At 47.5% G+C, this 72089-nt stretch overlaps 1 protein-coding gene and 1 pseudogene across 1 annotated transcript; one reads left to right on the top strand and one right to left on the bottom strand.

The window, feature by feature from the left end:
- Window positions 1–23450: 23450 nt before the first annotated feature.
- LOC149326626 (uncharacterized) lies at window positions 23451–51535 on the top strand. Its single transcript, XM_089564636.1, has 3 exons — window positions 23451–23847; window positions 44128–44405; window positions 50330–51535. Exons 1-3 carry the CDS (start codon window positions 23451–23453, stop codon window positions 51533–51535), a joined length of 1881 nt encoding a protein of 626 aa, XP_089420762.1.
- A 15459-nt stretch (window positions 51536–66994) lies between these two features.
- On the bottom strand, window positions 66995–68888 carry LOC149326625 (uncharacterized; annotated as a pseudogene).
- Window positions 68889–72089: the final 3201 nt, after the last annotated feature.

Genomic DNA, 72089 nt, shown 5'->3' with positions numbered 1-72089 from the left:
CCTAAAATCACGTCTCGCGAGCATTTCTGTAGGGCCAGGAAGGTTGTAGCATAGGTTCGCCCATTTACTGTTACTCTCGCGGTGCAGCGTCCTGACGGCGTAATAAGGTTACCACCTGCGGTGCGGATCAGCGGGCCATCCCAAGTTGTTGTCACTTTCCTGAGTCGGACAGCGAGTGGCCCGCTCATGACTGAGTAGTCAGCTACCGTGTCGACCAAGGCAGTAACCACGTGACCGTCGACCGTAACTTCAAGATCACTTGTTCGCGTTCTCGTATTGTCATCTAACGGACAGCGGAGTCGGACAGCGAGTGGCCCGCTCATAACTGAGTAGTCAGCTCCCGTGTCGACCAAGGCAGTAACCACGTGACCGTCGACCGTAACTTCAAGATCACTTGTTCGCGTTCTCGTATTGTACGTTGTCTTCGGTGTCCGATCTCGGCTTCGTCGAGTAGTGGGGCTGCGGTGGGCGTACTCCGACGTTACTTCACTGGGCAGCGGTAAAAGCTTTGTAAAGAGGAAGATGAGCAGCGGCGGCCGCCGCTCCGCTAGCGCGCGGCGCGGGATCGCTGGCTGGATGACCAAAGCTCGGACCGGCATTTTGGCTAGCTGTCGCTAAGTTACTTTCCCCGGAAACCCTGCTACAATTTGGTGGAGGTGCTGGGTAAAGTAAGAGAATTAGTAGCAAGAGAACATGATTCGGCGCATCGTTCGGGATCGAGCAAAGAGTCGACGGGCTGAATGTGGCCAAGGCATTCGCCACGGAGAAATATGCAGGGGCTCAAAAAAGGGTTCGAGATCGGGATGAGGCTGCAGCCGTCTTGAACAGTGAGCACAGCGAATGGCAGAGGCAGGCCGTGTCGAGAGATGAAGATGTCGGATGGTGTAAAGACGACGGCGCCGTCAGATGCGGTGAGGCAGGAGACAGGGACAGATTGAAATATACCTGCGCTTAAAAGACACGGACTGAAAGATAGAGACACACACACATAGCGCTGGACTTACAACTGAATTTTTATTCGGGAAACACTGCTCTTTATGCACACCAGCAGCTGATAAAAATGGAAGATGGTAACACCCGGATGATAAAAAATCGACAAACTGTCTCGTCACATGTCCAGTCCTACCTTCCCTTTTGCAAAAATGCCCTTTCCTTTGATAGTAGTGAAAGGGACGTGCTACTCACGCATGCATCCCCACTGTCCGCTATGCTCATGGCTTCAATTATTTCACGCGCCGTTTGGTCCCGGTTCCTGCTTACTATCTTCGTCTCGTTATAGGAAGGTACACATTTACACTCTTGACAATGAACCACCAAATTCCCATCGCCTTTCCGTTCCATGTTCTTCCGATGTTCACGGAGCCGCTCGTTCAAACATCGCCCCGTTTGGCCTACATATGCTTTGCCACATGTAAGCGGCAACCTGTATACCACTCCTTCTGCGCATGCGACCATGGGGACTTGGTGTTTCTTTTTACACCCCTTAGTTTTTTCTTTCTGGGTACGTTACTATTTTGCATAAGTTTTCCAATTTGTCCGGGGCTGAAAAAACGGCGCTGGTTTTTACCTTCGAACCAATTCTTTTAAGATTATGGGACACCCCATGAATGTACGGAATCACCACCGTTTTCTCCTTTTGTTTTTCTCCCTCCTTGCTAGGCACCGTACCCTTTTTGCCAAATTTCTTGAGCATGCTTTTTGCCACCGACACTAAAACCTGATCCGGATAACCTGCTTCCCTTAGCCTCACCACCTGCTGCTCAAAACTTTCTTTGACTAACTCCGGGCAAGATTTCTTCAACGCATTTTGAAAACATAACCCCACGATTGCCCTCTTCACTAATTTTGAATGTGCAGAGCTGAACGGAAGCAAACCTTTGTTACCTCTAGGCTGGTACATCCAAAATGTCCCATCAGGCGCCAGTGACAGCTTGATATCGAGGAAGCGTATCGTGCCTTCGTTCATTTCTTCATATGTGATTATTAGTGGGTTAAGGGTTTTACTAAAAACAGCAAGTAGCTCTTGCACAGCAGAGTCGTAAATACCGTCAAGGTGATTAAAGACCACTAAAAAGTCATCCACAAACCGGAACACTTTAACGCCATCAACTTTGATTTGATCTCGCAACAGGATAGCCAACTTTCTGTCACATTGGGCAAGGAAAATGTTACTTAGAACTGGCGCGATACACGACCCGATGCAAACACCTTTCTTCTGCCGATAAACCACATCATTCCAAGTGACGCACGTGGCAGCCAAATAGAAGGACAACATTTCCAGAAAATTGCTCTCGCACATTCCCGTTTCATTTTGGAATGCTACACGAGTGTAGCATTCCAATGCTACACTTTGCTACATTTTGGAATGCTACACGAGTGTAGCATTCCAAAATGAAACGGGAATGTGCGTGAGCAATTTTCTGGAAATGTTGTCCTTCTATTTGGCTGCCACGTGCGTCACTTGGAATGATGTGGTTTATCGGCAGAAGAAAGGTGTTTGCATCGGGTCGTGTATCGCGCCAGTTCTAAGTAACATTTTCCTTGCCCAATGTGACAGAAAGTTGGCTATCCTGTTGCGAGATCAAATCAAAGTTGATGGCGTTAAAGTGTTCCGGTTTGTGGATGACTTTTTAGTGGTCTTTAATCACCTTGACGGTATTTACGACTCTGCTGTGCAAGAGCTACTTGCTGTTTTTAGTAAAACCCTTAACCCACTAATAATCACATATGAAGAAATGAACGAAGGCACGATACGCTTCCTCGATATCAAGCTGTCACTGGCGCCTGATGGGACATTTTGGATGTACCAGCCTAGAGGTAACAAAGGTTTGCTTCCGTTCAGCTCTGCACATTCAAAATTAGTGAAGAGGGCAATCGTGGGGTTATGTTTTCAAAATGCGTTGAAGAAATCTTGCCCGGAGTTAGTCAAAGAAAGTTTTGAGCAGCAGGTGGTGAGGCTAAGGGAAGCAGGTTATCTGGATCAGGTTTTAGTGTCGGTGGCAAAAAGCATGCTCAAGAAATTTGGCAAAAAGGGTACGGTGCCTAGCAAGGAGGGAGAAAAACAAAAGGAGAAAACGGTGGTGATTCCGTACATTCATGGGGTGTCCCATAATCTTAAAAGAATTGGTTCGAAGGTAAAAACTAGGGTCGTTTTTTCAGCCCCGGACAAATTGGAAAACTTATGCAAAATAGTAACGTACCCAGAAAGAAAAACTAAGGGGTGTAAAAAGAAACACCAAGTCCCCATGGTCGCATGCGCAGAAGGAGTGGTATACAGGTTGCCGCTTACATGTGGCAAAGCATATGTAGGCCAAACGGGGCGATGTTTGAACGAGCGGCTCCGTGAACATCGGAAGAACATGGAACGGAAAGGCGATGGGAATTTGGTTGTCCATTGTCAAGAGTGTAAATGTGTACCTTCCTATAACGAGACGAAGATAGTAAGCAGGAACCGGGACCAAACGGCGCGTGAAATAATTGAAGCCATGAGCATAGCGGACAGTGGGGATGCATGCGTGAGTAGCACGTCCCTTTCACTACTATCAAAGGAAAGGGCATTTTTGCAAAAGGGAAGGTAGGACTGGACATGTGACGAGACAGTTTGTCGATTTTTTATCATCCGGGTGTTACCATCTTCCATTTTTATCAGCTGCTGGTGTGCATAAAGAGCAGTGTTTCCCGAATAAAAATTCAGTTGTAAGTCCAGCGCTATGTGTGTGTGTCTCTATCTTTCAGTCCGTGTCTTTTAAGCGCAGGTATATTTCAATATGGCAAACCAACTCGCCCAACAAACCACTCTGCTAGACAGGGACAGGAACAGATGAGCACGGAGGAATCTCGATGTCGTCAGCCACAGACAGTTTGCCCCACGAATATGACGTATCAGGCGAGGGAGCACTGCACGGAAGAAGTTCGAGCTCGGCACGAGCGCAGTCGATGAGGGCCTCATGTTGGGAAAGTTTGAAGTTTGAAGTTTGTTTATTTTACATCATAGATGTGGGTAGGTCCGGGTAAAAAGTGATCGCAGATCAATTGAGGGACCCCCGGACCCCCCTTTACATGGCATACAGCAACAAACATCGGAAGATGGTCAAACGCTAGAGACAAAAACTTTTTACACAGACACAGTTATACATACAACACATTTTATACATCATAAAAAAAGAATATACTTAACAACGTTTTGTAGCTTATTTAAAGGCAGTTTTAATTTCGCGCAAGCTGCTTTTCGAAATATCGATATTCATGGACTGTAATTTGTTTAATAAGTGTGGCATATTGTAACGTAGCATCTGATTGCCGTAGTTGGTGCGACAAAAAGGAATAAACCATTTTTCTGTATTGCGCAGGGTATAAGCCGGTACAGTTTGAGTGAGGCAGGTCAAGTCTAGAAAGGCTCGATTATTATATTGTAGGGATTTCTTGTATCTGGTTGCTAAGTAATATCGGTACAAGCTATGGACTGGTATAATCTGGTAGTGTGAAAATAAGTGATCAGTAGGGGCATGGTAGTCAACATTGGCAATGTAACGGACAGCTTTCTTTTGCAGCATGTAAATTTTATGCATATTTGTTTCTGTTGTAGTTCCCCACACCAAAAAACAGTAGTTTAAGTGTGACAAAAAAATGGCGTTATATATCTTTAGCTTGATTGCAACAGGAAGGAAGTTTCGGAATTTAGCGAGAATACCAACACACCGTGACAGATGAGCGATGACAGAATCTACTTGAGCGTTCCAGCTCATGTGGTTGTGGAAAAGTATTCCTAGTGTTTTAATCGTGTCTTTGAATTCTATGTTGGTGCTCCCAAGCTTTATGTCGAAGTTCTGAATAATTGCTGATTGCCTAGCATGAAAAAGTACGGCTTTAGTTTTTTCAGTATTTAAAAGTAGTACATTATTTTCACTCCAGGTTTTTAATCTATTCATTGCGTCATTTATAATTGGAATTAGGAGCTGTATTGAGGTGCCTTGAAAAAATAAACTTGTGTCATCTGCGTAAATGACATATTTTGGCTTATCATGTATTGTAACTATATCATTTATATATAATATGAACAGGAGAGGCCCTAAAATGCTGCCTTGCGGTACACCGGTACAAACTGCTTGCGATGATGACAGATGAGACCCTATTTGGACTTTCTGATGACGATGTTGAAGGTAGGACTTTATAAGGCTTAAGGGTGTTCCGCGTACGCCATATAATTCCAGTTTCTGCAGTAAAACAACAAACAAAGAAAATCCAAACTTAAAATAATGTCATGCGAGCACGATGAGAGAACGACGAATTCAACAGTATATAAGGAACCGTGAATGATGACCCTGGCTGTGCAGGCGGCTAAAGGCGAGATTCGCTGCGCATTAGCTGTATGAAGCGAAAATCCGGATAACGGCGTCGTCACTTTGCGAAGTTTGCGGCACAGTTTCTCATTCATCACAGAAACAGCAGCGCCAGTATCAACAAGCGCCAAGGCGGTGTGGCCCTCCACAGAAACGTCGAGCGCATTCGCTGGGGACAAACGAGGCCTTGAACTTGTCGCCGAATACGCAGTTCTTGCCTCGGGAACTGCGGCAACTAGTTTTCCTGGCGCATAGGGGAATGAGGACGCAGTGGCGAAACAGAACGGCGCCGCGGGGATGGCGAACGGCGGCGAGAATACGGGCGGCGATCGGAGGCATCAAGCTGTTCGGCAGCCGACGGACGTGGCGGGGGCTGTGGTGCCGCGTAGACGTAGGTCCTGGGGTCATCCACGGGTGGTGGCACACGGCGTCGGCACGGGCGCGCAACGTGGCCAGGGACACCACATGCATAGCAAATAGGACGGTTGTGACGGGTGCGCCAAGGGTTGACACGAGCAGGAGGTGGTCGGGTTGGAAAGGCAGGCGGCGGCGTCGGAGGATAATACGAGACAAACGGCTCGGCTCTTGGTTTTCGGACGGCGTCAGCGTATGTGAGCGGCGCTGCAGCGGGAACCGGTGGACGAACAGGTGGTAGCGCTTCGGTCACTTGCTCGCGAATCACCGTTTGTAGGGTCGGATCCAGGTTGGAGGGAGGCCCCTGCACGCCGTGAAGAAGTGACAGCTGTCGAGCCACCTCCTCACGTACAAAGTCTTTTATCTGGTCAAGTAGCGGGCTGTGAGAGGTTGTCACAGCGAGGCTGGAAAGCGAGTCAAGCTGCACGGAAGGTGATGGCACCAGAATGCGCTGCTTGCGGAGCTCATCGTAGCTCTGACACAGGTTGAATACTTCGGCAACGGTGGTAGGGTTCCGGGCGATGAGCATCTGAAATGCTTCCGTTTCGATGCCTTTCAGGACATGCTTAATCCGGTCCGCCTCGGTCATAGACGAGTCCACCCTTGAACAGAGGTTGATGACATCCTCGATATAACTCGTGAACGATTCTCCCTGCAGCTGGGCTCTCACTCGCAGGCGCTTTTCAGCGCGCAGCTTGCGTACTGCAGGGCGCCCAAAGATGTCAGAAAAGGCTCTTTTGAAGGCAGACCAGGTGGTAAAGTCTGCTGCATGGTTCCTGTGCCATAGGCTGGCCACGTCCGAGAGGTAAAACACCACGTTGTTCAATTTCATGGCGTCGTCCCACCGGTTGTGGCCGCTTATCCGTTCGTAGGAGGCAAGCCAATCCTCCACGTCGTGATCATCGGACCCGGTAAAAATGGCTGGGTCCCGCTGTCGGAGAGCGCCAGGGCAAACGACGGGCGTAGGCGAAAGGGAAGATGACTGGCTTGCGTCGGTGGACATGGCTGGCGCGATCGTTCTGCTGCGAAGCACCAGGACGTTGGCCAAAGGCTGTACCCAGCACAGCTCCACCAAATTGTAGCAGGGTTTCCGGGGAAAGTAACTTAGCGACAGCTAGCCAAAATAACAGCTAGAAAAAAGATGGCACAATACAATTTTGCGTCGATTATCGGCGGCTTAACAAGATCACCCGCAAAGACGTTTACCCGCTACCGCGAATCGATGACGCCCTTGACTGCCTCCAAGGCGCGGTGTTCTTTTCTTCTTTAGACCTGCGTTCGGGGTATTGGCAGGTCCCTGTGGCGGAGGCTGACCGTGCCAAGACGGCTTTTGTTACACCAGATGGCCTGTACGAATTTACCGTCATGCCTTTCGGCCTTTGGAATGCCCCAGCGACTTTCGAGCGAATGATGGACTCCATTTTACGCGGCCTGAAGTGGACCACGTGCCTGTGCTACTTAGACGACATTGTCGTCTTCGCGCCTGATTTTGAGACGCACCTTCACCGCTTGGAGCACGTGTTGACATGTTTAACAGCCGCGGGGCTCCAACTTAATCCCAAAAAGTGTCGCTTTGGCGCCCGCCAACTGACAATATTAGGTCACGTCGTCTCTAAGGATGGCGTGCTTCCTGACCCAGCCAAACTTCGTGCCGTCGCTGAGTTCCCCAAGCCGTCGACTCAGAAGGAACTTCGCAGCTTTCTCGGCCTCTGTTCTTATTTCCGACGGTTTGTCCGAAATTTCGCCTCTATCATCGCACCACTTACGAACCTTCTTCGGGGCGCCAACAGCCTGTCCGGTTGGTCACCTGACTGCGACGACGCCTTCATCACCTTACGTCGGCTGCTCACAGCGCCTCCCATTTTACGCCACTTCGACCCCACTGCTCCCACTGAAATTCACACCGATGCCAGTGGCGTTGGCCTCGGCGCTGTCCTTACGCAACGTAAACCCGGATTTCCCGAGTATGTCGTTGCCTACGCGAGCCGTGCACTGACAAAACCGGAATCCAACTACTCAGTAACCGAGAAGGAATGCTTGGCGATTGTTTGGGCGATCGGAAAGTTTCGCCCTTACGTTTATGGCCGCCCTTTCGATATCGTCACGGACCATCATTCCCTGTGCTGGCTGGCCTCCTTGAAAGACCCTACAGGCCGCCTCGCTCGCTGGGCCCTACGCCTACAGGAGTATGATATCCGTGTCATCTATCGCTCCGGCCGAAAACATAACGACGCCGACGCATTGTCCCGCTCTCCACTGCCGCCAGACGTTGTCTACCACTCGCCAACCGGTTGCGCTTCGCTGTCGTTTTCAACAGATACCATGGGCAGCGAGCAAAATAAGGACCCCTGGATATCTTCGCTTGTAAGTTTTCTCTCAAATTCTTCGGCGGCACCCGTGCCTCGTGCCCTACGCCGCCAGGCTGCTCACTTCGCCATTCGTGATGGTCTATTGTACCGCCGCAACTACGTCCCTACCGGCAGGAAGTGGTTGCTTGTTGTCCCTGCCCATCTGCGGTCGACATTCTGCGCCCTGTTTCACAACGACCCGCAGTCTGCTCATGCCGGCGCCTTTAAAACATACACGCGACTCCGTCTCCGCTATTATTGGCGCGGTATGTCCACCTACGTCCGCAAATACGTCCGCTCGTGCCCTGACTGTCAACGTCGCAAGCCGGCTCCTCACCACTCAGTCGGCCAGATGCAGCCTCTCCCTTGCCCTTCCCGTCCTTTTGACAGAGTTGGGATTGACCTCTACGGCCCCCTTCCTTACACTGCTGCTGGCAACCGCTGGGTTACTGTAGCCGTCGACCACCTCATGCATTACGCCGAAACCGCGGCTCTTCCTGCTGCTACGGCACCACACGTTGCCTCTTTCATCTTGCATCACTTCATTCTTCGCCATGGAGCGCCCCGGGAACTGCTGAGCGACCGTGGGCGCGTCTTTCTGTCCGAGGTCGTGGAATCTCGCCTCAAACAGTGTAAGATCACTCACCATACCGCCATGGCCTACCATCCTCAGACTAACGGTTTGACGGAACGGTTTAACCGCACCTTGGGCGATATGCTGTCGATGTACGTGTCTTCCGACCACTCCGACTGGGACCGGATCCTGCCGTTCATCACCTGCGCCTACAACACCGCCACGCAGACCACCACCGGCTTCTCGCCGTTTTTTCTCCTCTACGGGCGAGAACCTTCCTCACCACTCGACACAGTACTTCCTTACCGGCCCGACGTGTCTGAGTGCACCACTATTTCGGAGGCGTCCAAGCATGCCGAGGAGTGCCGTCAGCTCGCTCGGTCGGGGCGTCAAAAATTCCGTTTCGACACAAGCCACACTGATGACAGTTTTCTACCCGGCTCTCTCGTCTGGCTTCACGTGCCGTCTACCTCCCCTGGCCTTTCCTCCAAACTTATACCCAAGTACCACGGACCTTACCGCATCGTAGAGCGCACTTCCCCGGTCAACTACATTGTCGACCCGGTGACACCCTCCACAGATCAACGCCGACGCAGCCGCGAGACTGTTAATGTGTCACGCCTGAAGCCGTACTATGACCCGTGTGTGTTGTCGTCTCCCTGACTCGCCAGGATGGCTTCGCCTTCAGCCCGGGGGTAATTGTAAAGAGGAAGATGAGCAGCGGCGGCCGCCGCTCCGCTAGCGCGCGGCGCGAGATCGCTGGCTGGATGACCGAAGCTCGGACCGGCATTTTGCCTAGCTGTCGCTAAGTTACATTCCCCGGAAATCCTGCTACAGCATCAAGTCTGGCTGCGTCGTCGTCGTCGTCGGTGTTGTCGTCGCTGTTGTCGTCGGTGTTGTCGTCGTCAGTGTTGTCGTCGTAGTTGAGGTATGGTCTTGAGTACACGTCGATGGAGGATCTTTGTACTTGCGCTCGGAAGCAACCTCACCTCCAGAGGCTGCTTTATTCAGTTTAACCTTCGGGGGCTGGGGGAGCGTCCGCGCACTGCGTAGCCTCGGCTAGGAGATACAAAGCGCGGAGACGAAGGCGACGGGGAACGTGATAGGCGGCTGGGCGGTGAGCATTCTTCCCGACGCAAAAACTCCTCGATTTCGGCTGGTCGCTGGCCGGGTCGGGGTCGTGGAGCGTCGTAAGAGAACCCTCGGATGCCCAGTCTTCTGTATGGGCAGTGCCTGAGGACGTGACCGGCTTCGCCGCAGTAGAAGCATAGTGGGCGGCGCTGGTCGGGAGTTCTCCACTCGTCGCATTTCCTCGGCTGTGTGCGACGCTCGTAGGACGGGCGGGTTGGGGCGAGAGGGCGGCGGTCCAACGCAGCTGGCTGAGGGCGATAGGCGCTTGAGTCCCGTCGTCGAGGTGCAGGACGGCGCACAGCTGCGGCGTAAGTCATGGCTGGGGGCTCCATAGGCTGCGTGGTGGTCGGCGCCACACCCAAGGCCTGTTGAACTTCATCCCGGATGGCGTCTGTGAGCGATGAAAGCTGCGGCTGCGTTCCCGTTGGCAGCAATCGTCGGAGCTCTTCACGCACAACTTGTCGTATAACCTCCCGCAGGTCATTGTTGTTAGCAGTGTCCAGGCAGCTTGCTGAGAAAACGTGCTGCTGGCGGTCATACTGGCGGGCTCGGGCATCAAGAGTTTTTTCCATCGTGGATGCCTCTTCTACAAATTCCGCGACGGTTTTCGGTGGGTTCCGGACGATGCCGGCAAAGAGTTGCTCTTTGACTCCTCGCATAAGCAACTTCACCTTCTCTTCTTCCTTCATGTTCATGTCGGCACGGCGGAAGAGACGCTTCATCTCCACAGTATACACTGCAACGGTCTCGTTTGGGTGTTGTACGCAAGACTGTAGCAGCTGCTGGGCTCTCTCTTTTCGCACGACGTTCGTGAAGGTCTTTAGAAGCTGCTCCTTGAAGGTTTCCCAGTTCGTGAGGTTAGCTTCCTCATTCTTAAACCAGACTTTTGCTGGTCCCTCCAAGGCGAAGAACACGTACCTAAGTTTCGTGGCATCGTCCCAGTTGTTGAAGATAGCCACACGGTCAAACTGCTCCAGCCATTCTTCGGGGTCGGTGCCAGGCGAAGCGTCGAAGGTTGGTGGCACCCGGGGCTGGTGAAGAATGATTGGAGTTGTCGTCTGGGGCAAGCTCATGGTAGACGTTTCGGCTGGCTTCCGCTTCCGGGTAGGGTCCGGCAGATTCCCGAACTCTGGTGCGTCCCCTTGCAGGCGTCGGCTAGCGCGGTGGACTGGACTCAGGTCCTGCGGTTGATGACTCAGAGGGCTGGCGTCACGGCTTGTAGGGGGTGTCCGGTACATGGCAGGCTACCCAGCACCTCCACCAGATGTCACGTTGTAGTGACGGCAGTCCAGTGGTCAGGAAGACACCAGCCAGTCTTGGAAACGAAGCTCTTGATTTGGGCTGACTTGCGCCCGCAAAATAACTGAATCACTCCGCAGCGGCGTAGAAAGAGAAGTTTATTTTTTCTAATGTCAACAAAAGTACAAAAAAAACGGCTGAACTCAATACTCTGATCAGTCAAACACATGCGCAGTGACGCAGCACTGAGCACGTCAATAAGGCAGTAAGAAAGCCGACACTCGACCGCCGCGCAGGACGATGAAATATGTCGACCATTTGCGCAAGAACTCTGCCTCACTCATTGACAGTGCGTCCACGCATGCTTGCTCAAAGAGCCGCGTGCGGAGGCGCTGCAACATTGGAAACATTGCTCTTTGCGGACGCCCATTTAAGGAAGCCGCTCCACGCTGCCGCCACAAAACGAACATGCCGACACACAAGAGCATATTTGTGCACAGTTCGCGTGAACTAGTGCGCGCTTCGAGGTGGGTTAAAAACATGCGTGACACCAGTATCCAAAAGGTGCGCGCAACTACACACTCAAACATAGCGTGCCGCAATGTTTCTAAGAGACCGCATTGTGGGCATCGGGCGGAGGGCGCCACGCCCCAAGCCGCAAGGCGGTCTCTAGTGGGCAAGACCCGCCAGCCTCGCAACGAGCCGAAGTCCCTCATATCTGCAGGAAGTGCAGGTGAGGTCAGTTGGCGCCAGCGCGCCCGTCTCGTTTTCTGGAGTTGTTCGCGGGTGAGCTCTGCTACCGTTAGTGCCTCACACACCCTGGAGGGCGGGGTTTCATCAACATCCAGATCGGGCATGCTGGCAGACAACGACGCCAGTGTGCGACGCACATTAACGAAGAATGCCGGCGGCTGCTCGGCTGTAGGGCCAACCACGTGTTGTGTAAAAAACATATTACGCGCTGTACCCAGAGAGTATGCGATGAGTGTTCTCCCAGGATAGTCTGGGTTGCGCACAAGATCGCGTACTCCTCGCAAGGCGAGCTCATTACACATGGTGCGGATGCAAGGTATACCAAACCCACCCATGTACGATGGAAGGCGCATGAACATTCGTGACACAAGTTCGGTTTTGCCCGCCCAAACGAAAGAGCCACAGGCCGAGGTTAGCCTGCGAGCAAACGTGCGCGGTGGGTTTGCGACGCGGGCGACAAAAAAAACATGCGGCTAGGATTGTAGACTTAACTATATAGCAGCGCTCTGCCATTGAAAGGCGGAAAGTTGACGCCACCGAGAGGCGTTTCTCAGCATTCGTGCGGAGGTTAGTCCAGATTTCGCGGGCTACATCTCCGCTGGCGAGGAATACTACTCCCAGGACTTTCACTCCCTGCACCCACTCCACCTCGCCCGCAAGGTTCGGTGTGAAGGTGCCAAACCTTAACGCCTTGCTTTTTCCCCTGTTCAATAGGGCCCCCAATATCTCGCTGTACTCGAGAAACAGCCGCGAAAAGGCTGCGTAGCTATCCTCGTCCTTGAGGAAAAGCGACACGTCGTCGGCGTAGGCTGAAACCTTGATTTGACCCTGGCCAGGCAGAGGGAAGCCGCGTATGGATGGGCTGTCGTTAATGCGCCGGATGAGTGGATCCAGGCATAACACGAAGAACGTTGGGGAGAGAGGGCATCCTTGCCTTATGCCCCGGGTGACTGAGAAGGGAGAGCTCTGGTGGCCGTTTACGGAGAGACGAGCGTTCAGGTCTGCGTAAAGTAAGCGCAGCCTGCTGACAATTTGCGGTGGGAATCCGAAGGCTTCCAGGACTCCGAACAGATACGAGTGTTCCACCCGATCGAATGCTTTCGCCTGGTCAAGCGAAACAAAGCACCCGCTGAAGCCCGTCCTGCTGGCAAATGTGAACAGGTCTCCTGTGAGTGTCAGTGCATCAAACACAGAGCGGTCAGGCACGCTGCGTGTTTGAGCCCGGTGGATTAGGTGAGGTAGGATCGTCCGTGAGGAACGCGAGCCACCGCTTCTGCACAGCCGCGTCGATAAGCGCGTCGGAGACGACCCTCACACAGCGGCTCACAGTGCTTTGGTGGCGTCCAATAAAGCGGTCTGCGCCGACGCTCCCCTGGAAGCTGCCGGTCGCGAACAACCGGAGGGCGCAGAGGACTTGCTCTTCGACCGAAAGCGAATGAGGTCCGGTACGCACTCTCCGCAGGCGCGCGTCGTCGCCGAACTCGTTACACAACCATCGTACCGATGTTTTGGAGAGGCGAAAATGTCGCTGGAATTCGTCGTCGGCCATGGCAGTATACGGGTCCAGCCGGCCGTACTGACATTTGCCGTCAGAGGAAGCGATGACCCAGGCTGCTGCTGCCGCCGCCATGACAGTCCCGAGATGAATTCGGGGCACTTCACCGTTCACGAGTTTAGCTCCGAGTTCACCTGTCAACGAAAACGATTGGTCACGCCCCCGGCGTGCCGTACATAAATTACAGGCGTACGCGCTATGGGTGGGCCACTCCCAACATCCCTGCCGGCTACAGGTATGCTGCGCGGCTGTGCTGATTGCTGACAGACATCTACGATGTTGACCATCGAAATATAACAGGCAAAACGGACGTCATCGCTGATTAATCTAAGCACATCTGCGAAGGACACGAAACATGGCGACAGCCGCTGATTTCTTCGCTCGCATACCAAGATTGCACAACACGATAGCCTGTTGCAACCACGTAAGACACAGCACAACGCTGACGGCGCGTCACACCTGCTTGCAAGGCGTCAAACACGGACCACGACGACGAAACGGTGCTTGGAGCACGTCGTACTCCAACAAGATGGCATCACAGGTGTTTGGCTTGGCCGTGCTTTCATCGGTGATAAAGATCAGCATCAATGTGTCAAACACATCCGGGATCGACAAACGGTCGCTGCTCTAGACCCAGTGCAATAACGAGCTTGTAATTTCCAACACGCAAGCACTGCGTACTTCACAACCGTGACACCTTTCTCTGTTATAAGTCCGATTCCATTATTACAAGCAGGATCCTTCATCTGCCCGAACGATATTATTGCGATGTCACTGCGGTATACAACGGCGATCGACGTTAGTGACAAAACCAGTCCGCAAAACCTTGAAGTGCGCGACGTAAACAAATACTACGCAGATACGCGCGCCACCACCTTCACAGCTTTTAGTCAGCGTCTGATGACATAGGATGAGTTGTGTCGCTTGGTAGCACGCTCTTCGCATCCGCAGTGCACTAAAGAGGCGTCACACACAACAGGTATACGTAATGAATCATTGAATACAGCCAAACAGCAATTTTCTTTCTCACAGCGCATCACAGCCGCTCTGGCGGCCAATTTCTGCCGCCGAGATTCGCCAAGAGCGTACTAAAAGCAATGGTTGGCCATAGCGGGGTGCGGCAGCGGCCGTAGCAGCAGAGAACTCCACCTGAGGTCACTGCAGAGAGCAGCAGTGACGCGGGGGGTGCAGTGCAGTTCAGTTTTTTGCTGTTGTGTATTATGCAAGACAGAAGATGCATGACTGTTTTTTTTATATACGACACAATAAAATATATTATGGCAATGGCCGAAAAATAAGACAGATTCAGCGTGTAATACATGGAGGAAGAAAAAACTAGGAGGGAGCATGACGTCACAATCGTGAAGCCTAGTCATAAAAAATATAATGGGAAGCATCATGGGAAATAGGCCCTCACGTGACAAGGCAGCGGTAGCTCTTAGCCGGATTTCGGTTTCGGTTTCGCTCTCTCGCTCTACGAGCAACTGCGCGACCATGTGCCTCTGTTCACTGACGGCTCCGTGGTGAGCACTAACTGCTCGCTCGCCGCAGCGGCCACCATCCCCGAGCGACGCGTGCGCTGACTGCGGCGCAGTGGAGACATTGAAGCACATGCTCCTTCACTGTGCCGCTTCTTCAGTGCTGCGTCGCGAGATGCTCGCGGCCTACAGGGCGCTGGGAATCATCCCGGGCAGTCTCGAAGCGCTCCTGTGGCCGCGCGGCAGTGCGCGCACCCGTGACAGGAGCCTCTGTGCGTTCATCGAGCAGACGGGCTTGACTTCCCGCTCGCTCTTCGCCAGGTAGTGCACGCGTGATACGAACACTCCGTGGGTGCTACTTCGGACGGTATACGCGGCCGGGCGCCCCACCCCGGCCGCTAGTGCAATGTGCCGCGCGCGCGATTAGTCCGAGACAGGACGCTACGTGCGCGCGGCTACGTAGTACATACAGTTTACTTCTTTTTGTAAGTGATTGTGCGCAGTGGCCGGGAGACCCCGCGCAGGGGCAGACGTAAAGCCGCCGGCACTCTCTCTCGCTGTAATGCTTCACTGCTGCATTTCACATCGGAACCGCGTATGTGCGCAAGCGTATTCGGCGCGACTTGTGCCTCGAGAATAGCAGAGAACGGCGGGCCAATGGGCGGGCCGAAGTCCGCCTGCCCGAGAGACAGAATCTTGCGCAGCGCGCCGGAGCACTCGTTAAACACGTCCGTCCGCCGTGAGCGCTCTGGAAGCCATTGCGCCCTTTTTTATAGGCTCGTTTTCTTCGCCTACTCTAGAGTTCTCCGAAATAAACGCTCCATATGTGTGTATAATGACGAAAGGAATTCCTCTCCATTCTCTTTATGAACCACAGTTGAGCAGTGACGAGGTCGCGGCCGCACCCTTTGATGAAAAGTTTACCTGCAGTTTTCTACAGTGCACCCAAAAACTCGAGTGTAATCAACAGAAGTGTTGAGACGCGGAGCCTTCAGACAACCTCGAGCTCGGTGCTCATTCCGCCAAAGCTGCAACACTGGCGCTGCGCTTCTGCGCTACATCGGAGCACGGACGTTCACTAAAAAGCACCGCTGGTTGACAGTCTGGTAACTGTGGAGGAGGGCCTATTTCCCAAGAGTCAGTGCGCAAAAGGGCCCTCGGCAGCGGCGTCAGAGGAGAGAGCTTGCAGAGGCTGAGCGCGCGCTCTCCTAGTTTTCTTTCCTCCATGGTGTAATAGTTGCCCAGCATGGAGGAAGGAAAACTAAGGAGAGGCCCTTCGTATTCCCAATGCATTGACAAGAATGTGGCGGAAGTGACGTCAAAATTTAGGCTTAAAAAGTCGGGCCACTAGCAACGTTGTCGTTGTTGCTAAGAAAACTCGGGCCACTAGCAACGGCGTACGGCGTCGTTAGCGTTGTTGTTGCTAGGGGCCCGAGTGTTTCTCGGTGGCGGTGGACGGGCTTTCGGCACGGTGTGTTCGGCCTTGCCCGTTAAAGTCTACATGCCTGGCGTCGTGACGTTACACACGCATCTAAGATTGCTTTTAAATGCAGCAAATAACCGCTCATTTGATATTTCGTTCGTCAAACTTGGTGTCGTTACGCGGAGCGATCGATGCATTGAAATGAATCTCGCGAAAAGGTGGCACTCCGGAACCGCGCTTCGACACGCGAAGAAGCGTTGATTATTTTGATCAGCGAACTTTCGCACCTCACCAAACAGCACAGAAACATGAAGGCGCTCTCGGCGATGCTGAGCTGCGTTTCGAAGGCCACACGGCGGGTGTACGGTAGCCCGAGGAGGATGGTGAGCTGAGCGCAATGTCGTCTTTCTTAGCCTGGCGTCGGAAAAGGCCGGTCTGTGTCTAGGTGCGTGTTTGCGGGGAGGGAGGTGTACGAGTGTAGCGGCGAGCGGCGCGGTTTTTTTGATACCCTTCTTTTACGAAGCGTTTGCGAGCCGCGCGCGATCCCCGCCCAGTAGCTCGGTGGAGAAAGAAGATAGTGAGGAGAGCCGAGCCAACTTCCGGTTGCGGGGCGGCTTCACACAACGTGACGTCAGGGCCTCTCCTTAGTTCTTTCCTTCCTCCATGTTGCCCAGTCTTTCCAGTCGAAGGCAGCGCTACCGGCGGCGTGTCAGCGCAGGAGCTCTCGTTTTCAGCACGGTGGGCTGCCGCTCTAGTTCGTATGCAAGCCACGTTGCAAGCAATGGCCTCACTATCGCCACTAGCGGCAGAAAGTGTCAAATCTTTGTTAATTTCCTAAAGCTATGCTTTTCAACAACGCTTTATTGGATTCAGGTTTTAAAATAAATTTGGAAATGAACAAAATGTTCATAATATTATTTGTTGCCTTTTAATGTATTCGAGAGATGAGAAAAGGTTGATACAAGAGTGCACCCAGTGCGCACTGTTCGTCTTCGGAAATGGAGAGACAGATAGAGCCTGAAAGAGAAGACACGCCCTTGACGCGCCCGAAAAGGCGTGTCAAACAGCTAGCGGCGAGTGCGCAGATAGATAGCAGAGAAGTCACGATTTCGCGATTGCTGACATGGCGCTGATAACTTCAGGGCGCGATTACGAGTTTTTGTCTCAATTTTGAGACTCTGACGACAAAATGACGACACCGCGAGTTGTTGACGGCGGAATCAACCAATTAGCAGCGAGGTTGTGGTGTCTAATAGTAGGGTTCCATCCAGGAAGCATTTAGTTGCGCAATAAGGGACCGCATGCTAAAGTTTTTCTGTAAATACGCCGTTAATAATTTGAAGAATGTTTTATTTCGTTAACAAACTATGTTTCAAACTCAACGACATGAAGCAAAAGAAGAAGCGTCCTCAATTTTGTAATTAAGTTTGCTCTTCAGTAACTTTTGCTGCCGCGAGGGTGCGCTGACGCTGGAAAAGCGTCGGTAGCGGCGGCTAGGTGGCGTGAGCTGTCGCCTGATTCAACGGACTCAGCCTTATCCCTCCACGCACATATTCAGCCATCGTAAACATGGCAGCCACAAAAAAAATCAGCTGATTTGACGGCTGTCCTTTTTTTTCACACATTACGCAGAATCAAAGTACTGCGCAGACGTCTTAAGTGCGCGGAAAAATCTGGTTAAAGGCAGTGATTGCTACGGGTCTGCCGAGAACAATTTGGAAGGAGCGCTTGGCTCGAAAACCGGCGAAGGCAGCTTTAAGGCAAGCTCACACTGGCGAGTTGCAATCGTCGCGCTAGTATTCTAGGCGACCGATTTCGGTCAATTAGTTACGGTTTGCGAAGCACATGTAAAGCGGGGAGGGAGCGTAATAAATCGATTTAAAGCCTGTCGCGCGACCTCCGCGACTCGCCAGTGTGAACTCACCTTGCTGCTATCGATGGCAAATGTGCTCCAAGGGCGATGCGTGATTATATTTATTTTTGTTCAGAAAATACCCGGCGACCATGAATAATCACACTGCAGCAACTGCCGACATACGGAAGCAGACCGGTGCAGCTGATGGGAGCTTGCAATCTCACAGCGGGAATTAAGAGCCGGCACGCCCGGTCACTGCGGCAACAATCACTCTTCCGCCTCGTAACCAACTCATGCCGCCCGCTTCGGGTTAAGCACTTGATATTCGTGTTGGTGGTGCCGTTCCGTTCGGATGATGCTCGGATGACGCCGCCGGGGATACTGCGGTGGCGCAAGTTTATGCGAAGGAAGTCCACCTTCGCCGCCGCCTTGTCTTGAGGGGTCTCGCCGGAAAGCGCGCACCTTCTGCGACTTATTTATTTATTTATTTATTTATTTGAACATACTGCAGGCCCTTTTCGGGCCCATGCAGGAGTGTTTACAATGCATCATTGATCAAACAGAGTAAAAACAAAAATTCAAAAATACAGAGATGTTCTCTGACCCAAACACAAAAAGACCAGGAGAGAATTAAACAGAAAAGTCAATTTTTTCGATATAATTAAGAAATAGTTCCACGGACGTACACTTCACCGCATCTTCAGGCAATTTATTCCAATATGATATAGCATCTGGAAACAGGGAGTACCTGTGGATATTTACACGGCTGACTGGTTGACGAAGTGTTTTACTATGGTTTGTTCTAGACGAGTGTTTGAATGGCGGGTGTAAGTATTGTGAATTGGCTATTTTGAAGTGACCGTGAAGAAGTTGGAACAAAAACTTTAATCTTGAAATGATTCTTCTCTGTGACAGGCTTTGTAAATTTGCCTGAACTATTAGACTGGTAGCGCTAGTTTGACGTGAATACTTTGAATAGACGAACCTCACTGCTAGTTTTTGGATGCGCTCTAATTTGTTGATTAAACTTTTTTGATGGGGGCTCCAGACTATATCCGCATATTCTAGGGTAGGTCTTATAAGAGTTTTATAGGCACTGAGTTTAATATGGGCCGGCGTGTAACGGAGCTTTCTCCTTATATAATGTAATTTACCTTCAGCTTTAGAGCAAATGGATTTGATGTAGGGCTCCCAACGCAGGTTAGATGTTAGGATGAGCCCCAGATACTTCACCTGATCATATTTTTTAACCTGTGTGTCACCAAGTGTGTATGTAAAACTTAGAGGATGCTTCTTATTAGTGAATGTGATACTTTTGGTTTTATCTGCGTTAAGTTTCATTCCCCAGGTCATACACCAAGCGTGGATTGATTCTAGGGAATTGTTAAGGAGAATTTGATCGTCAGATTTTTTGACAGCTATATATACGACACAATCGTCTGCAAAAAGGCGAAGCTGGATCGATGAACTAACACAGGAATGAATATCATTTATATAAATGAGGAACAAAAGAGGCGCAAGTACTGATCCCTGGGGTACACCCGAATACACATCCAGGTTTTGCGAAACGTATTCACCTATTTTAACGCATTGTTTTCTGTTCTGCAAATAGCAGGAAATCCATGACACAATGTTTCGATCAATGCCAAAAGATAGTAGTTTTGTTACAAGGTCATCGTGAGGAACAACATCAAACGCTTTAGAGAAGTCACAGTGGTCTCCGCAACTCACCGCAAACACTTGCACAGTCGGTTGGGCTACGCCGACGTTTACTTCATTTCCTACGGTGTCTTGAAACCCACCGGCGGCGAAGGCGCGCACAGGCACTTGCCGCTCCACTGACCGCGCACTCACCCGCACACCTCCAAGTTCAACGGCGAGTTCGTCGCACAGCCATTATGCTCCTTCCTATGTCAAAACGTCGAAACAACTCGTCCGGCACATCAAAACCGTCTTCATGCACCCTCTTACACCATTGCTCGCGCGGCCACCGGCCATGTAAACAACCGCCATTTTCTGTCTCAAGCGGTTTGAGACCACTCGTTCCAATCCTGCAAAATCGTCTCAATCGGCTCGCATAATTAGGTGAGCAACGTCACCACTTCTGCGCGTTTATGACGTCGGCCGGTGACGCAAAAAACCAATATGGCCGCTGGTCACGGCCGACCAATAGGAACGGGGCAAATGAGACACTTTTTGAGACACTTTCCGATAGAGACGATTTTGAGCGACTCGTAATCGCGCCCCAGGTAGCGCTGCGGCCTGGTATTGTGCAGTGTATTGTGTTTGAAGTGTGAAACAGGCGCGCAGGGTGCGCTTGTATCGCCTTTACATGTCTTTATCTCTACATTTTATTGTCCGCTGCCTGCGCACGTTCCGCGCTATCTTCGTTCACTGACTGCCGTCATCGCAAACTCGGATGAAACTCGGGCGAGCGCCAAACTCGGGACTTCCGGCATAGCTCCCCAGTACACAGACTTGAGTATCTTGCAGACGCGCCTGACGTGCCCCAAGATGGCTGCAGAACACCGAATAATGACTGAACCTCCAAGGGAACTATTTTCCGTTTCAAGCAGTAGGAGACCACTCGAGACTGGCACGTTGAGAGGGCAATCAGGTTGAGACACGCAATGGCAGGTTCGGTGCGGAAGCTTCTAAAGAGGAAAGGGCGCATTGTAGGAGAAATATGGTCAAGTAAAACTCTAGTTTGGGCGAGTTGGTTCATGATGAAATAAAAACTGGTATGGCGCAAGTCTCCTACTGCTTGAAACGGAAAATAGTTACGATCATTTCGGCGGGGTAGCCAGAACTCCACACCCAAATGGAGCGTTTAGCTACGTAGTTCTGGCTACCCCGCAGACGTGATCGCAGCTGTGGCGGAAACGCTGATACAGAAGATGAAAACACCCTTGCAAAGGCGCACGAAGGAACAAATGAGCAAAAGCTTCGCTGTCATGCCTTACGTGCACCGCGTGTCGCATAATCTGAAGAGAATTTCGGCTAAATTACAGGTTAATGTTATCTTCAAGGCGCCATGCAACTATCCAAGTTATGTCCCATGGTGACTACTGAGCGTCAAAAGAATCCTGGGTGCAATAAGAAGCACGAAGAAAGATTTGTTCCCTGTAAAGAAGGCGTTATTTATCATATCCCTCTGAGCTGTGGTCAAGTCTATATCGGTCAGACAGGTCGATGTTTAAACGATAGATTGAGGGAGGACGCCATTTCACTAGATAAAGGCTACGGCTCGAACCTCCCACCCCATTGTAAGGACTGCAAATGTCTACCGCTGCTGAAAAGCACCTCGGTAATCGGGAGGCATCAAGGTAGGCTCGAATGTGAGTTGTTTGAAGCCGTTAAGATCGCTCAGAACGATCTATGCATCAGCACGCCCTCAGTGCACATGACTACAAAAGAACATCGATTTTTGTTACCATAATGTGTATAATCGTAACTATTTTGAACCATGTATGCCTTCACCACCTTCTGCACACTCGCCTCAGGGTTTAACAACAGCAAGTTTTGGAGACAAGAGGTTTAGCTCATGCGCGGCGGCCCCGCTAGGTTCCCTTCCCGCACTTCAATAAAGCAGTTGTTGAAAGTTAGCGCTTGTTCCGTCCACGTCTCCACTTTGTCTTTGTTTTTTTGCGCTCTAACTTCCTCATCATGGTTAATGTCAGTCAAACTTGCATTCCTTACACAAACAAGATGACTAATTTATAGAGTCGCACGTTGAAAAAGACACTCTCGGAGTTTCACTTCTCGCGGAGACGACGAAGGGGTATTGATAGTCGTATACGCACGTGTTCTGTTAAAGAACCTACTCTCAATCCCTGCTGCATTACATAAGAGATGGAACATTTTTCGAAGACGATTTTGAAGCTGATCCTTCTTCCTTCCTTTAGCTCTTTTAAAACCAGTTCCAGCCTGCTATCGCATGCCATAAACTATGGTATCGGCTGTAGAGTAACCTCTGGCCGGCTCTTTTGCAAATGACTGGCATGGAAAGTGACGGGCAGTTAGAGATCGTGGCTTAGAAACATTCCTGGTGGGTGGAAAAGGGGTGTTTAGTAAGGGTATGTGAATAGTGCTTTTTAGAAACTGATTCGAATGCGAATAGTGTAGCTATGAACCGAATACGATACGAGTCGAACACTAACAAAACCAAATCGGACATTTTTACGTATATTCGCTTTTTGTGCAGGCCTCGTTTCGAACAAAACTTACGGAATTATAACTATAGCTATGAAAAAAAAAACGACGGTGATCTGCACTCGGGGGAAGCTACGCGTATTCAGCATATTAACTGTACGACCGTCCAGTTACGCGCGTAAAAAAAATTATTTGGTGTTCATCTCAGTAACTAGCGGCTCATCTGAGTAAATGTGATGGGCGCGAGCGACGTATGACTGAGCCATGTCCTAATTTAAAAATTCCCTTTTTGTGTCGTTCAACGAATCTAATAGCGCACTCCTAATGCTCAGTAGTTGGTTCATGCACAAACGAAAAAAAAAAAACGACCACTACACTGTTTGGAATGTTGCGCTGAGCTTGGCATTCATCATAGCGTAGCGAAGGCGTGAGCTCAAGAAGTTCTGATGCAATAGGCAACATCCATAAAAGTGCCTTCGCACAGCTTCCTCTTTACGCCTTCAGTTACGCCGCGCAGGGAATTCACAGAATAAAAAGGTTTTACCGCATCCGCGGCTATGATTACGGGAGGTGGTCTCCGAAAGTTAGGCTACACTACAGTGCACATAAATAGCTCCGAAAGTAGGAATGGCAGCTACCACCATAGGTCAGTTCGTGGGACGTCATATAAATATGCGGAGTGTGTTGGTGTGGCTCTCATCAACAATGTGTTGTGTTTTCTCATCATTTGTCATATTATCCTAGATCAGAAATGATATCGCAGTTCTTCTAGTTCACAGAAAAATCAAAAATTAATAACGTTTCCCAGATCCATTTCATGGATTCTAATACAGTTAGCTTCTGTTGTAATATTTCGTACCTAGCCTCGAAGGCATTTGCACTTTTCTGCTAACTGAAAGGTAGTTAAGACATCATGCTACGCTTGTAAACAAAACTGCTGCTCAAGTTTAAGCACTCTTGTTTTGCAGCGTACATTCGATGTCTGGCTCACCTTCCTGCAGCCGGCTTGACGAAGGTGCTCAGGACCCATTTCATGGAACCTCATATAAACATCAACGCCGAACCGTTCCACATCAAAACGGGAAATCCGCCAAACGATAGCCGCATCTCCGCGCACAGAAGTCTTCTGCTTGGGAGTAACTTGTACGACGCCGACCGCCCGGCTGGACTTAGCCTGGAGAGCTCCGATATGACCAACTCAGCAGTGAAAGAAATTGTCAAACACCTAATGTGGGACTTTGGTCTGCAAGGCACTCAGGCAGTCGAGTTCGTTGCCAACGAAGTCGGTGCCGACAACGCCTCATGGACGAGGTCCCAGCAGCTGGAGAAGCTCTTCGACCTTTTCACCAAGGGGCTGTTCCACTGCCCCTTGATGCAGTACGCCGAGGAAGCGTCCAGAAGCGGCGTCTCCGTCCGCTACATGGTGTTAGCAGAGGAGTCATTGTCCGGCGTTGACGGCGTTTCTCACGCGACGCTTGGAGACCTCCTTGTCTTCTTGTCCGGCGACACAGTCGGCCTGAACATGACCGACACGCAGAGGAACCTCTCCTTCGCCATGATGGATTGCGTAGCGGCGTTCGCGAAGAGTGGGTACGGTATCGCTGCGGTTTAAATGAATGAACCGAGTTTGAACGAACAGGAGAATTTTTCGTGGAATAGATACCATAGCACACCCATTACCAAACTGAATGCTAAACAAGATAACACTTTGCGATAATACGTGCTAGTGACATTATTTTAATTATAAGCTCGAGATTACGTCAGCTTCTTTGCATGTTTTCCTTCCTGTCCAAGCGCTCTTATGCTTTTAGCTTGCTATTTACTGTAATGCTGATGGCCTGAGCCAAATGTACTCGAACAAGAGAGAACGCTTGCAGAAATTTTTGCGGCGCCGCATGTTACTCCAACACTGCCTCCATAACGTGGCACACGCGTACAGCGGCTGCGATAGTATTTCTGCATTTTAGAGTTCCCGTCAAAGAGAACAAGCAGACACAGCTAACTGAAACTGTCAGAATACTCGACTATTTGGACAAAGAATTTTTGCACAGCCATTCTTTCTGCACCTCAAAATTTGGTGAACATTAACCATGCCTCGGAGTACAGATGATCTTGAATTGAGAAGCATTTGCATACCTTGTAGTGCAGGGTGAAGTGAGGACGTTTAAGTGGCTCGAAATAGGGCGATTGTTCATGTAATGTTTTTTTTTTTCACATGACTGGGAAGTGTTGAGACGCCGCTTGTCACTGCACGGGCAAATAAATACACGCTTCCTCCAAACGCGCTTAATTGTAAGCAAGGGCAATACAGGCAGTGCATATTATTGATTATCGCCTATCGTGAGCAAGCTCGGGTTCGAATTCACGAGGCGGATCGCCTCACCATGCTCTTGCAGGAATCCGGGGAATTTGCAAGCAGACGACGAGTGGCCACCATGGATGAAAGATGAGAAGAGGGTCCTGATGCTGAACAGCACGAAGAGCTGGGCAGCAGACAACTGACTCGGGGATGTTTGCCCTGAGCTGATGTCTCGCTTGATCACGAGGACATGATATCGCTGATTTGTTTCACTGTGGTTTAACGGATAGTGTTCGATCTCCTTTCACTTAACGTTGGACAGACAGCACCAGGATACACGCCTTGCAATACATGTTACGTGGAAGGAATCACGGAACATTACTTCCCGACAGTTACTGATATCTTTGGAAAGCACCGCTCGTAGTTTACAGAAAAGAAAACCATTACGTCTACTATCAGACGAATGGAGCATTTCTCGCTCGTATGTCTGCTAGCGTTCGTGATACTGACAATAATTGTAACGACAAGTTATGCTGTGGAAATGCGCATGTTTCGTGAATGCGGATAAGTGCGCAAACTAATAAAAAAAGTACTAGCATTATCATCTTCAGCCGTGGGCTTGTAGAAGCTGGCTTTTATAACACATTTCGGGCCTCGGTGAGCAGAGCGTGCGAGGCAGAAGACTCGATGCAGTGTTTCGATGCTTTACACTGCAGTCACCTTTGTCTTCAACGGGGTTTTTGGAATATTTTCTGTTTTAGTGAAGCGCAAAACTGTATTAATACCGAGAAACTTTACAGAGGCATGTAGTCGTTCATGTGATAAATCTGAATACGAACTGTGTCCTGTGTCTCCATGGTACGTGCACGCCATTAAATAACTTTTCAATATAATAAAAGATTTTGATGTGGAGACAATGTGGATTGCTTAGCTGATAAACGCAATGCGTACATTTTAAACTCAAACTAACTTGCTCAGCAGCCCGTGTCGATACGAACGGTCTTAGCAGCTAAGTAAGGATAAGAGAAATCATTGACTACCACTTTAAAATTGCAAATAAGTTTGCTATACGCTATGAAGTATTTTTTTTATATTTTATGATGCGTTCCTCCATAACTTAAAAAGTGATGCAATGTTTCATCAACAATACTGAAATTTCCTCTGCAGCTCCAACATAAAAAGCATCTGAGAGCACACCGGACATACCGAAGGTATAGTGCAACGGTATGAGTCATAAGACAATGTACCCTTAAATAATGTTCACACACTGGAGTGAGAAGGCTAGGGAAGCAAGGGTAATAGAGCCTTAGAGCCTATTGCATGATCTCTTCTCTCTTAATATTATCTGAACCAGACCGCATCTTTTGGATGCTACCATCCTGCACACATTGGTTTGCCTCCATCCAGCATAATTATTTTGTATAATCCTGTGCCGCCTAATATTTATAACCACGCGATTTCAGTTTGCCTGAGAAAACGTCATGCCACTGCCGCTAGAAGTTTGGAGGCGCCAAAAGCCTCATGGTTATGGAAATGAATGGAAACACTATTTTCCTGTGGACCCAAGTTGTCTGGCCGTATAGTTTTCCTGTCCTGAAACTGTACACTGCTCAGATGCCACGGATTAATTTCTTTTTCACTGGGCCAGAAGGCACAGGCTGAGCCAAAACGAAAAGTTTACCTATGGGGCTTCCAGAAGCATTTGAACGGCAGTGGCGCTCCGACAGCGGGCTCCGCGCTCTGGTGAACTGTTAGAGTTGAGTTTCCTGCTAAAGAATAGCTACAGGGGAGGAAAAAAAAGTCCCTGTTTGATTACTGAAAATGCCCATGGAAATGTTTGTTTCTGCTAGACATTTATATGCGGAAATGCTTTCGGCCCCACACAGGGATACCCACTGAGTACTGACCCAAAAGTGCACTTGCAGTTAGGCAAATCAGTTATAAAGCAGTCTGCAACACTTATTAACGCAGAACTTAATGCCTACAGAACTCTGCAACTGTAATTTCAAAGGCTTGAATATGGGAGCAGAAATTTACAACAGGCAGCGAAGCGCTGGAAGTGGTAAGGGAATACATTCACTTGGGGGCAGGTAGCGACCGCAGATGTGGCCCATGAGGGTGAAATAACCGGGAGAATAAGAATAGGGTGGAGTGCGTTTGGCAGGTTCTCTCAGAACATGAATGAAAGTTTACCAGTATCACTCGGGAGGAAGCTGCATAACAGCTGCCTTTTAGCAACTCGCCTATAAGGCAGGAGTGTGGCAGCTAATGAAAAGGGTGGAACTTAGTCTGAGGACAACACAGCGAACTACGGAAAGGAAAAAGGTAGGTCTAAAGTTAAGACAGGAAGACAGCCGAGTTGGTTAAGGAACAAACGTGAGTTAATGATATCCTAGCAGACTTCAAGACAAATAAATGTGCATAGGCAGGGCATGTTCGGAGGGAAAGGTAACCATGGTCGTTAGGGGCAATGTACTGGATTCCAAGAAAAGGGAAGCGCAGTAGGGGGTGGGGGCAGAGAGCCAGGTGGGCAGATGAGATTAGGAAGTTAGTGGGGTTAAGGTTGGCGGCAGCGGGCACAGAACAAGGTTATCTTGAAGGATATAAGAGAGGTATCTGCATTGCAGGGTGCGTAGTTAGGCTGATGATGATGAATACAACTGCAAAAAGAAAGCTCTTTATTCGACCTGAGAAGACCGAAGTTCTTAACTTCTGGCACGGCTGCGCTGTATGAGCAGCACCGTAACAGAGACCAAACACCGTTGTGCGTTCGGATGGAACAAATTGGAACCAAATATTTTCACACTTTAGTCTTCACACTCGCAATGTAGTAGCACGGAATGAGATGAGTGAGCGTGTTAAAATTTTATACATGGCTTGTAGCGGTTTAATATCTCCCAACGCTCCTGCGCAACACCACGTTCCTCAGGAGACGTCCTTCTAATGTGCGGACAAGACGTGACAGTAAAAACAGAGAGAAAAATATTGTGCACTCCCTTGTTTGTCTGTGCGTGTGTGTGTGCGAGCGCGTGTACGTGCGTGCGTGCGTGCGTGCGTGCGTCGTGTGTGCGCGCATAAACATACAGAAAAGATGCTTCACAGAGTTATAGCGCTGTGTTTCGTGTCGTCGTGGTATGTTTTGAACGTTTCGATTTTGCGTCTGGTTCTAGTTTTACGATGCAAACTCTAAGCTTCAAGCAATCCAACGAGATCTGAGTTGCTTGAAACTTTGAGTTTTTTTTTTTCTTCAAGAAGTTAAAGCAGGACAAGCCGCATTTTTTGTACGCTCTGGAGGCTTGCTTGAGGAATTTGAATGAGGCAAAGGCACGCAGCTCGATGCCAGATGCTTGGTCTCAAGCCGGCCTCACGAAACGATCGAATGTTCGTCCAGTACTATGATGGGCGTCTGAAAGGCGTCGGTATGTTCTTCAAGGGTGCCATTTGTAAAATAGGCGAGCCCAGATTTTGTTTTTGCTTGATGATAGGGAGCAGCTGTAAGCAGCCCTAGCCTTCCAGCTCTCCGGCTGTAGTCAACAACAGGCTGGCGGCAAGACTTTGTTCCTTTTTTTTTTTCGACGCCGGAGGTCCGATTTTTTATAACAGGCTGCCAATCTGTGTGAGAATTCTGCCTCCAGAGCAGCGATTTCATCGACAAAGAATAAAACGAAATGGACCCGGCGTTTTTATGGGCTAAGTTAGTTATAGCTTTGGGTGGTATCGGCGGTTTTGAAGAGTGATACCAGCAAGCTAAAGAGATTTTTTTCTTTAGGCGGTAGAATCAAATGGATTCGCGCTGTAAAGCCTGGCGACTACCACTCCAGTCTAGGAATGAAAACAAGCACTTTGCTATCGCAATTGACGAGTCGAATTGGCTGTCCGTCCCATTTCGTGCTTTAGGGGATCTAACTCTAAGTTATTTCAGGAGAGGGGGCAGCAACAGAACGAAATTGAGGTTCGGAATATATTCTGGGTAATGCAGCACAAGAGAGAGATTGCAGATGATTTGGACGAAATACGGAGTAAGGTTGCAGGCGCTGGCGTTGTTGACGGTATGATTAGGTAGTTTCGTTTCGAAACAAACTTGGTTAACCTAACGTTGGCATAACTTTTGCCTTATACCAGATAACCGCAGGCAAAACGCAGCGTTAAATTACGCTTAGCTGACTAGCGCTGCAGTAATGCCAGCGTTTTTTCATCGAGAACATTTTATAGGGGTACACTGCGCAGTGGGTTAAATAAAACCTGAACTGGAATCGCAATAGTTGTCGGTCCGTTAAGAATAGGCGACAGATTTTCTACACCCTTCTTATAGACTCTATTGCATTACTTTAGGCATTTTTTGGCTATTCATAGTCCGTACTGTGCTTATATACAAAAGTCTTTTGAGAATCTATTAGAATTTTGTATATTCAGAGGAACAGACTGCCTAAAAGTCGAAGTTGGGAGTTTCTTTACTAGCGTCTATTCATACGGACAAACTGTTTACAGCAAAAATTGGTAGGCACTATACTATATTTTTGTCTGTTAGTCTATAGGCTGTCTGAATACCAAAGTTGATCGGGAGTCTATTATGATGATGATGATGTCTTTTTTTCATCTCTCTAACCACCCTGCTGTAGCGCCCGCGGGCTTAGCGGGGTAATAGTTGAATAAATAAGTAAAAGCTCTGTCTATTCGTAGTTTGTATAGTTTGTATAGAAGAAAGTCGATTAGGGGCCTTTTCGACGTTTCTCGGTAGTCTATGAACTTCCTACAGACGAAAGATGATCGGGAGTTTTTAGACTTATGTCTACTCGTAGTCTAGAGTGTCTATTGTGCCCGGGAAAAAAAAAAAAAACCAAACACCATGAATACTTTCACATATCATGTACGAGAACTAATTAATTACTCTCTGCACTCTAACATACGTCCTCTGAATAAGTTTGGGTTTGCAAATGATTTCATTGGATCCGTAACGGTCAACTACATCCGAAATCTGTTCCTTTAGTGTGTTGTTTTTGCCTGTATGTGCAGTGTACTGCGCGAAATGTTTTGTTGTTTATCCATTGTCATATGTTGATTTCTTACAATTCGTTTTGATTAGTTGTTCGTTTGTGAATGGCCCTCGAGGATGTGTATTGTATGAAACCAAGAGGGCTGACTATTGTATTTTTTTTTTGCTCAATGTCTGCTTTTTCTTTTTAGGGGGTTTCAAATTTTTATTTCAGCCCAACTTCTACCGAAGCAACATAGGGCTTGATAGCTCCATCAAGCCGCGGCTTTTTTTTCCTTCTCCTCAGCCATGTATTTGACTGAAAAAATAAACTTAGAACCATGAAAATCAATTGGGAGCCTATTTGACTTCTGTCAATTCGTAGTCTATAGAAGGAAGTCGATTCGGGGTATTTTTGACTTCTTACTGTTCATTTTCTGTAGACTCTCTATAGACACGGGTTAGAACGGTCAAGCAATACACACTGCCGCGCATATGTGGACGTGGTCCTTCTTTCAAGTGTCGAAATACTGAATAAGCTGAGCATTCAGTGCAGCGTGCTGAGCGCACCTTTGCAGGGGTGACTACAACTATGGCAAGAAGGCGCTAATTCGGGAATCGAGAAGGCTTTTTTTTTGTTCGGAGAAGATAATTCAACGTTCTTCTTTGCATTCGTTCTAAGTTAGCTTTGAAAGGTTTCTTTTCGTTATTGCATGATGTATATTTTACACACAAATAATACTTAATGTTAACAGTTAATGCAAGGAAAGGCAGCCATTTGTGAAGTCAGGGTGCTCGTAAACTGTTTTTAAAAGAATCTCTTAAGAAGAATAGCTCGACATAATTTTGTTCAATCTTCCGACGGTTACTGACCAAAGCATTTATCACAGAAACGTTTCGTCAGTGATTCTACATCTCTCCTGAAAAATCCTGTAAAGAAAAGAGTAAAGGTGGCTGTAATAATTCAGGGACATCTCGATCCAAAAAGTGTTCAAAAAAGTATGAAAGATCATTGTCTTGTGCGCGATTAACATCTACCTTTTATACCTTTGCTGTTTGCTTTCACGTATGAAGGTGTTGCGAATGGTGCGAATTTTTTCGTTTCTTTCCATATCCTTGAAGACTTTTATTCCTATGACTTATTCCCGATGAGACTTTTGTACCGCCCTGTGTCGTCACCTCCCTCTGTCCTGTGTCTGTTTTTTTGTATATAGATTGCCTACAGACAGAAGTCTCAAAACGTCTATATAGCCATAAATATATAGATTGTCCGCCTGTGTCTGTATATTTGGCTCACAGTACAGTTTTATCTATTCACTCTCTATAAATAAAGGTATAATAGAAGTGTATAGCCAAAAATCTGTACATTGTAGGCGATCTATAAGGTTTAATATACCAAGCGCATAGATTTAATGGACAAAAGTCTATGGACAGTCTATACACTGTGCACATTTTTTTTTTGTGTGGGGCATCACTTACTATACACTGGAGGAATCATCGGTGTTCCCAGTTTCATTAAATAGGCCTGGTTTGTGCAGCATGCTAATATTTTATATCTGAGTCATTTCTTCCATCCTCAGTGCAACATTCTGTCCTAATTTCTGAAATACTGACATTAAGAGACACATAGTGTTGGCAATAACAGACATTTTTGTCAGCCAAGCATATCTGCATCATAGCAAGAGTCAGTTCAAAGTGCGGCGAAACGAGGTGCGTCTGCAAGAGATAGAGAAGGAACCAATTTCTGCGACAGTGCGCTGTTTTGGCCAGTAGCATGGGTAGTGGGGAGAGATTGTGGCTTGATAACTGGCCCAGTTTACTGATCAGTATTGCGCGTAACAACTGAAGTTGAGTTAGCATTTATAGCAGTAGCTGGGACAACGCTCAACAAAGCTTGCACGGGGCGCCGAAGGTGGTAAACAGAGGACTTCCGAACTTAGCGAGACTCAGTGAGAGTTTATGAGTAGACTAGTCTGAGAAGTGCCCGTATAGTGCAGACAGCAAGAAAGGCAAAGCAAACCAGAACGTTTAGCTACTGCCATGGAGATGAACGACCTTGAGTCGCTTCACTTTTCGATGAAAAGCGCCATGCCCTGTAAGCAGGACGGCGCTGTCGAGTATGATAGCTGAATTCCACTGCGCGCAGATTGGCAAGCTGCGTGCGTAATTAAGTTACTGGGCATGCTAGCGAACTTTACGAAGCCCCGAAAATTGGTGTTATTAAGGTGCAGATAGGATAGCACGAAACTGGAGTTTCAGTTCAATGTTTATGAGAATACCCCAATGCAGAATAGATTTGTAAAAAGAGAGTAATTACTCCTTAGCATCCATCGAAGTGCAGCCCTACGGCTGCAGCGGAAAGCTACGTGGCTCGTATAGTTTGCCGTTGTAGGAAGCTTTGTAGCCGTATGACTGCATTTGGGTGGACGCTAATGAGTAATTATTTCCTTATTAGAAATATGCTCTACTTGCTGGATTCCCCTAAGTATTGGAATGTATAGCTTTCCTTTGAAGCTGTATGGCTGCGCTTGGGTGGATGCTAACGAGTAATTACTCCCTTATTACAAACTGTGGTGTTGTAGCTTTATGAATATCAGGGGTCACACCAAACGTGAAAGCACGGTGGAAGAGCGAAAATTATTGCTGCCTTTTGCTTATTTCTTAGTTACTCAACTGCTTAATACGTTTTAGGACACAGAAAAAGTGGAGATATAGTAACACGTTTATAAAAAGAAAAAGTGCTTATGCACTTTGGAGAAGGAACAGAGGGCCATATTAAGCGTAGGGTGCAATAAGCGTATTCGGCGCCTTGGCCGAGACGGTTTTTACTGCGCATAACCTTCAAACAAGACATCTAAGAAGGTTTCGGCATACTGCTTGTCTTTCAATGTATTCACCAAGCCTTGTCTTTGTACAGTCTCTGCCAGAAGTTTAGAGCCCCGGGGTTTTTCTTTTCGGCCGTGTAGTGGTGCTTCTGTAGCATTCGTGGAAGTCCTACCCATTGGAGGGACAGGACCAAAAATCTTTTGCCCTTCAGTACATTTTGATTACTAAGAATGCATTACAAGCCACACAGTGTGACTCAAAAGCAAACCCCTTCGGCTCTAAACTTTTGACAAACGGTGCTTGGTTTAGGTTTTGGCTTATGGGAGTTTAAAGTCCCAAAGTGACTCAGGCTATGAGGGCCGCTATAGTGAAGGGCTTCGAAATTTCGACCACCTGGAGTTTTTCACGTGCACTGACATCGCACAGTGCACGGGCCTCTAGAATTTCGCCTCCATTGAAATTCAACCGCCGCGGCCGGGGTCGAACCCGCAGCAGCCGAGTGCCGAAACCACTGAGCCATCGCGGGGGCTCTGAAAAAGAGTGCACGCGTCACTGCATTATCTGTGGAGGGGAATGAAAATAATTAGAATATGAGCTGCGCCTCAAATGGCTACTTAAAAACTAAAAAGTTATCGGCGCGTTTCTTGCCAGTTCTTTATCTGATTTTCTCATGATGTCTCGTTCCACCTGGGCATTGATCTCCTCGGTGTAAATCGCCCTCTTGCTGAACGCTTCTCGTTAGGCGACAGTTAAAATTACTGCAACAAATATTTATTAAAACCATAGAGCATTTCACTCCGTTCCGCATCACGCATTTTTTCTGCAGTTGTTTCTTGACGGATCGAATTGGCAACGCTCATCCCACAAGATATCACTGCACCTTACCAGCGTATTTACATGCAACATGCTCGTGGGCTGAGCCTGCGATTTTGACCGCGTCAGTAGTATCGCTTCTGGGCTGGGCTGTCCCGTTTAAAGGGTCCCTGAAAGGGGTGTCTGAGGTTGGCAAACAAATACTTGCATTATGTAGAGCGTAGGCCACTGAACGTTCATGCCGCGTACAATACATCAAAGGCGAGTAGATAATTTACAATACATTTTCAAAAACTACCTCTCCCGAGCCTCGCGGCGACCAGCGGCGGTGAACTTCCGCCCGAATCCGTACTCATTACGTCAGTTTGTACTCTTTACGTCACAAGTGCTGGCCTATGATTGGTTCGCGGTGCCAACGTGAAATCACGCATTTAACAAACTAGAAGCTCTAGATACTTCACACTCTTACTCTTTTCGGAAACATTTCGCATTTCAGCAAGCAGAGTTGTCGTTTATATGCATGTTTACGCAGTTATTGTGTGTTTGGTGTCAGAAATTAGTACTGCACTTCCGGTTTACAATGTTTTCGTCTGCTCGTGCCGCTTGTGTCACTCCGCCGGCGCCGCCGTCGAACCGAATCGAGAATCGAGGTGCGATTTGGAGTCACCGCACTACTGATTTCTGTCGCGACCTCCGTCGCATGCGCAATCAAAATGGACCGGCCGTGCTGTGTCGTTGGTTGCAAAGCCAGGGTTCGGCAAGATGTTGCCCTTCGGCACTGTCTGCCGAAAGATGGAAGTGAGCGAGCCGTCGTCGTCGTCAGGATTCAGCGCTCGATTTCTGAATGAACGGCGTGTCCTTAAAAGCTTGGCCGACGCGCTGCACCGATCGTCGCTTGCGAACTGCCGCCCCACTACAAGCAGGGAGACACGGAGCGGTGAGCATCGCTGCGCCGCCCTACCCAAGCTCCGCTCACAAAACGTGTCGCACTTCGCCGCCGTGCAGCAATGCCTGAGCGCTGCTTGGGATGGTGTACAAATATCACAAGGAAAGATCGCCTTGTTATCAGAAATACTTCTCGAGCAGCGACAAAGCACGCCTGCTTATGTTGCGAGCTTTCGGCAACGGCACCGCTCGCGGGCGCTCAGGGCGACGAGCTCTGCTGCTGCCTGGCTGCCGTGGTCGTCGCTAGGCCTACTGCCTCTTTGGCATCGAAGCTGCAGCGGCCGGCGCTTCGGAAGTCGCCTGAACTATAATACAAGGTTTACTCTACACATCGCTTTGCAGTCAACAGCATCATCTCACAATAAAATAATAGTATGGTCACTTTCCGCGACTCCTTCTGCAGCGAAGCGAGCGGGCGCCAGGCGAGCCGGACCCCACGTCGGACCAGCGGCTGCTGCGAGACGGTTGTGGCAAGAAATTTGCTCGTATCACAGTCGTTACCTTTACCAGCAGCTCAGTATTGATCAGCGATCCTCAAAAATGACACATTTTTCACATTTCTTATCCCAGGGTTTATTATTTACGTCAAGAACACACTTTAGCTCGTTTTTATGTCGCCGGCAGACGGGATCCAGGCTGGCCGGCCGGCCGGCATGCTCGGCGTACATCACGTTCGCACAAGAAAATGCAAAACAGCCATGATACCAGCGAGGATGCTTCCTAGATTCGAGCAACGAAAATATGTCTGTGCAAAAGTGGATCTTTCGGCAACGACACCGCCTGCGGCAACGCCGCGCGACGAACTGCGCGCTGGTCCCAGGCTGCCCTAGTCGTCGCTAGGCCTATCTGGTTTCGCATTGAAACCGCAGCTGACGGCGCTTCGGAAGTTGCCTGCGCTATAATAAAAGGCCTACTATTCACATCGCTTTACTGCGAACTCGTCCCATAATAAAAGATATGTTCGATTTCCACGATGCCTTCAGCAACGGAGCTAGCAGACGGTAGGCGAACTGCACTAAGTAGCAGCAGCACCAAATCGGCTGTTGGATGAAATTTGCTTGTATCGCAGTCATCACTTTTACCAGCAACTCGGTATTGGCCAACGATCGTCAGAAATTATGCGTTTTTGACATGCATCTATCCAAGGGCTTGCTATGGACGAGAACAAACAATACTAGCGCGTTTTTCAGTCGCCGGTGGCCGGCATCAATAAGGCTGGCAGGCCGGTCCGGCGTGGCTCGGCCCCGAGCGCCCTGAGCAGCGCGCTGTACGGCATCATGACGCTGCCGCTCTCCGCACTCGTATTGGCTCCCGCTTCCCGTCCTTGCGTTTTCCGCGCGCGGCTTGTCGTAGACATCCAGCAGGTTGGACGCAGGCGACGGGCTGCGATCGGTTGTTACGACGTCGTTCACAACGGCGCGCCGCAGCGAATCGCACACACTTTTCGCACATGTGTCCCCGCCTTAAGGCTGAAATCCCATTTCGGCACTCATCCGCAAAAGTCGTTCCTTCTACTCGGGGTCTATAGTACGAGAGAAGCCGCAGCGACGGTTGCGAGACACAGGTGAACATAGCAGACAGCGGGAAAGCGAGCGAGCGAGCGAGCGAAAGAGCGCGTCAACCGGAAGTAAACAAACCGATCTCGTCGATGACGTATTTGTGGGCGGAGCATGGTCCCGGCCTGTAATCTTTATTTTTTTATGGTTCGCTCCTGTGTACGAGTTGAGAGGGAAAAGGCTGGTGGTCATTTTTAATAGCCATTATCTCTGGTTCCGCACAAGGTAGATCAAAAATTTTTGCGGTAGGATGATGGATCGTTCAATGTCTATCAATACTTCGACTTCTCTTTGCCTACATGGACACCGTTTCAGGGACCCTTTAAGGCTGAAATGCAGCGTGGGCGCTGCGCTAAAGCTTATACATCATTGAATAGTTTATTATATTATAAAATTGACTTCTGGTGTTCGGCTGCCGACCTGAATAATGCGGGTTCGATCCCGGCCGCAGCGGGTGTTTCAATGGACTCGAAAAGGCCCCTGTACTGTGCGTCAAAGAACCCCAAGTTTTTGAAGTTTTTTGGAGCCCTCCACTACGGCGTCCCTAATAGCTTGAGTCCCTTTGGGACGTTGAACACAATAAACCAGCTAAACTAACCAAATTTACTTCTTTGAAAGGTTTTTACGATATTAACACCTGCCTCACCAAACTGAAGTAAATGTGGAAGTTTCTGCTGTTTTAGCATTGCCAACATTCAGGCAAACAGCCAAATGGCAAAGGGACAGAGCCTAAAGCGTAATTAAGAAGTCAGCTCCTCGCAGAGGTCTCGTTATGTCTAATAGCTCTGCTGGTGAAGTTAGGACTACAGAAATATGATCATGGGAAGTAGCGGGGCCAGTTGGTTCATTTTTCAACTTAAAACAGTGCGCAGGGACAGGACACAGTCAAGACACAGTGCTGTGTCTGTGTGTTTCTTGACTGTGTCCTGTCCCTGCGCACTGTTTTAAGTTGAGAAATATGATCTCGAATAATAAAACCTACCACGCTTGAACTGGGAGATGTGCCCCATCCACATAGACATGTTCGAGACCAGTGGGCCAGACAAGAGGCCAGAGAAATGATTTGTGATGGTCAGCTTCATCCATATTACTCATAACAAGGCAGCATGCAGACATCCAATGGCCGCCGAAAGCCGGAGTGAGCGACGAAGCGGCTGTAATGAATTTCTGGCTGTCTAACGGCCTTCACTTCCCCCTTGTCTCTTGGGTAGCTAGGATGACCATTTGTCGGAAGAAGCAGTTTTTCATGCACTGCAATGCGAAGCCTTCCAGGGAGGTAGTCATCCCTTAGCAGGGGTGTTTAATAAAAAAAAATAAAAATGGGTGTGCTACAGGAGGTTTTTCTCACTCGCGTTGACCCGGTGTGTACAATGCGCGTCAAGTGAAATACGAAGAGGAGCACTTGAGTACAAAAGCAGAAAATTATTTGCACCTTTAAACGAAATACAGGCGGGGTTCATAAGCACTTCCAAAAGGCAGCCTATGCGCCTTCAAAGTGAAACTGAATTGCGTTAGTATCCACTCTCCCGCAAAAAAATATTTTATCGATTTCCTGTTCACGTTTCATTTGTCTTGTTCGCGTTTCGTTAGACCTATGTTAGAAAGGGCTTTAAAAAGAAAGAAAAAAAGTGTCCTTCCCGCGCCGCCGGGTGGCACAACGGGGATATTTCTTTAGACACTGGTAATAACATACAATGGCCTCAGCTCTACGTATGTATATGTAGCACACAAGCAAATCACAAATCTGGTTCTGAGGCTTATGCTGTTTTGAAATGAGCCCGCCATTCAAGCGTTATTATAAAGGCAGGTTACACCTCGTGCGCTCGGGGATGACTCTGGATGTTAGGTTTTAAGAAAGCCTATTTTTAAAAGCAACTGTGCTCTACTGTAGCAAAACGGGAGCTGTGTTCGGTTCTTCGGTTCTCGACTGATTGGCGCTGGTTCATAACCGACACCATTATTCACTACCCAAGTTAATCTTTGCTTTAAAGCTCCTGTCCTTCGCTGAAAATATCTTGGTGGTTCACTGCTGCTTATATTCTTCGGCTTCTTTGTTTCGGGCATTTCCCTCGTTGCTTGAGCGATTTCTTTGTTTCTGTTTCATTCTTTTGTTCTCGTAGACTGCATATTGGATTCCTGTGTCATTCACTGTTAATTTCTTATTTTTATTTCATTACGTTAGCGCATATTATGTTTAGTATTTTGTATTCATGCGTTTGCCTTGCCCCGCGTCACTTTTCCGGAACCTGAGCCTTTGGTCTTGTCGTGCCACATGGTTGGCAACTTGCCTATTGAGCAAACCTAGGATGCGATTCGCAGGCAGAGCGTATTTTTACGACCGCTTGGCCGCAATTTTTTATTTGTATTCTTTGATTTCGACTAAGGTGCCTACGTCTGCCAAAAAGTACTCTCCGACTCGTCAATTTTGCGGCTTTCCTCGCAACATAGAGCATCCATCGATCCGTAATAAGCGACAAATTTCGTTATCATGCTGGATAGAAAAATTTAGTAATTTTTTTTTTCTGGAAGCAGCTAGTACTCCAGATATGAATCGCAAGGGGCTTGATAGAATTGGAGGTAAAATAGCAGTCAAAATATTGAAATGAAACCATAGTTGTAGAAACGAATAAAAGCATTCTTGCAATACTTGCAGATCCAAGGTAATAATAAAAGACCGAGAATAGCTCTAAAAATAACGAGATTCCTTTTGTTTTTGCGTATAGAAAAAATGCGTAATAAAGCATCGAAAAACTGTTTTTGAGACAGTGTACGCAAAGGGGGAAAAACTAGAACGCAAAAGTAAGATATCACTTTTCTGTCTTTTTTTTTTTCTTTCCGTTTGCAAGCCTTCCCCGGAAGAAACATTAGCGAGTTTCCACTCCTGAAAAACGACAACGATTACACTCGGCCCCTAGAAGCGTAAGAAGCGGATTGCGCAATATTTCTCCGCTTGGAGTACTGGGCACTGGATTGAAAATTCCCGGCCACTTGGGACTCGATGCTGGCGGTATCCACCACAGCGGGAATAAGTCGACGCGATGTGAGCCTATTTCCTTGAGATGATAGCTGTGGTTAATTTTTTCGACAGAATTTGTTGTACACATTCGCTGCTTCTGCTTTTACGTCTGTCTTCGGTCGTATTTTAACAACGTATGAAACATTGCATTCAGGAACATAAGCAGCAAGTTCGGAAATATTAGCTATTATTGAACATGAACAGCCGAACAAAACAATGCCTCTTTCGGGCCTCTGATTAAAAGACACAAAATACACAGCGAACGACGCATTTATGGCCAAAAAATTTGTATTTTAGAAAATTTCTGCCTCTGGGACCAGCACCAAAAAACCGCTGGCGACACGACCAGTTTAGCTTCGAAATTCGCTTGCGATGGCGACACCTTTATCCACGTTTTGATATTTTCTAGCAGATGAGTTCCGTTTTCAGTATGTTTTTTTTTTTGCAGAGAGTAAATCAGGACAAAAAGCTGTAGAAACAGCTCGACAATATAACGAATTACCTGGCACCCAAGATGGACGTGGCAATTCAGCGGAACTGAAGGCAACGGGCACTTCTACAAACAGATGAGTACATCAGAAGAATGGCCTGAGGGGTACATATAAACGCAAGAAACAAACAACCTCTTTGCGCGTGAAGAGGACTGTAGCGTACTTCACATCAGGTAACAAGAAACAGCATAAAGTTCAACATTCAGGGCTGGAGTACACTCTTGCGGCAGAAAACACTGATACACCTGTTAGAGTGCTTGTACGGGAAAAAAAAAACTTTGTGGACAGCCCGTTTAGCAAATAATATAGTACTTATTGTAACGCATGCGGGGTGTAGGGATTTTCTTTCGTTAAAAAATTTGAGCAGCGCTAACTTTTAGGACGAATACACAGAGGACATGACAGGACGGGCGCTGACTCCAACATAGTTGGGGTCAGCGCCCGTCCTGTCATGTCCTCTGTGTATTCGTCCTAAAAGTTAGCGCTGCTTAAATTTTAACGAAATAAAATGCATAACCAACTAGCTCCGCAACGTGTTTTACTAAGGGGTGTAGGGATGTACAATTTTTTCTATGCATTCCCTGTCGAACTAAAAGGCTTTCTTTTTCTTCGCAAAAGTGATTGTGATAGTTGTGTTGGTTTTTAGAAACAAAATATATAGTCTAAGATCGGCCTTTAATTATAAAAGCAAAAGACTGGGAGAATATCCAGAATATCATTTCGGTGAAAGTTGCCTCCTTGTGATAAGAACGTGGTGCTCCGTCGATAGCTTGCCCTTATTGTCCGTTGAAGATTTCTTCCCAAACCGACAACAGTACACACCGTCCGTATGTGCTTTAATCAAGCGCGTTGTCTTTTAGCATACCACACCCCCGATTGACCTGTAGTCATAAAGGAGGAGCCCGATAGGGATTATGTGATAAGAACACCAATATTATACAGAAAAACTATGATACTCCGAGCAAAGGCTGATTAGAGAACCGACATTTCGGCGTCGACCCAGTACCTTCTTCAAGGTTGAGTGGGTGAAAGTTGTAGTATCATAGCTTTTGGTTGTAGTATCGAAGTTTTTCTAATTCGATTCCCAAGTCGGAAGATTTCTGGGCAATGTTCACGTTCTGAACACAAAAATTGAATAAAAAACGAAGCAAACGTTTGGCACGGCTCGAGAAGTCGATGTTTACTCTAAAGAGGCCAACTTCAAAGTTGGAGAAATGAAAACACTGAGAAATTAGCCACGTGAACCGGGTAGCATTCGAGGATTGTTTCCCTTCTGCTTTGAACGTTCCGATTCTTTGGAATTCTAAAAGAGCGAAGCGATGGCTGTTAACAGACTATAGTTTGTGAAAGATGGTTGCATGTTAAATTGCTTCCCGGTATATTGTCGCCCACGGCTCATAAGACGATTTTATTTACTGATTTCTTATTGTATACGTGATCGCGGAGTGAAGATGAGCCGGTTACTTGCGCTTTAGAACTCTAGTTGAAGCTGATCAAATATAATCGAGGGGGCACTAGGACAGAAAAAATTACGGGGGTGCTTAATTATCATTATTCAATGACAGTGCGTTAGTATTAGTCATTCTCCTTGCTTTTAATTGATTTCTTCTACTTCTTACCTTATCTCTATTCTACAAGTGGAAAGTGGGATGTTCCTTCTCCATGGCAGGTGGAAAGAGTACTGAGCACTTCACTGCTCGACGCCGGACACTTTTTCTTCACGATGGGAGTTATAATGCTAACGCTTTATGAGCATCAGTCATCATCTTAGCAGTTGCGCAGTCCTAAAACTCCTAGAGCAGATAAACCCCTAGTTGCAGTCAGGCCGTTTCTTGGAGCGCGGTGGTGCGCTCTTGGGACGTTCGGAGTGATGTGAAACAGGTTCTAACCAGTTTGGATGCTAACATACTGAAACAAATTGCCGCTTCGCTGTTTTAATGAAGGTAGATTGGGCTCGGCGGCACTGCAAGCATGCGGTACGATAATCCACTCGTCTACTTTTTGCAGATAGCTGTCACCTTGCTGCTGGTGCCAGCAACCTACGGACCGCAAGACTATGCGACACAATCATCGTTAAAGGGACCCTGAAAAGCTCTTTGCCAAGGTTAGCAAAAGCCCACGAGAGATCGGTATTCCATCACTTGTCGCCGCACCGCAAAAATTTTTAAGCGAACTCCATCAACACCGAAGATATCGCCGATTAAAAATGATGTTCCTCCTCTCCCCCACATACCCCTTTCAACTCATACACGAGGGGCTCGCTCCGAAAAAAAAAAAAGACGGGCCGATGCTCCGCCCATGCATACGTCAGGCAATGGCGCTCTGCTTGTTTACTTCCGGTGGTCGCAGACACATGTGCGAAAGTGAGTGCGATTCACTGCGGTGCGCTGTTGCGAACGGCGTCGCAACGTCCGATCGCAGCTCGTCGCCTGCGTGCAACTTGCTAGATGTCAACGACGAGCCGCGCGCGGCAGACGCAACGACGGGAAGCGGGAGCCAAAGCGAGCGCGGAAAGCGGCAGCGTCGTGATGACGTACAGCGCACTTCTCAGGGCGCTCGGGGCCGAGCCACGCCGGGCCGGCCTGCTAGCCTTGACGCCGGCCGCCGGCGAGTGAAAAACGCGCTAGTATTGTTTGTTCACGTTTATAGCAAGCCCTGGGATAGATGCATGTCAAAAATGCATCACTTCTGACGGTCGTTGGCCAATACCGAGCTGATCGTACAAGTGATGAATGCGATACTAGCAAATTTCATCCCATAGCCGCTTTGGCGCTGCTGCGGCGCTTCGCCTGCCGCCTGCTAGCTCCGTTGCTGAAGGCGTCGTGGAAATCGAATATATATTCTAGTATGGGACGAGTTCGCAGTAAAGCGATGTGAAGAGTAGGCCTTTTGATAGAGCGCAAGCGACTTCCGAAGCGCCGTCAGCGATGCGAAACCATTAGGCCTAGCGACGACTAGGGCAGCCTGGGACCAGCGCGCAGTTCGTCGCCCGGCGTTGCCGCAGTCGGTGTCGTTGCCGAAAGGATCCACTTTTTAACAGACATGTTGTCGTTGCTCGAATCTAGAAAGCATCATGTCTGGTAGAATGGCTGTTTTGTATTTCCTTGTGCGAATGTCAAGTACGCCGAGCATGCCGGCCGGCCGACCGGCCTGAATCAGGTTTGCCGGCGTCATAAAAAATGAGCTAAAGAGTGTTCTTGACGTAAATAATAAACCCTAGGCCAAGAAATGTGAAAAATGTGTCATTTTTGAGGATCGCTGACCAATACTGAGCTGCTGGTAAAGGTAACAACTGTGATACGAGCAAATTTCTGGCCACAACCGCCTTGCAGCTGCCGCTGGCCTGACGTTGGGGTCCGGCTCGCCTGGATCCCGCTCGCTTCGCGGCTGAAGGCGTCGCGGAAAGTGACCATACTATTACTTTATTGTGAGATGATGCTGTTGACTGTAAAGCAATGTGTAGAGTAAACCTTTTATTATAGCTCAGGCGACTTCCGAAGCGCCGGCCGCTGCCTCTTCGACGCGAAACGAGCTATAGGCCTAGCGACGACCACGACAGCCAGGCAGCAGCAGAGCTCGTCGCTCGGAGAGCCCGCGAGCGGTGCCGTTGCCGAAAGCTCCCAACATAAGCAGGCATGCTTTGTCGCTGCTCGAGTATAGCTGGCAGTCTTTCTGATGACGATCGGTGCCGCGCCGTCCAAGTTTTCGCACATCTGTCTCCTGATTGCTGCTCGAACAGCATGGATCCGGAGCTCGAAGCGCGGCTGCGTGCAGCCACCGCTGAGATGGGCTTCGAGCCTTTCAGTACACGCCATACCGAGACCCACAGGGCGACGACAGCAGCGATATATATAATTCTAGTACACTATAGCAGCGACTCGTCGGCGCAGCTAGGAAACTCGCAAAGGCGGGCGCCGAGATTTGACGAAAACACATGCTTTTGTGAGCAGACGGATTTCCTTCTTTACCGGAAGTACCACATTAATTTCAAGAAATGCGCTAGATTCTTACCTCTGTATACGTATGTTTTTTAAAAATAATAAGCAATCAATAAAAAAATATTTCAAGGAGCATCAGTGCTCAGTTTCAAATGAAATGTTGCAAAAATTGCGCGTGACGTCAATTGGCAGAGCCAATGAGAAGGGTCGCCCAGTCCATGGCCAAGGCTGCCCAGTTTACGTCAAGTGGTAGGGGCGGGTAAAAACGCGCGGTGAGGTGTCGCCCTAATCGGCTGTGAGCGGCAAGTTTGAAAAATTGTTTGTAAATTATTGGTTCCACGCGCAGCTTTCTGAATCAGACTAGAATACTCGCAGAGACCACCTCTACAGAGTTGTTGCAATAAAATATGATTGAAGAAACCATTTCAGGGTCCCTTTAACTCGACTCTTCAATGAATGTGAACACCACGTGCTGACGGCTTTACCAAAGCTGGACTGCCGCGGCATCAACCATGGCGACCCATCTCCTGGAACACAGAGCGCAGACTCAGAATCCGGCGCACCCCTGGCGGCAAACCGGACGCGTATAAAAGAACACCACAGGCATCACGGCACCATTGGGTGCGGCGGCACTGCAAGCATGCGGTACGATAATCCGCTCGTCTAGTTTTTGCAGATAGCTGTCACCTTGTTGCTGGTGCCAGCAACCTACGGACCGCAAGACTATGCGGCACAATCATCGTTAACTCGACTCTTCGATGAATGTGTACACCACGTGCTGACGGCTTTACCAAAGCTGGACTGCCGCGGTATCAACCATGGCTACCCATCTCCTGGAACACAGAGCGCAGACTCAGAATTCGGCGCACCCCTGGCGCCAAACCGGATGCGTATAAAAGGACACCACAGGCATCACGGCACCATTGGGTGCGGCGGCACTGCAAGCATGCGGTACGATAATCCGCTCGTCTAGTTTTTGCAGATAGCTGTCACCTTGTTGCTGGTGCCAGCAACCTACGGACCGCAAGACTATGCGGCGCAATCATCGTTAACTCGACTCTTCGATGAATGTGTACACCACGTGCTGACGGCTATACCAAAGCTGGACTGCCGCGGCATCAACCATGGCTACCCATCTCCTGGAACACAGAGCGCAGACTCAGAATTCGGCGCACCCCTGGCGGCAAACCGGACGCGTATAAAAGGACACCACAGGCATCATGGCACCATTGGGCGCGGCGGCACTGCAAGCATGCGGTACGATAATCCGCTCGTCTACTTTTTGCAGGCGAGGAAAAAATTTGGCAAATGTATTCGCTCAGATGATCCATTCTTGGTAGTGCTGCCGTGCCCAAGGCTGCTGTGTCCTTTGCTGTATGATTTGGCATCTTATGCACGAAAACAACTTCTGTTGGCTGGAGACATCGAGTCAAACCCTGGCTCCGACATGGCCCGAGTGATGAAACAACTTCAAGAAATAGCGACGGACCTCAAAGAAATCAAGGAGAAACGTCTAACTTCCATAGACGAAAAATTAGAAAATCTTGCTATCCTCCATAACAAGATCTCGCGCTGTTTGAATGAGGTGGCTAGCCTGCAGGGGGTGGTTTCAGACCTTGAATTGAAACTTGACGATTTAGAAAATCACTCTAGAAGGAAAAATTTGATAGTTTGCGGTGTACCGGAGGATTCTGAAGAGAGCGACGACTCTCTTGATAAATTAGTGAACCAAAACATCTTTAACAAGCTCCTAAAAATTAAACCTGTAACAATCGAAAGGATACACGGACTAGGAAAGCCGGGAAAGAAAAAGAGCAGACCAATAGTAATGAAACTCCTGAACTTCCGGGATAAAGCCCGAGAGCTGAAAAATTGCTACAAACTAAAAGAGAGTGACTTTTCAATTGGCGAAGAGCACTCGGTACGGGTACGCGATATCGGGAGGAAACTATGGCAGTGTGCAAAACCAAATAAGGATAGTGGAGACAAAGTAAATTTGGTATACGATAAAATGCGCATAAACGGAAACCTTTACCGTTGGGATGACACAACAAACGATAAAGTACTCATTGAAACAAATTCACAGGTTCCACAGGAGCCTGATTCACCCCCCAGCGAAAAAAACGGACAGGCAGATGAACCGGCGTCGCGCACCCGTCGCCAAGCGAACCGTCCCAAATAAGCTCCCGAAACATAAATGCCCGCAGTATTATAAACAAGACAGACTTACTGGAATCGTTGCTTCTGTGCCTGTAACCTGATTTTGTGGCCGTAACCGAAACGTGGCTATCATGCGATGTCCGGAACGCTGAGATTACGCCACCTACGTAGTCTGTCATACGAAAAGATAGAACAACACGTGGGGGTGGAGCGGCTATCTTCATCAAAAATAAAATACCATACACAGTCTTGCCGGACGTCGAAAACGTCGAGGCGTTATTTTGCAAACTAATCTTTGGCTCACGTAGCATTACCGTTGGATGTGTTGACCGCAGCCCTACAGCCGATCGTGGCTTTATGTGGTCTCTATATAATTACATGCGTCGCTATGCTTTTGGGTCCAGACTAATACTACTCGGTGATTTCAATCTCCCTGACATCAACTGGCAGACGTTAGAGTTTAATTCTCCTTCCTCAGAAATTATTATTGATTTCATGCTCAACTTCAACCTATCACAAGTAGTAAATCAACCCACACGATCACAGGGAATCGCATCTAATGTCCTTGACTTAATATTTCTCAGCGATCATTTTCCTACTGACAAAGCTCAAACTGAAACCCTAATGGATATCTGATCACAAATTGGTTTTATGCAATGTTCCCGTCCATGATGCCGTAATCTCGTCTCAAACGCAAATTATGTACCCTGATTTTTGTAACGCAGACGACACCAGTATTCTAGATCACCTGAATTTTGAATTCTCACATTTCGAGGTTTTTTCTTCCAACGCTTCAACAGATATTGAAATGTTATGGCTTAGGTTCAAAACCTTTGTATTGCACTGCATTCAATGTTTTGTTCCGACTAAAACAAAGAAACAAAATCCATGGATTACGCGGGACATCATTCACGCCAAGAGGAAGGTGAAAAGACTGCGAAAGCAATTGAAGTCAAATCCACAAGCCAAAAATCAACCTACAATAGCCATCCAAACAATGAAATCAAAAATCAAAGCAGCCAGAACTAACTACTTTGCAAAAACCCTTCCTAAAGTTTTGGAACACGCACCCCGGAAAGTCTGGGATTATATAAATCCTAAAAAGAGTGAACCTGAAGGCTGAAGAGAAGTGCACCATATTACTGCCACATCCCTAAACAACTACTTTCAATCAATTTTTACTAAAGATAACGGTTTTGCTACACACCTAAACTACAGCAACGAAAAGCCGCTAGAACCACTCACTGTGACCGAGTCAGGAATACTAAATTTATTACTTGCTTTAGACACAAAGAAAGGACTAGCCCAGACAACCTGCCGAACTCATTTCTTAAGAGATATGCCGAATGGAAAGCCAAATATCTATGCATAATCTTTAAGAAATCATTGTCATCCTGTGCTCTTCCGAATCAGTGGAAAATTGCAAAAATCATACCGATACACAAATCCGGAAACAAGGATGATGTCGCAAACTACAGGCCCATCTCACTCACTTCCATGACTTGTAAACTCCTGGAACACATCATCCTAAAACATATAAGACATACCTGGAACGGGAACACATCTTATCACCATTACAGCATGGATTTCGAAGGGGGTTGTCCACAACTACGCAGCTAATTGAATTAGTGCATGATTTATCCTCCAGTATCGATAAGCAAAGACAAATAGACCTATTACTATTAAATTTTTCGAAAGCATTTGACCGCGTATCCCATCGTAAACTAATAATGAAGCTGGAATCTGCATTAGGTAATAGCCCCATAGTTACTTGGATCAAAGACTATTTAACAAACAGATCACAATACGTCTCGCGTAGCCTGGAAAACTCGAACTTAGTGCCTGTAACATCCGGAGTGCCACAAGGTTGCGTATTAGCCCTTGTCTTGTTCCTCATCTTCATTAATGACTTACCATCAAATATTTGTTCTAACTTCAGGCTCTTTGCCGACGATTGCATAATATACCGCGAGATCAGTTCCGCCGCAGACAATGTAGCTCTGAACGACGACCTTGAAGCAGTAAATAAATGGTGTAACGATTGGCAAATCAACCTAAACGTAAAAAAATCCGCCGCGTTATCAATAACCAGGAAAATACAAAAATCAGCATCTCAGTATGTCATTAATAATATCCTACTCCCCCAAGTCGTGGAACACAAATACCTCGGTGTAATCATATCCCATGACCTTATATGGAGCTCCCATAAAACTCACATTACATCTAAGTCTCTAAAAAGACTCTTCTTCTTGAGAAGGCGCCTCAAACTAGCACCATCAGAGACAGAACTATTAGCCTATAATACCCTTGTAAGGCCAATTCTTGAATACTTTAATATTGACTGGTTTCCGTCTACTAAACAACATGTAAGTAAACTAGAACAAGTACAAAGGAAGGCAATCAGATTCATTTTTAATAAATATAGCCAAACTGACTCACCAACTGACCTACTCCATAAAGCTGGTATGCTTACCTTGCAGAAGAGAGCCAAACTAGCACGTCTTAGATTCATGCACCAGTTGCTCAATAACCAGCTGCATATTGACACTTCTAAATATTTATCCTTTACAGATACCAGGCCCACACGCCATAAGCACTCTCATACTTTAAACGAGTACACTTTTCGGACCGACTGCTTTAAACACTCATTCTTCCCACTAACCATACGCGAATGGAATACCCTTGACCCAAACATCACAAGCTGCTCATCATTAAATACTTTTGTAGCCTTCGTTGCACACCAACTGGGTACGGAATAAATGCTTTACGTACTTTTGCATATGTACCCGCCTTCCAGTCAGGCACAGATCGTGTTCATTGTGTGCGCATTTCTACATGTTCTTCCGTTGCATTACCTTCCATTTTCGCCTATTATTTTTTAAAATATTGATTCATTGGCTTCCAGTGTCTGTTCTCTGTTCCATGATTACTGTTCTCCGTTCCGTCCATTTGAAAGTTTATACCTCTTTACTTCTATTCTTGAGTTCTTGTTAAACATCTTACCCTCACAACGCTGAGTGTTTACCATTGTGTTATGCTTGCTTGCCTTATTGCGCTTATTTATTAGACTGTTCAACTTATGCCCTTCCTGTTATAATCCCATATGGGATGGACAGTATGTACCAATAAATAAATAAATAAATAAATAAATAAATAAATAAATATGTTAAGAACGCGCTGAAGAACTCCTCAGAAAAGCTACCATGAAGCCTGGCGCACAGCCATGATTGTTTGGTACAAGGAATTTGAATACGGGAGCATGACCATGACTCATGAAGTAAAGGGATATCAATCACGCTTTTAACTTTCTTAAACGATTTTTGCAGTTTGTGGACGTCAGGTCACCATGGAAGAAAATTGGATGATACAGCGTAAGCGGAAGAAAAATGATAATGGGTGTGAAAGATGATTTGGTTGCATTCAGATTATATTGCTGTGGTCAAAGAGGCATAATTTCACATTATAGATGCCATCTCTAATAGCTTCGTTGCCGCTCAGAATCATAGCATAAGGGACGTCTACCGGGGCCAGTGGGCGTCTTCAGAGCTAAGCGTATAGATATCAATTACACTTACATGGGCTACATTACATAGGGGCTTCGGCCTGACCTTAAAAGGAACATCATTTAATATGCGAAGCGAATGACGTTAAACCAGCCTGGGAATGTGATCGAGGTCGTACTATTTGAACTTTATTCCTCTCTCTTCCTATATATATGACAGAAGCCAACAGCCACAGAAACCAAGGGGCACAGGGGATTTTTTTTTAAATTAATTTATTTATTTTGTGGTGTTGATCAATTTAGAATATTACTAAATATGTTATCGCTTAAAGCTAATTGATTAGAAAGCAGAAGAAAAAACAACCGCATGCCGCCGGTGGGATCCGAACCCACGACCTCCGAATTACGCGTCCGGTGCTCTACCTCTGAGCTACGGCGACGGCTGTCAAATCTTCTGCTTTCGGGGGTATTTATGTTTACAAGTAACCTAACCTTGACAGTGTTCATCAGCGTCACCCACGTTCATAAGCGGCGGACGTAGAACGTCCTGAGTTACCGCAGGTGTGACGTAGAACGTCATCGAACGGAGAGGGTGGAAGCTGCGTGAAGACCCTCTTATGCTTCCTATGGCGTCAAGGCTGCCGGAACCGAGGCCCTCGCTAAGCAATTAAGCAAACAAGGGAAGGGGCATGAGGGGCTCGTTATAAATATGACAGAAGCCAACAGCCACAGAAACCAAGAGGCACAGGGGATTTTTTTTAAAATTAATTTATTTATTTTGTGGTGTTGATCAATTTAGAATATATATATAATATGACAGAAGCCAACAGCCACAGAAACCACGGGGAACAGGGGATTTTTAATTTCCTTATTTATTTTGTGTTGATCAATTTAGAATATTACTGAATATCGCTTAAAGCTAATTGATTAGAAAACCAGAAGAAAAAACAACCACATTCCACCGGCGGCATGTGGTTGTTTTTTCTTCTGCTTTTTCCCCGCAGGGGCGTCTGATTCATGCAGACGATGGTGAGTTGCGACACCACGGGAGCCTGAGCATCCGCAGGGACATCCCCGCAGGGGGATGGTGGTGAGCAGTGTGCCACCACGGACCCGAGCACCCGCGCTTAGCCGTGCGTGGCATCGCCGTGTCCGGGGAAAATGGGATCCTGGTGGTTGAGCCAATGCCGAGCGTTTGGACCATTAAGGTCCCTCGGCGGAGGCAACTCACCACTTTGGCCCCAGCTTCCTGTAGACGGCACCTCCGGCCTGACCCGACCGGGGGAAATCGGCAGTCGCCTTTTCCTGTTCTCCTCTCCATCTTTAACTTTCCTATCTCTTTCTTACAACTCTCCTGTCTCCTCCTCTCTTCTTAGTTTTTTCACTTTTCATAGGCGGCTAGGGTTAACCGTGTGTGACCAACTACCCTGAGTTGAGTCATATTAGGTTATAGTTAAGGTGTACAGCTGGCGTGGGCAGCACTTGCTTGCATGTTCCTGTCCCGTCCCCTTGTTGGGCTCCATGGTGGGTGGCTGGCACCATGACCGAAGAACCTGAATTTTTTATGGCTCCCCCCCCCCCTTTCAAAACCTGATCGCTCTCTCAAAAGAGGGCGGAACGAAGCAGATAACTTTTTTTCGGAAAAGAAAGCAACATTCGCCAAATTTCATGTCATCCAAAGTGAAGTTCAAGATAAACAGGCCAGAATTCTATCTCCATTCATGGTATCGAAATGCTTAACAGAAGCTTTGGGCCCCGGCTACAAGGTGTCAAAAATGACCAGTGGCGATTTATTGCTGGAACTCCGAGACAATGTCCAAACCACTAAACTCTGTAACATAGTGTCTATTGGGGACACACCTGTCTCCATCACTGCACACCGATCCCTCAACACTGTCCGTGGCGTCATCTCAGAAAATGATTTTCTACATCTCACAGAGAAAGAAATGCTGGAAGGCCTTTCCGACCAAAACGTCATTGATGTGTACCGAATCAAAATCCGCAAGGACAACAAAGAAGTAGATACCAAACACCTGGTCCTGACTTTCAACACATGCACATTGCCTGGAAGCATCGACGTTGGATACCTTAAAGTAAATGTAAGGCACTACATCCCTAACCCCCGAAGGTGCTTCAATTGTCAGCAGTTTGGCCACGGATCACAGAGTTGCCGCGGCCGCAATACTTGCGCGAAATGCGCGTCAAAGGACCACCATTCTGAGGAATGTGACGCAGCTCTACGCTGCGCTAACTTTGAAGGCGACCATGCTGCGTACTCGAGGGCATGTCCGTCCTGGAAGAAGGAGAAGGAAATAATTACCATAAAGACAAAGGAAAATATATCATTTCGAGAAGCAAGAAAGCGATTCGCACTCACGAACACTTTCTCTTTCACAGCAAAATCCAACTTCGCTGATGTGGTGCGCAGGGGCGTAGCACCAGACAGCACTCCGGCACCTGCTGCGGCCACTTTCACCGAGCCTAGGGCAGGGCCATCCACGCCCCAGGCAGGGACAGCGAAGGCTGCCCTGCCATCTTCAAAGCAGGGAGCGCCGGTCCATGGGCCGGCATCCCGCAGGGCTTCCCCCCGTCGGGGGAGGCCTGAAACCCACACACCCGCGGCTTCACCGCGGTCTTCTAGCACCTCTGACGAGGTGATGGATCTAACCCCCAGCCCGCCTGCTTTACAGCGGCGGAACAGCTCTCTTGAGCGGAAGAAGGACAGGGCCCTCATAACGGGCCCAGAAAATAAGTAAACCCTTTTATCGTTCCTACCCCAAACATAAACATGGCTTTTCTAGTTCAGTGGAATTGTAGATGACTGTTGAAGAATTACAATGATATAACAGATATTTTAGCGTCAATGTTGCCTGTAGCTTTATGTCTACAAGAAACAAATCTTGGTCCACAACACATGAATATCCTGAAACATTATAACACATTTAGACGAGATCGCGAGCAGGCAAATAAACTCTCAGGAGGCGTAGCGATTGTCGTTCAGAGCGGCGTCCCTGCTCAAGAGATCAGACTCAAAACAAAACTGGAGGCAGTTGCGGTCAGCATTGCCAGCTACAAAACCATAACTATCTGTTCTGTATATCTTCCTCCCCATATAACATTAACAGTCCGTGACCTACATGAACTCATCAATGAACTGCCAGAACCATATCTAGTAGTCGGGGATTTTAACGCTCACTCCCCTTTTTGGGGCAGCGAACGCTGTGACGCTAGGGGTCAGATGATCGAAGATTTTATTCTCACAAATAATATATGTCTTTTAAATACAGAAAAGGCTACGTACTATTCCCCAACGTCTGGCAGAATGAGCTGTTTAGACTTGTCTTTTAGTTCGCCATCTGTTTTTAACGATTTTAAATGGGATGTTTTAGACAACTCGCATGGGAGTGATCACCTACCAGTTTTTATTAGCCTGTCATCCTCACCTGCCATCCTCCCAACTAAACCACGACGATGGAAGCTCCATTTAGCTGACTGGGCATTATTCAGCGAAAAAGCCTGTTTACAAAGCATTTTCGCAGACACACTTAGCGTAGACGAACTAAATGAAAATCTCACGAAGTGTATCATCGATGCCGCACGCCTAGCTATTCCCCAGTCCACAGGAGTAGTGCGCCAAAACCGCAAGGTTTGGTGGGCACAAGAATGTAGGATAGCGAAAAACCATCAAAATAAAGCCTGGGGCGTCTTTCGAAGGTATCCAAGTCACGAGAATCTCATAAGTTTCAAAAAGGCAAAAGCTAAAGCCCGATATATACGTCGTAACGCTGAAAAAACTTCTTGGCAAAGTTACGTGTCCTCCATAAACAGCACAATAACATAAAAAAAAATGTGGGAGCATGTTAGAAAAATAAATGGCAGCTACTCCCCATTCACAGTTTCTCTTCTAACAGACCCCTCTGTGCAGACGAGCATTAAAGAACAAGCAGACATTATGTGTCAACATTTTTCAACAGTTTCTAGTTCGTCACACTACACACAGTCATTCTTAGCATACAAAAACACAATAGAAAAACAAAGGCTCCCTACGGCAGGCAGCACAAAGGAACCCTACAATAATTTGATTATACTTCAAGGAAATTCAGAGAGTACTGTCAATAGGTAAACAAACTGCACTAGGTCCTGATGAAATTCATTATGAAATGCTGTCTCATCTATCTGGACCCTCTGTAGAAGTTCTCCTACAATTTTTAACAAAATATGGGTGGAAACAAAAATACCAGCAGCTTGGAAAAAAGCTATTATTGTTCCATTCCTAAAATCAGGAAAACCACCAACCTCCCCTGGCAGTTACAGGCCTATAACTCTTACAAGCTGTCTAGCCAAATCTTTTGAAAGTGTTCTCAATATTAGGTTAATGTTTATTTTAGAATTGCGTGAGCTTCTTGATGTCCACCAGTGTGGTTTTAGAAAAGCATGCTCCACAATTGACCATCTCGTCCGCCTGGAAAACACGGTCCGAGAGGCGTTTATACACAGACAGCACTGCCTTGCTGTCTTCTTCGATATGGAGAAGGCATATGGCACAACATGGAGGTTCGGGATTCTTTATGCAAAAAAACAGCGCGAACAAACGGGGACGAGACGAAGAATACACAGGAACAAGCGGGATTCTTCGTGACTTGGCAGAGCTTGGCATCCGCGGGAGAATGCTAAAATGTTTAAGCGGCTTTGTGTCGAACCGTTCATTCCAAGTTCGTCTCGGTTCTACCCTCTCGAAGAATTTCATCCAGGAGAATGGTGTGCCTCAGGGATGCATTTTAAGTACTACATTGTTCATTGTAAAGATGAATTCTTTATCCAAAATAATTCCCCAGTCCATTATGTACTCAGTCTACGTCGATGACCTCCAGATTTCGTGCACATCATCTAGCTTATCAACTTGTGCGAGACAAATACAGCTTACCATAAACAAATTAGCAATCTGGGCTGACAGAAATGGTTTTAGGTTTTCCCCGCAAAAAACAGTTGCCGTTCTTCTTTCACTCCAAAGAGGACTGCAGATTGATACCACCCTCCGCTTAAATGGAGCCGTACTTCCAGTAAAACAAGAACACAAATTTTTAGGCCTAACTTTCGACTAAAAGCTCACGTTCCTACCGCACATAAGCACTCTAAAAAAGAAAGCAACCAAATCCCTGAATATACTTAAAGTGCTGTCACGAAAACGCTGGGGTTCTGATAGGATGTGCCTATTGCACATCTATCGGTCAGTAGTGCGCTCGTCCTTAGACTATAGTATACGGGTCTGCGAGGCCATCGTACCTTAAAAAGCTAGACCCAGTACAGAACCTTGGTTTGCGCCTCGCAACTGGGGCGTACAGAACATCCCCTGTAAATAGTCTTCATGTAGAAGCAAATGAGCCACCCCTCAACATAAGGAGAACAATGCTTACCTGTGCTTATGTACTTAAAACAAGGTCGTTGCCCAAACATCTGTGTTGCCCCATAGTTACTAAATGCCCATCCAGAATACTCTTTACCAATAAACCTCAAGCTGTCAGACCACTCCTGCTCCGCTTCGAGGAAAAATGTCAAGAAATAAATATACTAGACGCACTTCCCGATGTTGCACGGAGACCTGATCCGTTGCCACCTTGGCGCACGTTTCCTGATGTATGCGATTTGGCCCTAACACACATTCACAAAAGACAAACCCCACAGGAGTACATCTAGCAAGAGTTTTGTGCAGTACGAGAAAAATACAATAATTATGCCGATTTCTACACGGATGGTTCCAAAACAGCACTATATGTAGGGAGTTCGATAGTACAAGGTAAATGGGAGAAAGTAGTCAGGCTGCCCCAGTGCGCTTCAATTTTCACAGCAGAATGCTTCGCCATTGCTATAGCTGTAGATCACATAATGAAGAAAAACATAAAGAACAGTGTTATCTACGCTGACTCCCTCAGCGTAATTACAGCAATAAACCCCAAGAATGCAGTCGAACCCATAATAGGAAACATAATACACAATGCGATAAAAGCTCACACACAAGAACGTACAATAAAGTTCTGCTGGGTTCCTAGTCACGTGGGAATCAGCGGAAACGAGAGAGCTGATGCATGTGCCGCACTTGCCCGCAATCGTGAGATAAAACAAGTAAACATATCGCATAGGGACTGCATGAGGCTGGTTCAAAATAAACTTAGAGGGAAATGTCAAGCTTCATGGGACAACGAGGTAAACAACAAGCTGCACTTGGTAAAGCCCGTCTTGGGAGAATGGAAGACCTGCAGGCACCAGCAACGCTTTAAATAATTTTATGTCGTCTCCGCATTAGTCACACACACATTACACATAATTTCTTACTAACGAAACAAGACAAACCACTCTGTGAAAGATGTGGAGGCGAGCTCACAATAAATCATATTTTACTCTCATGTTCATACATCGGAAAACTACTGAAGAAACACTTTATTAAGTTTTATAAAGAATGCATTCCTTTACACCCTGCGTTGCTCATAGGTGAAAATGCCATTGTTAACCCGTCTTGTGTTTTTAGCTTTTTAAAAGAAGCAGGTCTTCTTGAGAAACTGTAAATTTTAATCCACCATTTCGCTTTTTATATAATACACTTCAGCCTTGTTCTCATCCTCGAGAAGAAGTCTGAGGTCTTTATTTGATTAGCTGGGAACCTCAATTTCCTTGCCTAGCCAAGGACCGCTGATGAGGTTACCCGGCCTCCTTAAAAGCTTTTACTTGTAGATAGTTCTAAAATTTCTTCTCTCTCTTATTACTCGGTACAAGAAACTTTATACCCTGTACACCATTTTTTCACATAACAGCACAAATCTGCATAAAAGAAATATCCTATACCTTGAGCTTGGCGCATGATAGCCTTAGCTGCTTATGCGCCATTAAACCCAACACAACACAACACAACACAACACAACTCTTCTGCTTTTCTAATCAATTACTTTACGCGATAACATAGTCAGTAATATTCTAAATTTATCAACACCACAAAATAAATAAATGAAAATTAAAAATCCCCTGTGCCCCTTGGTTTCTGTGGCTGTTGGCTTCTGTCATATTTATAACGAGCCCCTCATACCCCTTCCCTTGTTTGCTCTCTCTCTATATATATATATATGGTGGTGATGGTGGCGCTGATGAACACTCTCAAGGTTAGGTTATTTGTAAAAACATAAATACCCCCGAAAGCAGAAGATTTGACAGCCGTCGCCGTAGCTCAGCGGTGGAGCACCGGACGCGTAATTCGGAGGTCGTGGGTTCGGATCCCACCGGCGGCCTGTGGTTGTTTTTTCTTCAGCTTTTCTAATCACGTAGCTTGAAGCGATAACATATTCAGTAATATTCTAATTCGAACAACAGCACAAAATAAATAAATTAATTAAAAAACAAAATCCCCTGTGTCCCTTGGTTTCAGTGGCTGCTGGCTTCTCTCATATTTATAACGAGCCCCTCATTACCCTTCCCTTATATATATATATATATGTATATATATATATATATATATATATATATATATATATATATATATATATATATATATATGTATATATATATATATATTTATGTGTCTTAGTACCAGCTTAACTCGACGAGCTTCCTTTCCCGACGACCTTTCAGAGGTTGAAAAAGAGCGTCGCAGCCTAGTTGCCGGCACTACTCAAGTCTTGAGCATATCGTTTATTGGAAGAGGATCTGAACAACATGATCAGATTGCAGCGCTCTTTCCATAACCATACCATTTTTTTTCCCTTCACAACATGGCGTGGAGCTTCAAGGAGCTTGTAGCTGCTTCTTATGGCTCGCATCTATATTCGCATGCCGCTCCTCTGTCGTTGAAAATATTGACTGTGATAAGTGCACTTCCATTTCTCACACTAAAGTATTCATGTCAGTCGCCGTAAGCTTTGCTCTACACCATTACAAGCATCGCACTCTGAAGGTTCACTGTTATTGTATATTGTAAGTAATGCGCGCATAAGTTCAAGGGTTCGTATTAACGTAATCGATCTAACGTAATCGATGTAAGAGAAAAGAAATAAAATAGTTTCGGGGAAAGACGCAGCGTTCATTGGATTGTTCTTTTCGCAACTTTTTCTCTTCTTATGAGAAGTAAGTAGCCGAATGTCAGTGCTGCCCTGTACAACCAGCGAGAAAATAACAGCAGTCATAAGATGAGAAAGAGGGATAAACATGAAGCCGGATGTATTTCACCGATCGCACATGCGTGCAGCGCGCGTCGCACACTGCTCACTGTTTTCTTTCCCAATTTTTCTTATATCTATGAACATATACTCCAGTTTTCATTCGTTTAAAATTTCTCGCGTTCACAGGAGCTACTATATAGAGCTAGCACCCCCGTCTCGAAAAGTTTTAGTCAAGGAAGAACATGACATTTGGCAAGAGTGGGGCGTGCTCCATAATTGTATACACTGATTGTCATCAATGATGTGCGGCGTATTGATTCTTAACTATCGCAATAACTATCAGAAGTTGGCACATCACCAATGTCTAATTTAGAGTCGATGAGTCTTGCTACTGAAGCTGCGGAGCTTTGAAAGACTTATAGAACTCAGATTTCCGATCGTCCAGAAGCCATGACAGAGTGCCATGAGCACTGAAGGTGATTTTTCAAGGCGTGCGTATTTAGCGGTTGTTATCAGAGTATTCACGAAAACGTATTACTTTTCTTAAATAACGTATTACTTTTCTGCAATACATGGCTGAATTATTAAGGAATTTACTGCAACGTTTACTCCTGCTTTAAGAAGAAATATCTATTTTTTACTGGCATGGCGCTATTAACATGTGATCTGATGCAACGCAACCCATTCACTTTCACACTCTACTAAAAACCGGCGCAGTAGAAAAGGTCTTCAGACAGGCGATATGAAAAGGCGTACCCTTTGACGTTCTGTGCCATTAGCTGTTTTTTGAGTAATTTACCTTCTTTAACCCGAAATTTCTGACCGCTCTGCTGGCATGCTACTTCCGTATGTGCTTTTCGTTTCGTTTCTTTTAAGAGCTTGGTCATTCATATCTGTGGCGTCAATAATGAACACGATATACTATGGAGAATCTACCGTTGTTTTCTTCACATTAGACTTCCTCATGCAAGTTATCTCGGTTATAACCAGGTGCCACTAACGCTGATTTACAAATGTAGCCAAGAAAAGCATTTTATTTCCATCGAACGCGTCCTCTTCGTGAGAACTCCGCTCCGGATGCGTAGGGCGAAAGTGCATTGGAATAAAAATAAAATGTATAATGAAACAAAAAGAGAAAATATGTTCTTAGCGGTGATAAGAACGAGGCAAAACGTTTAATAATAAGCACCTGCATTTTTCACTCCTTCTCTAGATTTAGCTGCATGTGCTCAGCGATGCATTCAACTTCGTGCTTACGCAACCCCGCAGGCTCGTAACGTGGTGGCATGAGCTGTAGAATACGAGCGGCTGGTGATCAGATTTGTCGTTCGTGCGCGGCCTTGCCCAAGTATTTCGACGTGACTCTCTAGCCAGAGAGCTCCGTCTGCAGTTCTCGGCACTTTTTTCTTGTTGCTTTAGTGGGGCCACGGGAACATAGCGGCACGTGCGGTCTACGACCGCTACGTGAGCTGCCGGTTATACACTTCAGGAGAAGAGTATCTCAATATACCCGGCACTCAGGGATTGCGCTGCATTTGCTTTCTTTGCTTTTTCCACCATCTGCATGGCGGCCAATGCCGAACGCGTGCTAAGTGTCCTGGTTTTCATGCTTCTTTATTTCCAATTTTTGTCTGTCCCCGCTTTCGTTGCTTCTTCATTATTCATTCTTTTGGCGGAAGTTATCCGACCCGCTTCTGAAGCCCCGTGGCAACAACACCTCGTTTGGGCCAGTTTCTTCCTTGCCCTTGATTTCCCTCTTAATATTTTGGCTCCGCGGTCCTCTCTTTTTGGTCGCATCTGAGTTGAACCTCTTTTCTTTGTGGTCTTTGGCTCCTTGACTCCTACCCCCAACGCAAACTGGTAGATTCGATTTCCGAAAGTAATGGACGAGTCAAGTGGGCCTCAGATTTCGACTAGATTGAGTTTTGTAGTAGGCAGATTAAACATTTCAAATGAATTGCATGCGGGATTTGACGTCCTGAAGGCTGTTCCGCGGGAGACACGTAAGTGTAAATCTCCATTTAATTTCAACATCTTGAGGTCCTCCGACGTGCCCTGGCATCGCACACCACACGGAGGGTACTGGGGTGAGGGTGGTAAGCTGTGTACAGGCAACCACTTCGCAGTACTAAGCCTTGCGAGTGTCCACCCTCCTCCTGCTTACGTCGATAACAGTCAGCTCACCAAGATGAAGGCTGATAGTTAAGCGCAGAGAGGAGTCCGTCGGAGATCTTGAAAGCGTCATGAAGTCATTGAATAAAAAAGATACAGTAAATGGATGGCTTGGGGAAATACCGACACATAGCAATCGAATATCTATGGTATGCTTTGGCCCTTGGGCCTGATTGGTTTTACTGTAGCACACAGATACCTTGAAAATAAGCACTTGCGCCAAAAAGTCAAACACTAGGAAGAATATAGACGATATCTAATGTAAGCCACTTCGAAATAGTTTATTTCTCGGGAAGCATGCAAAATCCACGCAAGAATCAGCTTTCACCATTGGCCAAACGAGTAATTGAAAAATAAATATAAAGCTTCAAGTAAATAGAAGCAAAGAGTGCAAAAATTGCACATGCGCGATTCACATCTACTACACCGATGCCAAGACCCTCGTAAAGCCCGTAATCATAATGGACAGCTACTTTTACAACATAGTAAACACCCAATGAACACATAGCACAAAAAATAGCAAATAATAAACAATAAATAACAAAGAATATAAACGACAAGGAACCGGCAAGCGCTTCTGATAATAGCCTCGGCACTTCGCAGCCCTCCCGCCCCGGCCACGGTAGGCGACGGGCCCCTTTTTTACAAAGAATATACAGTTAGGCCACAATGAAACGCTAACAGTGCTTGTGAAGAAATAAAGATATTTTACCCGTGTACTTTCATCTGCAGTGTATAACTAGCCTGATTCATGTTTCTGGGTAAAGGGTCTACCGAAGTACATATTCATACACCGTATGTAAAAGAAGGTCTCGCTGTAAAGTAAAGTACGGTATGGCATAGTCATGTTATCGTTTCATTCCAGCCTGGCTGGACATCCTTGCGATAGTCCCGAGCATCGCAGAGTCGTCGGCGCATGTTTTTGACTTCGCGAGCAAACGAGTAGATAGCTCAGCGCAAGCCACGAACAATAAACGATATTGAATAAGGCAGCGTGCTAGAAGCGATAGACTAAGCGACTGGTAAAAAATAAAAAAAGTGAAAAATTGCTGCTTCGGGGCCAAATGCATAGTAATCATCATCCTCATAATCAGCATGATTAAGCCCACTGCAGGGCAAAGGCCTTTCTCATATCTGTCTAATTAAGCCTGCCCTGTACCAGCCGCACACACTTTATCGCCGCAGGCTCCTTCATCTCAGCAGCACGCCTAATCTTCTGCCACCCCCTGCTACGCTTGCCTTCTCTTTGAATCCAGTCCCTTATCCTTAACGACAATCGGTTATCTTGCTTTCACATTACATGCCTTGCACAAGCCCATTCTGTCTTATTGATTTCGAATAGGATGTCATTAACCCGCGCTTGTTCCCTCACCCACTCCGCCCGCTTCCGATCTCTTAACGCTACACCTATCATGTGCTTCCCAGTTCACCCTGCCGAGAATCGCTTTCATGGTAATAACGCAGTCCCTTACATACTGCTTGTATCTCTGCATGAAGGGTGTAAGAAAACCTACTGCGAGAGTATGAATGTGTATGTGTACCTACTGAGCGAGAGAGACAACTTTTTTGGCAATTTATTTTTTCAGATTTTTTATTGCCCTCACAACCGACTCACTTGGCACTCTCAGTGGAAAAAAACGGTAGGCTGCAGGTAGTAAATGTATTCCAATCCCGCGCCTGCCACTCAAGCCATGAATCTTGCTGGTTGGCCACTGTAGTTGATTTAGTAATATCTTTGTGTGTCCGAATTTGTCTGAACAAACTGTTTCGCTTACTACTCTGGAGGTCTTGAAGCAAAACGCCTTTTGTCTTGAGGTTATTACTTTTCTTTTCGGTCATAATTTGCATAATTATTTGCGTATAGCGCAATAATGCGCTATACGCTTTCATTGAACTTTGATCTAAGTTTATTCTTCAAAAGCCTGCACAGCTGCAAGGCACAGATCCATGGGAATCAAGCAGCTGTCCAGGGGAAAATTGCGCCACAGCAAAGGTGCCTTGCAGCTTTTCCTTTCTTTTTTTTTTCTGGCGGCCATGCTCTCGATGAACTGAGGACATAAAATTCTAGTCACCTCTCGGGGCCATAGGTGGGCTGGTAAGGAAGAGGGTCTGGTTTGGTTTGCGAGATTTTAACGTCCCATAGCGACTCAGGCCATGAAGGACGCCGTGGAGGAGGGATTCGGGTAATATAAACCCCCTGTTTTTTTTTCTCTTTCACGTGCATTGACATCGCACAGTACACGCATCTCTAGCATTCCGCCTGCACCGAAATGCGACCGCCGCGGCCGGGATCTAATCCGCGCCTTTGGGTCAGCAGCCGAGCACCATAACCACTTAGCCACCGCGGCAGCTGGAAGGGGAGAGGGAGTGAGGATTTATTTGTCAAACGTTTTTGCAATATAAATTTACAGTATTTTTTCGTGAAGGAAATGCCAGCTTTATCTGGAACAACTGCACTTCTTTTTGCCCTTTGCCCAATATCATATCTCGTCCTCCCATAGTCACAGGTAAATGCCCGCAGCTACGCCCAGATATTTCCTGCCCTCCTCATAGGCAGCTTTATAATCAGAGGTGTGCGAATACGGCGTAGTTACCCGCAGGTACCGGAAGTGTCATTCCATGATTCTACAAGAGACTGCATGGGTCTGCTATCGCATGAGATCAAAGTTTGTGAAGAAGTTTCAGACGGGTTACCGGCCGCTAGTTTGCATTTAGGTGATCAATAGTTGGTAACAACCTGTCATCTTTATGCACATATTAAGGCGGAAGCCTTTAACGCCTCATCGTTGTAAGGAGGAGCTGTCGATAGAAATTTCACGCTTTTTAATTGGTCGAAATAGTCGTGACGTCACAGTGCGCGAATTTCAAACGGGGCCAATTGTACTTTGGCTAGTAACCATACAACCAATTAAAGGGATCGTATAGTGCTCCAGGTAAGGTAAGTGAGACTGAGTTTAGTTAATTGCTTAATTAACCAGTTAGCCTAACTAACCTTTCTACTCAGACCAGATAAATAAATAAAACCGAGCAGGAAATTGGCCGAGTTGGGGAATCGAACCAGGGTCTCCGGAGTGCGAGACGAGCCCGCTAACCACTTCGCCATGCCAGCTCGATGGTTTGGAATGAACAAAGGCGCATCTAATGAATGCGGTATCTATTTATTTATTTATTTATTTATTTATCATCATACCCACAGCGCCATTGGCTGGCATTACAGTGGGGGGGTAGAAGAAAAAGTACACAAATGCCACCGCGTGCAGGTGGTTACAAAAAAAAAGGTAACAATGAGATAGAAAGAACACGGAATTATTATACACAAAAAAATGTCACAGCATGGAAGAAAATGAATCATTTGATAATATGGACACTACTTCCTCAGGCAGCTTGTTCCATTCCGAAACCGTTTTGGGGAAAAAAGACATTTTAAAAAGGTCAGTCCGGCACCTGTATTCTTTAACTTTAAGTGAATGATCTCTACGTAAAGACACGTAATCAGGGTTGGCTATATATTTGGTTCTGTCTATTCCAGTTCTAGAATGAAATATATTATGAAATAATTTTAAACGCAGTACTTTCCTACTTTTTTGAAGTGAGTCCCAACCCAAAGATTTCTTCGCGCTCGTTACACTAAAATATCGCCCATAGTTATTGAAAACAAAACGAACAGCCAAATTCTGAACTCTTTCTAGCTTTTGAACGTCAAGCAAGGTTTTCGGATCCCAGACTGTGCAAGCATACTAAAGTATGCTTCTAACGTTTGTATTATACAGCAGTTCTTTAGTCTTTAAAGGGAAAAGTTTAGCGTTACGTCGCAGGAAACCTAAAACACGACAGGCTTTGGCAGTAACGAAATGCACGTGACGATGCCAAGACATTGAACTTGTTAAATATACACCAAGATATTTAAATTCCAACACTGAAAGCAGTCTGCTATTATTTATGTTATAAGTGAAAATATGGGGAACCTTCTTTTTAGTGAAACACATATGTACAGATTTTTGTAAGTTAATATGCATTCCCCAGTTCTCACACCACTGGGCCACTTTACATAAATCCTGTTGTAATGCACCGCAGTCACTTTGATCGTTAATAATTCTATACAATACACAATCGTCCGCAAAAAGACGCATGTATGAAGAAATACCTGAAAAGATGTCATTCATGTAAATTATGAACAGTAATGGGCCCAAGACGGATCCCTGAGGCACCCCTGATGTTACAGCCACCTCATGCGATTGTTTCCCGTTGACAACAACACATTGACGCCTAACGCTCAAATATTCCTTTATCCACCTAATAACGTTCTCATTTATGTTGTACCAGTATAATTTTTGTATTAATAAGGCATGTGATACAACGTCAAAGGCCTTCCTAAAATCTAGAAAAATACAGTCAACAGAATATCCCTTATCTAAAGTACTTGACAGGTCATGTACAAATTCGGTAAGCTGGGTGACACACGAGTAACCACTGCGAAAGCCATGTTGATTAGTATTTAATAATGAATGTATACTAAGATGATTCATAATACTAGTATAAAACACATGCTCTAAAACTTCGTTCACTCCCACATTCCTCCCTTCCCGTTGCGGTGAGGTTCAGGTGTCCCCCGAGATATGAGAGACAGATACATTTCCTTTCCTCAAAAACCAATTTACCGACGAGCAAGGCGTAGAGCCGAACGGGCGAAGGCGTTCTGTGGACTCCCTCGCAGCGTTGCAAGACGCTGGCGCGTTCCACTCTTAGATGCAAAGCTTAATGAGACAGGGTAAACCGCATCTTTCCCATGTATTTTGGGGCATACTGTGGTGCACTTTTCTCAGCAACTGATAAAGAGAGCAGCAAGATATTTACCTCATTTTGTTCAGAATTTCATCTTCTAGCTACTGTACCAAAATCATTTTAGTATGCGAGAAATGAAATTATTTGTGATTTTTTTTACTTCCTACACCCTAATTTGTCCAAATTTTGTATATTTTTTATTTTAAAACAAACAGTGTTATTTGCACGCTGATAATTCTGGTACAGTAAATTGCCACATATACGTACTGTATACACAGAAACAATCATCTTGATATCTATTGCCATTTCGAGAATAATGGTACCGATGTAACAAAAAGTCTTGCTTTGAGAAAACTGAGTTTAAAGTAAAAACCTTCTATCCCTAGATTTCGACTTAGCCAACTCATTTTGACCAATTTATTCAGCAGGCACCAGCTGCATAGTCATCATCTAGGTCAGCTTGGGGCTTCTTTTCCTGCCCTTTAGCTTTTCGTGCCTGTTTTGTCACTTGCTCCGTAGCTCGATCAGCAAAGTAAACTCGACACCGATCGACTTGCTTCAGCCAGCGGACTGTGTTGCTGCCCGGACTGAAATCGCATGCCTCAAGAACTTTAGTTCTTGCGATGGCGCCACCATTGAAGGTCAGAAGAGCATCTAATGTAGCAATTTTCAATGTCTGTAGGCCCGCAAAGACATTTGTTTGAGCACACTCCCATACGACATTGTTGAAGGACTCGTTTGGTTTCTGGATGGTTGCCAGAAAGCTTGGATGGTTGCCAGAGAGCTTGGATGGTTGCCAGAGAGCTTTCTCATGCAGCTAAATTCAGTAACATTTCGAGTTTTTTTAGTTTTTAGTAAAAACGGAGAAAACACATCGCTCGTAAAGGGGGTGTGTCGCTGACCGCTTTGCTTTCAAATAGCATTTTCAGGTTGATATAAATTGCACGGAATGAAGTGTGATACATCAAACGATGCAGAAAAGAATGTGATTTCATATTTAGCAAAAAACTAGAAATTGATATTTTTCCGATTTTTTGCTTACCCTGTCCCCTTAACATCTTAACCACACATCAGTGACACAAGCAACAACACCGCGCTTAACGCTTTCGCCTCACCGCACTTTAGGTCAACAGAGTGCCCCCCTGAATTTCTTTTTCTTTGTAGTTAATAGTCTTGAGAAATTATGAGAATTAATTATTCCCCTTGTTTTCACATAAATACGCTGGAACGGTCTAGTCGATTCAAAGCTTCAGGAGGCCTGCAGGACGCAGAAAACGGCGGGTAATAGGAGGAGCACGATCGAAGAGCTGATGGTGAAATAACTTCCGCAGTGTTCGGCTATGAATGCATCACATTATCGTATGAGAGTCGGATAAGGGGCGGGTACTCTAGCTGTTGACTCATTTCATGTGCATAGTGCGGCAACAAGTGTCAGTATACTTTATATATATATATATATATATAAGAGATAACAAAATCTTTAAGGCAACTGATTAAAAATATATGAAGTTGGGACAGTCACATTGAAAAACTTAACATATTTATTCAACGTTTCGACCAGGGACTGGTCCTTTTCAAGAATGATCATACAGTGCATGGAAGGGTCTTCTTATAGTAGTGAACATGGCACAGACAGGGCTTTTTTTAAATTTAATATTTAAATCTAAATTTAACACCTTGTCTGCTGGAATTAATGAAAGCCCTGGCAAACTCTCCTGCCTTTCTGGCTAAATCTTCCTGCAATGTTTTGTTTGTTTGTTTTTCTTTTCCTTGTGAACTCTTTTGCATCGAAAATATTGTTTCTTAAATCTACTATGATGACAGTTGCATAATGATTTGTTCTGTATTTAACACTTTCATTTCTAGTCGAGGTACTGACATTATTTTTGTGGTGGTTAAGCACGAATTCTGTGACGCTCGTCTCTCATGTGTATTCATCGCATTATTATCGTTTTGTTGTTGCTGATCACGGCGTTTGGGGAAACTGTTTCTTAGGACATTTTTTCACACTCTGAACTGTATTATTTTGGGCGCCTGTATTATCTCGCGTACCATTTGTACTTATTCTAATATTGTTGTTGTGTTATTCTTAAGCGGTGTTCCCTGTAATGAAATTTGCCTTTTTGGTACGCTTTCTGACACTCTGGTGCTGTATTTAACTTAATTTGTGGGCTTTTACGCATTTCCTGACATATGCTCTGCTAAAAAATGCTACAAAAGGGACACAATTTTGTGTGTATTCTCTGTATTCATGTCACCTCTGCGTGTGTGTGTTTTTGTTCCTTCCGCCCATCGCAGTGCCATTTTCTGTCTTTATTTATACTTTTTTTCTACTCCTGTAAAGAAGGAGCCTATCCATGCGGTTCTCATGTGCGACCCTCATGTGGTTTTGTTTCCTTCCGCCATCGCAGTGCCATTTTTTGTCTGTATTTATTCTTCTTTTTTTCTACTCCTGTAAAGAAGGAGCTTTCATTATGGTCTTCATATGCAACCTCATCTGGTTTTGGGGGTCCCCGTGCCACCGTGTGGAGACAATTAGCTCAGCCGCAACCTGTGCGTCCTTGTGCTTTCTTCTGGAGTCGCGCGGGGCCACACAGAGGCGGCTAGAGGCGATACTTACGCACACAATTGGCAGGCACTTCCCTTCTTTTGTTAACCACCCCCACGCTTTTTTTTCTTCCCCCAACTAGTCGCGTGCTCGCCCAGGCCCACCTCCTTCTTTCACCCCTTTCACGCGGCGCCTTTGCCGGCGCATCTTGGCGTTTGGTTTTCGTGTCTCGGCTGTGTTCCTCTTTCCCCTTTGATTTTTCTCATTTTTCTTTTTCGAGCCCTGTGTGTGCCATGTTCACTGCTATAAGAAGACCCTTCCATGCACTGTATGATCATTCTTGAAAAAGACCAGTCCCTGGTCGAAACGTTGAATAAATGTGTTAAGTTTCTCAATGTGACGGTCCCAGATTATTATATATATATATATTGTTACGGGACTGGAGAAACGCAGGATATATATATATATATATATATATATATATATATATATATATATATATATATATATATTGTAATGACTGACACCAAGACGCGCTGAGCTGAGCGTCCACTCGATTGCCTAGCCTGTCTTTAATCCCACTTCCTCGTCTTCCTCCGCCTGCTTCTTTCATCACGACTTCGTCTTTGCTGTCTCGGCATCACACTCGGCCACGACTGCGGACGCCCTGTTGATTGTAGGCCGCGTCGCACCCAGACCTCGTTGTCGTACACGCGGCCACTCGCCTCGCCCCGCTTCAGCAGCCGCTCCTTCATGGTCTCGTCCTTCACTTCGACGTAGAGCAGGTTGGTGCACTTGCACACCTCAGCCTCGAAGCGGTCACCCTGCTCGGTGTTCCTGGGGTAACCGTCAATAAGGAACCTTTGGCTGTCGCCACGCTCTTCCTCATTGCTCCTTTCAGCAGCTGCAAGACCGTGACCAGTGGGACGAGCTCACCCTTCGTCATGATCTCGTTCATCTCCTTGCCCAGGTCGCTGCCGGACTGCACCTCCGCCCGCTGCAGGTCACCGGAAGAGATGTGCGTGAAGCCGTAGTTGGCCGCTATCTACTCGCATTGGGTACCCTTGCCGCAGCCGGGGCCGCCGAAGACAAACACGACGGGGAGCTTGAGTTTTAGAGGCCCGTCCATTGGCGTCGGAGTAGGGGGAGGAGCAGGGGAGCAGGCCTGGCTGGAGGCGGAACTTCCTCAGCCTTCTCATCTGGTTCTTCTTCTTCTTCTTCTTCTTCTTCACCTCATTATAATGGCACATACCCACGGGGGGGGATTGGCCAAGGTGTAGTGGTATACATAAGAAAATTTTCATAGGATCTGGTTCTTTTCTGCTCCACTTTCTTTTCTTCTTCTTTCTCTTCTTTCTCTTCTTTCTTTTCTTCCTTCTTTTCCTCTTGGCCTTTCTGATCATGAACAGGCCGTCCATATCATCGTAGGCATCCCTGACATAGGCGCCGCGAAGTCGTCCGCTGGTGGATCGGCGTGGAGGGCCGCGGCAGACCAGGACAGTACCTGGACAGTTGCAGGCTCTCGACCGTGTCCCTGCGAGGTCGTCATGCAAGGTGGTGTGTTCGAAGCTGCGTCGACGCATCAAGGGCGACGCCGGTGGTGGACTATCTTCTCGATTCTCATCAAGCTGCCTGCCCTGATGCAGCCTCTCTCTAACGGGAGGGGACGTGGGAGCATCCAATCCTCGTTCGATTTGGAACATTAGGAGGCGCGATACTGATGACCCGCTGCCGACCCTGGAACCCGTAGAAGGCGGCAGCCGCGAACGGCCTACTGGTAGCCTGCGTCCGGAGCGGGACCCGGAAGTTGCTGGCTGCCGAGCAGGTGGCACTGGAGGGGTCCGCTTTCCGCTGAGGGCCTCGTAACCCTCGTCGATGCGGTCCACTTCGCGGAAGTCCACGCTGGAAACAGGCTGGCGCCGGATTTTGTTGTCTGGGAAAATTGGCTCATGAAACTGACGTCCCGGCAGCAGGGGACGCGGTTGTCCTGGAGTGGCCGTCATCCGTTGAGGCGGCAACCCAGGCGACCGCACTCCAGGCGGCATGCTACCCAGGCTATTACTGTTCGGACTTGAGCATCCGATGACGCTGCTGATAGCCACTGAGCCCGGAGCCGCCGTCACCGAGCTGGCGAAGCACGGGTGCCGTGGCGAAGCTGGCGTCATGAACCCAGCACTGCCTGCAGGAGGCGGCTGCGCCGCGGGCCGACCGAAGCGGTGTCCATCATGCGTCGATGCCGGAATGTTGGGATGCCTCATCGGTCCATGAGACGGTTCCCGAGACATCAGCGGGGACGGTGGCACTGCTGAGACGGAGCCCGCGCTCCCGATGGAATTGGGAGGAGCGCTGGTTGCATTTTGGCCGGGAACTGCCGACACCTCGGCGAGCGAGGCGGTCATCTGAGAGCGGTGCACCACGGAGGACGCGTATCCGCTCGTCGGCTGCGGTGACTGCGGTGGCGGACTGACGATTGTGTTCGAGCCGACCCGCCGATATATATATATATATATATATATATATATATATATATATATATATATATATATATATATATATATATATGTATGTATAGTAGTAGAAGACGTTTATTCGGCCAAAATTTACAGGCCGAGCATATCGACCGCCTGGGCGACCAGAAGTCGCTGCTCTTCCTCCCTTTCAGCGCAAAGCCAGTCAAGCCAGGTGGTGATGGATAAAGAAGGTGGGGGGTAGGAACCCGACTGCTGAGCAGCGGGGCAATAGAAGAGGCAATGGGCAAGGTCCGCATAGATACAGGGGCAGTTGGGACAGGAAGGGTCCGATCGATAGCGATAGAGAAAGAGGCGAGACGGGGTGATGATTGCATTCATTTGAACGTGCCGAAGAAGGCGAGCCTCCGGCACTGTGAGTGATGGATGAGGGGGAGGGTAAAGGCGTTTGTCGAGGCGGAGCTCGAGGTAGACCTCTTTTATGGTGCGGCGAAGGGTGAGTCTCCCACCGTCCTCCGAGGGCTTGGGCCAGGGGATCAACGGTGCCCGGAAAAGTGTGTCACGGGCGAGCTGATGAGCCAGCTCATTGCCGTCAATCCCTGAATTCCCAGGGACCCAGCGGAGGAAAACGATGGAAGGCTGCAAAGCGGAGACCGCTCGTTCGACCTCCTGTTGAAGAGAAGGGGTTAGGGTGCGTTTCTGTATGTGGTGTATAGCGGCTTGTGAGTCTGAATAGACTGTGTACTCTTGAAGAGAGGGAAGGAGGGCAAATGACTGGAGGGCATGCGCAATGGCGAGGACCTCGAGGGACAATGCATCCGGAGGGCGTAGAAACGGCCCGCTGGTGTGAGTTTCAGGAGCGGAGAGGTGGGGGTGGTACAGGGCGTAGCCGCAGGAACCTCGAGGAGCCACGAAGGAGGCATCCGTGTAAGCTACACCCTGGGTATCAAAGAGAGGGGAATGGTGCTGTGCGGCCGCATGACGACGGCCGGCGTGCAGAACGGGGGACATGTTGGACGGAAGGGGGAGGATCCGAAGATTGGGAGCCGGGGTGGGAATAGGAGAGGTAAACGGGGCGCAGGGAATGGGCGAGATACCCGCTTGAGTCAGTAACCACTGACCCTGACGGGTAAGGGAAAGCCGGGCAATCTGCGAGTCATGATGGAGAGAGAGCAGAGAACGGAGAGGATGAAAGAGGCCTGTTGCAAAGATCTTTGCAGTAGAGGTAGTGATAGGGAGGTTGAGAGCTGCCTTGTAGAGGCCCACAAGGGCAGTCTCAAGAGCGTTAAGTTGAGTCTGATTGAAGGAAACGTAGGGTGCAAAGTACAAGACCTTGTTGAGGGCCAGCGCGTGGGCAACTCGGCACGCATGAGCCTCGTGGAGACCTGAGCGCCGAGTGACCACGCGCCGCAGGAGGTGAGTTACGGAGTGGCAGGTGGTGACAGCACGGTGGAGGGCTTGCACGTTCTTGGCTGCATGCAAAGGAAAGCCAAGAACTTTGCACTGCGTGACGACAGGAATGGGAGAGCCAGAAAGATGGAGAGAGACGAATTGGTTGTGTGAGCGCTGGTATGAGGAATGGTTGAGGAGAAGGAGCTCGGATTTTTCAGGAGCAGGAGAGAGGCCAGCAGTGGTGAGAAAGGAGTCGATGAGATCTAGGCCACGTTGCAGGGTGTCCTGTACGTGACCGGGAGAGCCAGACGAACACCAGAGAGTGATGTCATCGGCGTAAAATATATGATGCAGGTCGGGAATTTCAGCTAGCTGTAAGGCGAGAGGGGCCATAGCAAGATTGAAAAGGGTAGGAGAGAGAACAGCACCTTGAGGAGTGCCTCGGCTGAGGTTGTGGGGGTCGGACAGATAGGTGTCGACTCGAAAGCGAGCGACACGTTTAGAGAGGAATGAGCGGATATAACAGTACATGCGGGAGCCACAGTCTAGGGAGGAGAGTTGGGAAAGGATGTGGTCGTGGCAAACACCGTCGAAGGCCTTGCGAACATCGACGGTCACAAGTGCGTGAATTTGAGTGGGGGTAGGTGACAGAAACGTGTGCTGGAGAACTAGAAACATGTCCTGTGCACATACGTGGCGTCGGAAGCCGATGAGAGAATGAGGGAAGAACTCCCTCGTCTCGAGAAAATTAGAGAGGCGAGTCAGGGCCATTCGCTCAAGGGTCTTACCAACACATGATGTCAGGGAGATTGGGCGGAGGTTAGAGAGAGAGGGAGGCTTGCCCGGCTTTGGAATCATAGAAATGAGGGAGGAGGTCCAGGAGCTGGGCAGGCAGCCGCTGTCCCATGCATCATTGTAGGTTTTAAGGAGGAATTCTTTGGCGCAGTCAGGAAGGTTGCGAAGTGTGGTGTATGTAATGGCATCCTCACCGGGAGCCGAGCGTGTAGCATTAGCAGCCAGAGCCGATTCGAGCTCCCGGAGAGTGAAGGATTGGTCCAGATCGGGGTTAGGTCCACCGCAGTACACCGGGTAGGAGGGTGCCAGAGGGGGCGGGAGATAGAGAGAGGCGAGCTGATCAAAAACATCGGAGGGAGTTCCTTGAGTGAGGGCTTTAGCTAGAGTGGGAGCAAGGGCAGGCTTAGTGCCAAGGAGGGATTTGAACAGAGACCATGTGGATCGCGAGTGCAATGCAGAGTCAAGACGGTCACAAAGAGCACTCCAACGAGAGTGCTCGAGTGAGGCGCAGTGGGCGACGATCTCGGCCCGCAGAGCAGTGATCCGGGAAGAAAGTTGGGCATTGTGGGGTTGGCAGCGGAAGGAGCTTTGAAGACGTTTACGGCGACGCCATAAACGGAGTAGGTGAGGATCTGGGTCTGGGACTGGGTGACAAGAGCGAACACGACGGCTACTGGACGTGAGCGCTGCAGTGATGCGCGACGTCCAGTCGTCGTAGGATTGAAAGGAGTCAGAGGAGAGATTAGCGCGGAAGGCGTGCCAGTCAGTATGAGTGACCGGATGACTTCGAGGGATGTGGGAAAGAGAGGTGGAAATGTGGACAAGATAGTGGTCACTGAGAAGAGTTTCGACTGTCACTTGCCAGTGAAATGAAAGTGAACCCCGAGAGAAAGTGAGATCGGGTGTCGTGGGACGCTGTGAGGCAGTGCCCGCTCGAGTAGGGGAGCCAGGAGTATTGAGAAGGGTGAGGTGGCGTTCCTGGGCCAGACAGTGGAGGAGGCGACCGGGTTTG

The sequence above is a fragment of the Amblyomma mixtum genome, chromosome 10 (genome assembly GCF_055824585.1).
Source record: "Amblyomma mixtum isolate Tamu chromosome 10, ASM5582458v1, whole genome shotgun sequence".
NCBI classification, from domain to species: Eukaryota; Metazoa; Arthropoda; class Arachnida; order Ixodida; family Ixodidae; genus Amblyomma; species Amblyomma mixtum.
The sequence above is the reverse complement of the archived record's forward strand: the minus strand, read 5'-3'. Positions and strand labels throughout refer to the sequence as shown.

Bases quoted from the DNA above. Each gene is read 5' to 3' on its own strand.
- LOC149326626 (XM_089564636.1), top strand. From the start codon at position 23,451: ATGACCAACTCAGCAGTGAAAGAAATTGTCAAACACCTAATGTGGGAC. The intron at 23,848-44,127 runs GTGGGTACGGTA...TGCTGGTGCCAG, and splicing joins CGTAGCGGCGTTCGCGAAGA to CAACCTACGGACCGCAAGAC. The intron at 44,406-50,329 runs GCGAGGAAAAAA...CCATGACCGAAG, and splicing joins CGCTCGTCTACTTTTTGCAG to AACCTGAATTTTTTATGGCT.